Raw genomic sequence first — 72,089 nt, 5'->3', positions numbered from 1 at the left:
TCTCTCTGTTTATCAGCCTCACAATCTGTCTTACCTGCGTCTGTCAGCCTGTCTGCCTTTCTGTCTATCATGGACACCCCTTCTAATAAATGCATTCTGCTGCTTTGTGTGAAAAAATGGGTGCAGCTTAAACCACTTGTCTAGTCCCTGTGCAGCACTACAGCCAATAGAATAGGACTCCCTGGAGCAGACTAACATGAACCTTACTGGCACTATGCTGGCTAATGCCAGGCGTGGTAGGGGGGTATAAACAACCCCAGCATTGAGCTGTGGAGCAGTGGAGGAACTGTGTTCTCTGGAGTGATGGATGGTTGGTGCTCCATCCAACTACTACTTTTGGGATGAGTTGGGGATGAAGAGATGGGGAGGGGATCTCCTCCACGCCTTTTTGCCAGTCATTAACATCTGCTCTGGGACCCGTTTTCCACACATCCAACGAGACACTCGCTGGACTGAATCCCGTTGTGCAGCCCGCAGATATTTATAGCCCGATCATCCTCGTGCAGCACGATCTGCAGGAGCATATATGTTTATATATACACATTCTGGTCAGGTTGCGTATAGCAATATTTTGTGAGTGTGTGTGTGAGTTCACATTCCCTACAGTGACACTTCTGCACATTATTACCAAAGCATCATTACTGCTTATGTGCCCAATTTAACATATTGAAAAAGAAAAAGCATGTTAAATGTGGCGTGTGTGAAAGTAATGGCACATTAAATGCACTGTTTTCTAGATTTCCTTTAGGTTAAATGAAAAAAATCTATTAGAATTGAGCTCTTCACTGTGAAAATCAACCAAGTGTCCAGTGGGTTTATGTGCTTGCGTGTCTGCTTGTGTGTCTCTTGTGGTCTGTTGCCCACCTTGGCTATTTCACCGGTCCAAGTGGACTTTCACAGCATTACCACACTAAGCCCTTCTAGATGACATTAACCTGCTGCACAGAACTCCAATTTCCTGCTGCCTGGCAGCCGCGCAGAGGAAAGCTGTGGCTTTTTGATTCGGTGCAGAGATTCAGTGCGTTTCCTTTTCTTTCAGTTTCCTACAGCATGGCAGTAGAAAGGCAGTAGACCTTTGTGCAGGGGGACGAAGATTTCAGCTTCTTGTGTGAAATACTGTCATCAAACAGATTCATATTAAGGCCCACGTGTGTGTGTGTGTGTAGTTATTGAAATATATTTATTTAACACTTGTTGGTTTTAGTGCGGCCAAGAGTAAGCCAGTCATCGCAGAGCCTGAGATTCATGGCGGCCAGTCGTTGGACGGAGTGACGGGTTTTCTGCTGCTGATGTCAGAAGGCCTCATTAAGGCTCTTGAGGCCGCCCACGGCCCTGAGCAGGCCAATCAGGTGCGTTCTTTCTTGTGGCAGGCATTGCCCCCTCATTAGGGCACATTTCCCTGTGCGTAATTCCCCGTCCCTTTTTTGGTGAAAACAGGCGCTTTAATTAAACTGTCCAGGTTTTTTTGTGACAATTTGGTCGCATTAATTAACCATTCCCTGCTAATTGTTAGCTATTAGGAGTCCAAAACTTACAACCAGCCAGGCAAACAATTATATATAGTCATTGATCAGCGTAGTTATATAAAAAAGAAATAGGTGCTGATGAGTGTCCTTTCAGTAGGCCTCCATCAAAGTGGACGGATGACCCGGCCCAGTGCGTTGTTCTGAACATTTCCATTTATTGATTTGTTTAATCAATGATGATTCGATTCCCTATAGTTGTATTATCATGGCATTAATGCAGAGTTTAGACCCACTTTAAATTTGAATTATTATGACGATAATCACGGCAGAAAAGTCACTTCAGGGAACCATCAGGCGAAGCTGTTTTTGGTACCTGTGTTTCAACAAATCAGGGACAATCCAGCTGGCTGCAGCCAGTGCTAATATGACACTGGGATTTCCTTGGCTTTTCACTTTCACTATGTCCCACTATGTCCAACATTCAGTACTCTGACTTTAGAACATTACAAGTGTTGATATTTGTTGACTTTAGCATCATTAACTGACCTGAGATGATGGGTTTGCAACAGATGCACACATATTAACTGGCCAAGTCCCACAGTTGACCATTTTTATCTTGTCTATGGATGGCTTGAGGCCATAGATCTCTCCTTTTCCTGACTGTTGCTCTTTAGGGAAGTAAAGAGTTTCGTAAGCTAGGCAGCAGCAATATGGTCGAGTTTGTTTTCACCCAAAACGGGCTGTGGTAGATCTGACGACAGGGAGGTGACGTGTGGTTGCTCTCCTCTATAGAGTGACACAGGAAATCACACTGCAGACAGTAGTAGTAGACTGTAGCAGTTTGATAGGAAACAAAGGGAATATTAACCCAATGTCCACCTACCATATGACCACCTACTGAAGAGCGGGAATAACCACCCTTGGCTCAGATGACGCTAGCAAGAAGACTCCATGGCATGGACTATATTAGGTGGCGGAAGGTGTTCATTATAGAGGTTAATCGGTCTGATTTCTGGTCCACTGCTTTATATTACTCATCAGAGTCAACATTCCCCTCTGGCATCCATGACTTGTGGGGCACCACTGGTTTTCCGTTGGGAGGCTCTCAAATGAGTCCATTTTCAGTACATCTTCACTATGGTGGCTCTAAAACGTCCCACAAAGTTATGATATCGCTCTGACACAATTGACGCGCCACTGTGGACTAGCTAACCTCTATAACGAGAACCTTCCTTCACCTAATACTGTCCATGCCACGACATCTCGCTAGTGCCATGCAAGCCAAGGCTGGTTATTCCCTCTATTAGGTACGTTCTGATAATACTCTGATGTGAGGAGACTTTTTGAGATGGTTTAATAAGCACAGTAATGGAAAACCACTACTTTTTTGAAAGCCTAGCTACGTTAGCAGGCCAAACACCCAGCACAGACTGTGATCCAGCTAACAGAGGCTTGAATTACACATATTTGTACATTTAACAGGCAATATTGAATATATTTTGGTCATTGCTGAGCAATCATGGCACATATCGTAGTTTAACTGGCACGTTGCATCCATGGGAACCATGTAGGGATTTGAGGGTGCTTAATTTTTTGATGGAAATCCTTCCATCCCCCACCTGTTGTCAGCACATCAGCGAGCTCCTTCATTAACACACTGAATAGTAGTTTAAGAGTTCAGTGTTAAATAACCAACATTTACATCTCTTTTTGTGAGTCATTTTATAACACCCCTGACCTGCATAAAGATTTCCATTTCCATTTGTCACAGTTGCCATAGCAACAGTGCCACCTTAGGATGCCAGTCTCTAGAGGAGGATCCCTCTAGTGCAGGGTTGTCTGTGCTCGGTCGCAGACTTAAGTCATGCTGCTGTTGGACTACATTTCCCATGATTCTCCCTTTCACCTCTTTCAGGAGATGGTTGCCATGGTGGCGGCAGAGCTGGCCCTGCAGAACAGTCTGGAGGCTGTGGCCCAGTCGGTGGTGGAGCGCGTTAAGCGACTTCATCACGACGCCTACGCCAGCGGCAGGCAGAGAGCGCCGCACTGCTCCCGGCACGAGGACATGACCCTCCTCATCCGCACCATTAATTACCCTCTAGCAGACGGCTCGCTCACACCCACTCAGGGTAACAGTCCTGCTTACGACACTCTTTCTCTCTCTCACTGTGTGTGTGTGTTAGTGTGTTTGCGTATGTCTGTAAAACTCACTCTTTCACTCTTTTCTCTTTTTAATAAAACTTCAAAATACAGTCATGTGAAAAAATGAGGAACCCCCCCTGACCCCCCCCCCCATATTTAAAAATACATTGAAAAATGTGGAAATGCAAATTTTAGAGCACCCAAATTCCCTAATAGCTGGTTTCCCCCCCTTGACTGAAATAACCTTAATTACTCATTTTCTTTAACCATCTACCAGTCTGTGATATGACCAGTCCGGGGAAACTGGGGGGTTTTCCTACTCCTCCGTGCAGAATTCTTTCAGCTGTTAGATGTTTCAGCTTCAGTTTTCGGACAGGTGATTTCATGGACAGCCTTATTAATGAATGCATTCAGCTAGCTTGTCTAGACCCTGTAGAGAGATACTGCCAGCAGACTAGAGCCCTTTGGTGCACATAAACATGAACCTATTGGCACCATGCTGGTTAATGCCAGGTGTGGTCTAGAGGGGTACAAAGCCCCCCAGCACTGAGAATGTTTATAAAAGCTTAAACAATAAAAACTGATTCAGACTCCAATCTCTCTCTCTCTCTCTCTCTCTCTCTCTCTCTCTTTCACGTCTTTCAGGTGGCCGAATCTACCCAGTCTCCGTGCCCTACTCCAACAGCCAAAGCACCAGTAAGACCAGTGTAACCCTCTCTCTCGTCATGCCCTGCCAGGGCACGCTCACTAACGGGACCAACACCGCCTCCACGCTGGAAGGAGGCACTCCAACTTCAGGGTAATGGTTCATTCCACCTCAGCACAGCTCTTCACGGTGGTTCAGTCCAGTTTTCCATTAAAAGTCGCGTTAATATTTTATGCAGAGAGCCTTGTAGCCTCAGCCGCCCGAATGAAAGCTGCGATAGTTGACGGGTATTGCTCCTTCTGTGATTCTTAGGGTGCACCAGTGCTATCCTCTTGAGCCCAATTCTGACTACAGCATAGTGCAATAGCAATGTCAGCATTCACACAGTGCCAGAAAGAGCTCTTCCAGGTTGTCGTTGTATTGTTAAAGTCAAGTTTTTAGTGCTCCTCTGAGAATTTACTTCTTCTACAGGTTAAATCGATACTATCATCACTGATGTGGAAGCCCTTTCTCAAGCTGTAAAGAAACACATTTCAGGCCTCCAGACTTTATATTGTGGTTATTTTAACTTAGCTCAGGAACTCTGGTTCACAAAAGTAATAGATAACATTGTCCTAAAGGCTGCAGTTGTTTTTTAATGAATAAACAGCAAGCATGTGACTTTGGCTGGGGTGGAAAATGCTCAGATGTTGTTCAACAAGCCTGTTTACCACCCTGTTATTGTGCCTCAGAATAAAACCTGCAGATTTTCCTTAGATAAGCTGTTCTGACTGTTCCCCTGGCTTCCTCTTCATTGCGTCCCAAGTTTGAGCACCCCTTCTGCAGATACTAGCTCAGGAAATACTGTGATAATGAGGCCTGGTTGCTGCAGCATCCCATATTCCCATAACTAGCAAAGGGCGGTGAGTCTGGAGGTGATGAGCTTCTCTCCGGTATCAACAACACCATATTATCCCAAAATCACTAATGTCATATTGTCCAGTTTATGTAAATGGTGTAAGTGTAAATATAGAGAGTCAGGACTGTGATGCAACAGTTTTGGGGTTTTGGAGTCGGCCCGTTTTCCAGCTCTGTTTTGGTTCTGCTGGAGGTTCTTCTGAAGAATGATCAAGAGTGTACTGAACTCTCATTATTTAACTGTGGCAAGATGAACACGATTTGACATTGTAATTGATAGCCCACTTAAAGCGATAGTTCAGCAGACAGTGTAGTCAAATCCCATTCAGTTAATTCAGTTAACCAAGATGTTTGCCTCCAGATGTGTGGCCATTTTGCACTGTTTGAAGTTAATTAACAGCTCAGTGCGGTTTAAGGCCTGCAGTTTACACCGTGCTGTGTGTGTGCAGTACTTGTTAACTTGTTAACAGACCTCAGTTTTAGCTGATGAACACATTCCTCACAAGTTAATAGCAATTTAATAACCTATGCCAACTCCCCTCCGCTTTCTCCCCTGCCTCCCTTCACCCCCCCCCACCCTCCCCCAACCACATACGCACACTGTAGCCTGATAGCCCCCCTACGCCCTCTTACAATAGACGTAGACATTTTGCAGCCGATCAGTGAACTCCCTGTCCCTATCCCCATCTGTGTGTCCTATCCACCCTATAGGCAGAGTCCTACGGCCACGCTGCAGTCCACCAACACGCAGACGCAGAGCTCCAGCTCCAGCTCGGGCGACGGCAGCCTCTTCCGCCAGCGGGGCAGCCAGGCAGCGCAGCCGGACGAGACAGGACGCGTGCCACCATACGTGGACTTCACACAGTTCTACCGGATGTGGGGGACAGAGCACAGCGAGGGTTCAGGGCAGGGTGTGCTGGGACCCCAGTGAGAAGAGGGGTGGGTTGTGGTCACCAGCCCTTCTCCTCTGTATCGGCCTTCTTGTAGAGTTCAGCCCTGTAAAAGCTCTTCCACTTGGAACTTGGACCACAACTAACTTTTATATATTGCAGCTTATGTGAATGACCACACGATATGACCAAGAGTGCCCAGTCCTGATCCTGGAGGCTTGCCAGATCCAACACACCTGGCTCTAAAATTGAGATGCTCCTGAGTATGCTCCTTAATTACCTGAATAAACTCAAAGTCTTCTGTTGGCAGATTAGGCTTCTTACTGAACTCTGCAGGAAGGTTCGATGTCTAGGAGAATGCTTGGTGACCACTGGATTCAGGGTGGTGTGGAGAAGCAGGTATGTTTTTTTCGGAAAGTGGAATCTAGCATCCTGCAGCAGTGCATCCTGCAGCGGCCGGCATGCGGTTCCATTGCATGCTGTCCTGCAAACTTCTATAAAGACATTTTTCAAGACTAGAGAGTTTGAAAGTATTGATTTCCAAGCGATTGTATGGCTTGGATTCACAGTATCTGCTTTCTCCCGAAGAAAGATACCTCTGAAATATTCATTCTTTACTCCAGTAATACATTTTGGTTACGATTGCTTGACCCTGCTGGTCAGAGCCAGCTGACCTAGCCATGCTCCGCTCACAAATATGAAGATGTTATGTCTGGCTCCTGTTGACAGATTGAACAAGCTTTACAGAAGGTTGACCCCAAAAAAATCCCATTTCCCATTAATTTATTAATCAGTAATTTATTATATTTATTGCATGCATATATAAGGTGATAGTAGGACACTGTAGATCAGATGTAGTTTTATGTTGACTTCATACCAGCATTAGCTTTAAATCAATCATTCTTTTAAAACAACAGCATTGGCCAGCTCTACAGTGTTGCAACTGGAAAAATCAACGCTGTAATGGACTAAACTGATACATCAACTCTAAACAAATCTTGTAACGGTCCGATTTGGTGTAACAACTTAAACCTTGTAACAGTCTGATCTCATGTGACATGTCTGGTGTATCGTGTATCCATATCTGGTTTAACTCGGAATGCACCTTGTAGTGGTCTGATCTGGTGACAGAAATGTCTGAATAAATCTTTTAACAATACGATGATGACTGGTGTAACAAATCTAAACAAGCATCATATCAGTCTGATTTAAAGCCCTGTAACCGTCTGATCTAGTACAAAAACTCTGAACAAACCTTGTAATAATGATCTCATGTACCAATTTAAACCCTTTAACAGTCTGATCTGGTGTAACAACTCAAACTTTGTAATAGCCTAATATGGTGTAACAAGTCTAAACAAACCATGGAGCAGGCTGTAACAATGTAAACCTTGTAACAGTCTGATCTCATGTAACAGCTCAAAACAAAACTTGTAATAGTCTGATCTGGTGTAACACGTCTAAACAACCTTGTAATAGTCTGATCTGGTGTAACACGTCTAAACAACCTTGTAATAGTCTGATCTGGTGTAACACGTCTAAACAACCTTGTAATAGTCTGATCTGATAACTGATAACACATCTTGTAAGAGTCTTATGTGGTGTAACACGTCTAAAATAAAAACATGTAATAGTCTGATCTGGTGTGAAAACTCAAAATCAACCTAAAAATGACCCGAACACTCGAAACAAAGCTTGTAACAGTTGGATATGCATTAGGAACTCTGAAACACCTTGTAACAGTCTGATCTCATGTAACAATTTAAACCTTGTACCAGTTTTATCTCATATAACAATTGTAACCTTGTAACAGCCTGAGCTCATGTAACAATTTAAACATTGTAACAGTCTGATCTCATATAACAATTTAAACCTTGTAACAGTCTGATCTCATGTAACATTTTAAACATTGTAACAGTCTGATCTCCTGTAACATTTTAAACCTTGTAACAGTCTGAGCTCATGTAACATTTTAAACCTTGTAACAGTCTGATATCATGTAACAGCTCAAAACAAAACTTGTAATAGTCTGATCTGGTGTGACACGTCTGAAATAAACTTGTAACTCTATATATTTCTAATACTAATAAATACAGATTTGCTCCCCACCGTTTCCCCTTGGGTTGAATGGGATTCATTCAGCCCCATGAAGCTTGTTCAACCTTAGCAACAGTAGCTATGAAAGAACGCAGGTCAATTAAGGCCCATCCCACCCAGTAAGGTAATGAATCTGTAGCAGATCCAGACTTTAGTTTTTTTGTCTGCTAGAACCGCAGCGCGTGATTGGCAGGCAGTGGATCTAAAAACCAGAGTTTCTGAAGAGTTTCTAGTTGGCTTTGTAGTGAAGGTGTGTGTGCGGTGCTCCGTGAGCTGTAAACACCGCTGCTGGGGGTCTGCATGGTAACATCGCTTTGTGGGCTACGGTTGCAGCCTCGGTCTGACTCACAGCAGCTGAAACTGAATACTGAAAAGGGAATTTTTATTTTCCCCCACATGTTTATAGGCAGCGGCGCTCCACCCATGCAGATGTCGGGATTCGGAGGCAGGCTTCTACCAGTGATCTTCTACTAGTGCTGATGGAGTCTGAGGTGACTCTAATCATTTAGGCCCCATTTGGAATCATCTGCTGATGATCAGTGGTGGTGCTCTGCAGTAGGAGGAGTCTCACTGGGGGACCAGGGCGCATTTCTGAAAGCATCTTTACTGAATTGATTAATTGCAGTACTTTAGGTTTTATAACAGATGTCATATAATGTTTATAACCTCCCTCCTATACGCTATAGACTAGTTACAGCACCTGCTACCTCTCTCGCTCTCGTTCACTCTCTTTCTCTCGCGCGCGCGTACGCTCTCTCGTTCATGCCGTCTCTGTCAGTCTTTCTCCCCTCTGTCTCTCTGTCTCGCTCCCTCTCTTTTTTGTCTCGCTCCCCTCTGTCTCTCTAAGTCTCTCGTTCTGTTTCTCTGCCCTCTCTCGTCCTCTCGTCCTCTGCCTCGATCTCTCCCTCTCTTTCTGTCTCTTTCGTCTTTGTCTGTCTCTCTCACCCCTCTGTCTTTCTTTCTCTCTCTCTAGTCTTTTTCTTTGGCTTTCTTTTACTGTCTCTCCTGTCTTTCTCTTTGTCTCTCACCTATGTCCCTCTTTTGGTCTCTCTCCTGTCTTTCTCTTTATCTCTCACCTCTGTCCCTCTTTTGGTCTCTCTCCCATCGTTATCTTTGTCTCTCACCCCTCTGTCTCTCTGAGTCTCTCTGTATCTCTCCCCTCTGTCTCTCTTTCTCCTGTGTTTGTCTGTCTTTCTCTCTCTAGTCTTTTTCTTTGTCTCTCTCCCTTCTGTCTCTTCTATTGTCTCTCTCTCTCCTCTTGTGTTGCATTGATCATCACCCTATCTCATCATCCCCATCTCCTCAACTAGTCCTAAAAGTACTGGATGGAGCTCCACCATCATTCCAGAGAGCATGGTCCTTCCACTGCTCCACAACTCAATGCTGGGGGGCTTTATTTATATCCCTCTAGCCCACGGCTGGCATTAGGCAGCATGGTGCCAATAGGTTCATGCCACTCTGCCTTTTGTTCCTTGTTTCTCTTACACTCTCTCTCTCTCTCTCACGCTCTCGCTCTCTCTCGCTCTCTCTTCTTTCACTTCCCACTTTTCCTTCATTGCGGAACGTGTGAGCTCTGACCGATGGCAGGTTGAATGTGATGGGCAAGCGAGTGGCTGAGTGAGTGAGTGTCAAACAGAGCGAGACGATCGTAGCAGTGCTGATGACTCTACTGTACATTTTAGCAGAAGGGGGTGGAGCTTGTTCTACAGTCTTGGATCCATGCTCTGCATCTCGGAGCAGATGTTGTTTGTGTGTTGTGTGTGTGTGTGTGTGTGTATGTCCCTTCTGTATCCCCTTGTTTTTAGTGCCTTGCTGAAATAAAGTCTAGAAGCTGTGAACCTGTCTAATATCGTGTGGTTTTCCCCTGTTGGGCTGCCTCCAGTGAGGCATGGGCTCACTGGAGGTCTCCTGTGGTATCTGGACATCTTCAGACATCATAAGTCCTGTCAGTTGAGAGACAGGGCCTCCATGAGCATCAGCGAGCCTTGGACCCCCATGACCTTGTAGCTGGTTCACCATCAGGGTTGTCCTTCCCTAGCTCACTTTTGGTAGGTATTAACCTCTGCATACCACGAACACCCCACAAGACCTGCCTGATGTTTTGGAGATGTTCAGACCCTCCACTCGTCTCGAACATCACAGTTTGGTTCAGTGGCTCAAATTCCAACAAATCACCCTCTGACACGAACTGGCTGTTCACTTGCTGCCTAATATGTAGATCTCAACCCTTGACCAGCGCCACTGGGACCAAATAATAAGTGTGATTCACTTTAACGGTCTTAATGTTATGGCTGATATGGCATAAGTTCGAGACAAAGAGCTTTGTCAAGGGCGTCTCCTGTAGTTTTACTTCTGTTTTAAGCTGCAGAACTTCCACCCTGCTGTATTTGGAAAGATAAAAAAAGTCATCTGTAAAAACCCACATTCACCAAGCACAAGTTTTAGCTGAGGGATTTACATACTGTGCTTTTACATACTGTACCGGGGCAGATCTACAGCTCAGGATCCTTTCCAGCACGTTAGCCCCCCGCCCTCTTACCTTGCCTGTAAATAGCATCTTGCAGGAAATCCCAATGGATTTTACTCAAATGATTTAGACACTGTCGCGACTCCACATCTCCACATCTACTAAAACCAGCAACCAGCAGCTTTAAGGCATCTTCAGGGTAAACTTGCTGTCATAGAAATGAGGTAAAATGTTCTACACCTTTTGTTTTTTGGTCACTTTGGTCAGATTTTATTTCCACATTTTGACCTATTTGTCTTTTTATGGCTCAGATTTTTGATCCTACTTCATTATTTGGAAAGCTACTATAGATAATTATCCACTGACGTTCAAATTGTGAACACAGCAGTGCTAAGGTTACTGAGGTTAGCGTTAAGGGCCAGAGTCAACCCCTCGAACCCTAGGTTTATAATTCAGCTAATCATTTTAAGGCAGAAACGATTGTGAATTATTTGGTGACCGTTTGGTTTAGCAGATCTTGTGTCTTGAGTCCCACAGGGTTCTATTTTAGGGCTTGTGAAACTGATTAATTCTAGTTCACTATGAAAGTGGTGAGTCCTGGGCTTACATACCGAGTCAAAATGGTTTGTAAAGGTTGTGACTCTGTTCTGAATCACTGTTGACGATGTTGAAATGGTTCCCCTTTGTGAAGAACGTATTGAGTATCTCCACTGCCCGGAGATGATGGATGATCTTTAAAATTATAGCTTTACGAGAGACCAGACCAGAGCTGTAGCTTTTAACAGAAGTTAGTGTAAAGAGGTTTCATTCCAAACCCATTTTGGAGTGTTTCTGCCTCAAGACAAAAGGCTAAACCGTATGTAAGTGGTTGTATAGAGCATCAAAAAAGAGTGCTGAGAGGATGAGTGGATTTAATAGATACTCAGTTGAATGAAACTTCATGAACTAAAGGGTAAGGATCTACAACTTCAGCACGTCTTCTCAGAACTGTTATATATATATATTTATATATATGTGTATATACATATAAACACATATACAGACATATATATATATATATATATATATATATATATATATATATGTGTGTGTGTGTGTGTGTGTGTGTGTGTGTGTGTGTGTTCGGTTTGGCCAGTTGCCTGCTGGGTTGCCCAGATAAGTGCTACCTTATATTAATGGTATTAGACTATAATAAATATAAGTATATGTGAAAGCACTAGTTCTTAAAGGTACCTGAAGTGCCATCTCTTGCTGCTGTATATGTGTGGTCTAATAAAGTAGGGCTGACTGAAGTTCCAGAGAGCCTTAAAGCCAAACCTCGCAGCTTTGTGGGTTGTGTGTTCTGTAAACCCTTCATGAGTTGCTGTGAATCTTGACAGTTTGTTAACTGGCAGATGTGGAGGATCACTGGTTGTACTCAGGAGTTCAGTTCGTATTTTAAAATGAGAAGTAGGTTAATGTTAATTGTGCTTTAATGACGTTAAATAAGAATTGATGTTAATTGTGTTGATGTTGGTTCAGCTCTTACTGCTTTTAATTAGCTTAGTCCTTTAACCTTTGAGCTTTAGCATTTTTGATACTAGCCAGGAACGTTCCGAAAAGAGGGGAAAGGACATCAACACATGCTAGTATTGTAAGGGTGAAGGGCCTTGCTCAAGGGCCCAGCACTTTGCAGAGTCCGGGTATCTAACCCACAAACCTGTAATCCATAGCCCGGAGCGGTGGGCAGCAGAGAGGATGAAGAGCCCTGCTCAAGGGGGCCCGGCAAGGCTCAGGTATCGAACCCACAACCTTTTCATCAACAGCCTGGAGCGGTGGGAAGCCATTGCTGCGGCGCCTGGGGAGCAGAGAGGGTGAAGGGCCAGTGGCTCTAACCACCGTGCCACTTGTCGTTCACTTTGTAGTGATGGTGGGTAGTATTTGGAGTAATTAATTAATTAATTAATTTCTCACATTTTCTTGGTTTTATAGTATTGATGAAATAAATATTTAATAATATTAATGATTCAATGATAAAATAAAATGGTTAATAATTAACAAATGATTAAATTATAACAATAATTATTAAATAATTAGTTTAAACTTCGTTTTTAACTTCATCACTCAGAACTGCGGTTCATCATCCCCCCAAAAAAATAATCACTCCCCCTCACTCTCACTCTCGATGTGATCATGACGTCTGTTGTTGTTATTCACCCCAGCTCGCGCTCCCCCTGCCTGGGTGTGATGAGCGTAGAATTGTGTTTTTCTTCCGCACCCATAATCCGACAAGCCCCGCCTACCCTGCGCTTAGATTGGCTAGCCGTTCACACTGGCAAGCCAACCGGCCTTCTAGTGCGCGGACGCCCCGCCCCCTTCTTTCTAGGATGGCAGTTCAGGCTCGGAGCGTTTGTGAATATGAAACACGAGCCAATCGTAGCGAGGGGGGCGTGGTGGGGGCGGGGCTTGCAGTTCGCTTCCTAGTGATGGCGAGTCGTGTTTGTAAAGCACTGAGAGTTTCTGGAGTCATTTATTATTTTATTTATTTATTTATTTATTATATTTTTTTGGTTTTGTGGCGTTGATGGCAGAAATATTTAATAATATAAATGATTAAATACTAACAATAATTATTAAGTAGTTATATTCTGAGAAAACGATCATTATTTACATGCTCTGGTTGGTTTGATAAACACGAAGGGACAAGGGACACGGTCATTATTATTATTATTATTATTATTATTATTATTATTATTATTATTATATAATTCAATATTATTATTAGTATTATTCTATATTATATATATCAAGTATTAAAGTTAAGTTATTACTATTTAAGTTTACAATGACGCCGTTAGATGTGTAATTTGTATATGATAATTTAATAACTTTAATAACTTTCTCCTGTTAAAAAAACAGCAATGCAATGAACGTATTTGTTCAAAATAAAATAATAATGCATTATTTTAAATTATTTTATCATGTAAATCAGCAAAGCGTGGTTAGAAAGTTGCAATTGTCATAAATGCAATTAAAAAAATGTTATATTCAATTATTATAAAATATTTTTTTACATGCACTGGCAGGTTTGGTAAACAGGAAAACAATATATATATATAATCCTAATCAATAATTAATTTTCTTGTTATTATGTATAATAAATATATTAATAATAACTATTTTATCATAATTATTTTCTCCCTTTTCGTGAAATATTTTCTCGTGTGAAAAGCAAAACAAAGCCAAAAAAAGAGGCGCTGGCCAATAGTAGCACAGGGGGGGCGGAGCTCGGCCAATCGCAGCGTAAGGGGCGTGGTTTGTCGTGATACGGGTGGAAAATAAAAGAACCCGCGCGATAAGCAGCAGAACGGGGCGGAGCTGCAGCTGCTGTCTCCCCTCCTCCTCCTCCTCCTCCTCCTCCTCCTCCTCCTCCTCCTCCTCCTCTTCGCGTGATCTTTGAAGGGAGAAATGCAAAAATAACGGAAAGTGAGCGCTGCATGCTCGGGGAAGGGCGTCGTGTGTTTGTGCAGCCACGCAGAGCTGGCGAGGGGGTAACGGTGCAGAAGGAGCGCGAGAGGAGGTGAGGAGGAGGAGGAGGAGGAGGTGAAGAGGAGATCCAGCCATAAAAGCGTCAAAAAGCGCTGCAACGAGGAGAAGCGCGAGAGAGACCCAGGGGGGCAGCCTTTTTCCTCTCCGCATCGGCAGCGCGGCTCCGGGATGGGCCGCGGCCGGGCTTGGGGACAGCGGGACCGGCTGTGTCGAGGCGGGGCTCCGCCGTGAAGACTCCCCGGTGCTGATTGAACCGCACACCGAACAAAGGCTCCGCGCTGCGGGAAAAAATCAGACCTGGGATGCTGTTTGACCACCGGATCACCGCCTCATCCGCAACGACGAGCATCTAGAGCCCCGCTGCAGGCAGGCGATGGGTGAGTGAGGGCGGCTTTAAGGGGGCATTAGGGGGGCAGAGAGGCAGGCAGAGCGTGCGGTGGGGTACCGGGGAGGGGGAGCTGCTCGGATTCACCATGATGGGAGATGATGTGAGAGGCTTCAGCAGAGCCACGATGAGATGCAGGATCAGCCCACAGCAGTCAGGTCATGATTTGCCTTTGGGGGGGTTTGGGGGGGGGTGTATAGTGTTATAACGCTGTATAGTGTTATTATGACGGTTATAAGCTCTTATTAGTAGTAGTAGTGGTGATAGTAGTAGCATTGTCATTATTATTATTACTATTATTATTATTATTATAAACCCCAGGCTCAGGCAACTGTATTCTAAGGGGTTATAACCCTCTGTTGATATTATGACTGTTATAAGCTCTTATTAGTAGTAGTAGTGGTGATAGTAGTAGCATTGTCATTATTATTATTACTATTATTATTATTATTATTATTATTATAAACCCCAGGCTCAGGCAACTGTATTCTAAGGGGTTATAACCCTCCGTTGATATTATGACTGTTATAAGCTCTTATTAGTAGTAGTAGTGGTGATAGTAGTAGCATTGTCATTATTATTATTACTATTATTATTATTATTATTATTATTATAAACCCCAGGCTCAGGCAACTGTATTCTAAGGGGTTATAACCCTCTGTTGATATTATGACTGTTATAAGCTCTTATTAGTAGTAGTAGTGGTGATAGTAGTAGCATTGTCATTATTATTATTACTATTATTATTATTATTATTATTATTATAAACCCCAGGCTCAGGCAACTGCATTCTAAGGGGTTATAACCCTCTGTTGATATTATGACTGTTATAAGCTCTTATTAGTAGTAGTAGTGGTGATAGTAGTAGCATTGTCAGTATTATTATTACTATTATTATTATTATTATTATAAACCCCAGGCTCAGGCTACTGTATTCTAAGGGGTTATAACCCTCCGTTGATATTATGACTGTTATAAGGCCTGTTAGTAGTAGTGGTAGTGTTACTGTGCGTTAACTTAGGCCTGTTCCTAATGTGGCTTCATTATTATTATTGCATGGCTGTGCACTGAGCCTTATCACATTATCACCCAGAGGTTTTGGAACCCGTCCAGGTGCTTCCAGGTTCTCTGAGGTCGAGCAATGCAGTTTTCATGTCAGGGCAGGGATTTACCTCCAAACCCCACCTGAAGCCCCACGCTGAAGGACGCAGAGCACATTTGGCAGGAACAGGATCAGTCCTACAGAAAGGCACATGACATCTTCTTCTATTTTGCCGTACGATACCCTGCATGTACTGTCTGCTAATGTTTTTAGGAAGTGCAATTTTCAGCGAAAGGCTTCTCTTTGCATATCCCAGCTTAGAAAGCCAGGGTCAGGGGGAAGGCCAGCCACACTACAGCACCCCTGGCCTTGCTCTCGGGCCTGAGAGTGGCAGCTGTCAACAGTGGTCAATAACTCAGAACTCATACATTAAATATATATGTTTTTATTTTTTTAGATATTTTTAATGTCATTTTTACTTAAAATTAGGTAAAGCTAAATGGAGTGCCATGAGTTTTGAGTCAGAACTGTAACTAGGGACACTTAAAGGCTTATATATATATATATATAAAATAAAAAATCCTATATATAAATTATATATAAATCAACACGTCATTCTGAGTGTTATTGATAATATTCAAATCAAATTTTATTTGTCACATACATAGTCATACACAGTATAACTTGCAGTGAAATGCTTTTATGACAGTCTGCCCACATCAAAGCTATACAATAAAGATCTACATTTAAACTTAACTAAACCTTAACTTAATGAAGTAAAGTGCAAAAGAAAAATAAAATAAAAATATTAATATTAATTAATAAAATATAAAAATATGAAAATATAGAAATATAAGCAAAACAAAAAAAATAAAAATACAAATATATATACACAGATGAAATGAATGGTAACATCACCAGATCCACAATTGGGGACTATTTTGCCATACAACGGCCAGCATGTACCCCTCCACCTCCGTCTCCGAATGTTTTCAAAAAGTACATTTTAGGCCAAATCAGCGTCTCCGGCATCAAGCAGTGCATTCATAACCTTTGTGGGGGAGCTTTTAGAGGCATTAAACTCCTCAGACGTCTCGTTCCGACACCACTGTGAACAAATCAGGCTCTGTAATTTTCTCCAGAATGGGGCATTACAAACATCAAACCGCTCTGAGCTGAATACTGAATCACGCCGAATTTCTCACTGACATGTCACTCAACAAATAGTTGAGGCAGGTCGGTGTAGGGCAGTTCTCCTGGCCTGCAGAGTAACTTGGGAAAGCACATTACGAGGTCTGGGTAGACATGGTCACTGCACTGTAATATGCAAATGACTCCTGCACTCCTCCAGCAAGGCAGTATATGTGTTTCGATTGTGATGAGAGCATGAGAGCATCTGGACTGACCTCATCCACTCCAGATATCCAGCATTTCTTTCTGTGGGTGTCTGCATAAATCAAGGCAAACATTAATAACCTAATTCCGGTCAGAAATGATGGTTTTAGGGGCCCAAAACAGTCATCATTCATTTTGACCTCACCATTTATCCTCACCTCTGTTTATCCCTCAATCTGACCAGGCTGAATCTTTAAGACTGATGTACGTGTGATAACCTCTCCTGATTGGCTGGCCTGTGTCGTGCCTTGTTCAAAAAGCAGGGCTGAAACACTGCTTGTAGCTTGGGCTTGAATGGGCGGGGCTAAACTACTGGAGGATGAATAGGCCAACTTATAGCCTATATATAGATGGACCGTAGGCAGCAGAGTGGTATGGTACAATAATAATAATCCATGGAAGAAAAGCTTGGGTGTAAGAGCACAGTACACCCTGACCGCTTTACAAACCCCCAGAAAGATCAAATACCTGTCCAGGGAGGATTGAGTGACCATACTGAAAGCACCTAGCCGGTATATGCAAATCAACACAGGCCCAAAAAAGCAAATCTGGGTCTGATATGCCCGATCATGTGGTTAGTTATAGACCTATATTGGGCGGTTCTGTCATGTATACTAAAAAAAAGTTGCTATAATGGGCAATTGTTTGCAGCCCTGACCTGCAGACAGGCCAGAACCGAAAATCCAGTGGGTAGATATGAGGTGTTTGGTAGACACTGGACAATACGCATGGCTGTGTTCAGCTGTAAAAGAGGAATTAGGCTGTTTTTCTTCTTGCACAGCACTGTTGCTGACCTTTGGCTGCGATCTTGACTTTCGAGTTACAAGAACGACGTGTCACTTCTTCTTTCAGTGGTCAAGCAAAGCCCTGCAGAATGAGACTTTGTCAACACTTATCTGTCAATAGGTCTTCCCTGTCTTCAGTACCTGAACCTTAATTCTGGCTTGTGTTAGAAATATCAGAACAGAATGCAGGTTTAAGCCATTCTTTATTAGGGCTTCTTGAATGTATCTTGCCACAGGTCCCCTAGTGGCCATTCTGCTGGTCATTCTGTGGCCATTCACAGGCCACCAGAGGAGTGTGCACATAGTAAAACAGATCAATGAGTTTAGAATTGGTGCTTTCTGTAAGCTACCATGTTTTAATTGCTGTATAATAGATTGCTTTTGTGCTTGTTGGATGCGCTATGTTTTTTCCTGAGTTTTTTCCTTGTGGTGCTTTAACGAATAACAGCATTACATTATAGCGAATAAGACTGGAGTTCAGCTTCCGGTCTGGGTGACTATGCTGCGTTGCACTTCTAAAAAAAAAAATCCTTGGGGAAGACTCCTAACACTACATTAGTCCACCTCTGTAATATGAGTAACTTCGGGGTCACTAAGTCGCTCTGGGTTAGACCGTCAGCTAAATGCCATGAATGTAAATGGCATTCAGAAAAGTTGATCAATTGGTTGAAGGGGGAAGGGGTTAGCATCCATCCTGAGAGATCTGATCACCACGGGACAGCGAGACGTACTGCCGTCTACACCTGGCATTCACATGTGTCTGGAATGAGTCTCCAGTGGCCACTTGTGATCTGATTTGGTGACTGGAGGAAGGGAAATTTCCTACTCTGTCTCTGCTGTGGTGGCCTAGCTGATTAGACGGCAGGGTTCACATTAGAAAAACTGTAGGTGGTTTGGGTGATCGGACTTGGACTTGGAGTGCTGGACCCATGGTGCTGTTTTGCTTGTGACTGGATTGTGCAAGGCTCACGTTAACTCTCTGAGAGTAAGGTACTCGAATACTGTAGGCCAGCATTGGTGTCTGTATTAGTATTTGTGGGAACTCTCCACCCGTACACACTGTATCACTACTGTAACGGTAAATCTAACGAGAAACGTCCCGGCTTGGTAGCCCGTAGCCCGTAGCCGTAAGCGCAGAACTTCGGTAAATATCATTTGTCCCCAGATGTGGCTTTATTTGTGTCTGATTGCTGAACAGAGATTGTCATAGAAGCTCATCTGTGTGGCCCCCAGCACCAGGCCCGCGGTTTGCAGCTCCTTTGTCGGAGGCTGTTGGGCAACAGTGTGTAACTTTGAAACATTAGCGACTAGCAACTCTCCTCTCCCTCTCTGAAGTGACATCTGTCACAAGAGATGCCTTCTGGCAAAATCTGTCCCTCGCTTTCGCGCTCCTTTTAGTCTTCCTCTGCTCTTCGCCTCGAGGTGTGTTCCCTCAGAATCGTGGTGCATAATGCAAGCACATCTTTTCCCAGTTAAAGAAGCTGGAAAAGGCCAGCGCTAGCACTCTCCAGCCTCCAGCCTGTGCAGCCCCCTCATTAATGCTATCAGTGGCCTCGGGCCTCGGAGCCGCTCATGGCGCTCAAAGCTAAACCGTCTACCTGACCGACGGTTAGAGCCATGGAAGCACGTATGAATAATGAGCTCTGGGCTCCATCGATATCAAACATCTCCGAATAATAATAGCATTTATCTAGGATCAGCTCCAATCTGGCTCTGATAGGATATAAAAGACAAAGCTAATCCTGGATTGGCGGCACGTAATAGTTTGCGACGTACCCCGCTACGTTAAAGAAGGTGTGCAGGTACGGGAGGTTGCCTAGAAGTACATTTTGATTACCTCCTTGTCTCCTTGTGAATTTCCTTGTGTTTCGGAGGGTAGCCTGCGTTACACATGGTGGAGATTTCGAGGAGTCTCGTCAAGCCGAGAGATTTCTTCAGCCAAAGCCGCCAGGCTAAGAATCCTGAAGCAACAAAGGAGTCTTAGTAGTCTTTTAATAATTCGGGGACCCCCGAAGTTCCTAAAGGACCGATTGAAAAGAAAAACACTGTGGTGCTGACGAAGCCTCTTTGTTCTGCTCTATTTAACACTATCTAAATCCCACTTTTGTAGTTAGGTCTGTGTATTTGCTACTTGGTGGCAGCAAACGTTAGCAAGATACCATCAACACGACACATTAGCAAGGTTACATTGCTGATTACTAGACTTTTCTTGATTGCATTTCTAGACGTTGTTGATTACATTGTTTATTACTTTTATTTTACGTTTTATTTTCTCAAAATGTCATGTTTAATAAGATGATACTTCTAAGCTAATCCCTTATTAGCACAATGAGAACCGTGCCATGCTAGTTTAGCGCTACTAGCCTTCACTGCTTGCTGTTTGTGTTAGCAGTTCAGGCATTGCTTTAACACCATAAGATTGGAAAGACTGTGGTGCCATCCAGCGAGGATATATATATCGGCCCACCGGCTTGATAACGTCAACACCCCACTGACTGTTTAACACTGCTTGGACCACCCAGATTAGTGTCATGCGTGCAAGATCTAACTAGCTTTTAGTCTTCCCAAACAAATTTGAAATGCACAGAGACTTTTATTTTGGAAAATCAGGTCTGAAATACAATGATTTAGTTGAAAATGTTGTTGCTGGAACTGAAAATTATTTAGTAAATTCATTTATAAAGGATGACTAAAGTTGAGCGTGACAAGTAGCATTTTTTTAGTACTCTGATGAACCACCGGCGGGCCTTCCCGAGAAACCACTGAGCAAAATGCTTTGACGTTAGTGGGCCAACAGTGGTCCACCATTCTTTTGCTATCAGGGATAATCAGGGCTCCTTCTTTGTAGATTTGGCGTCAGCAAGATACATTAGCGGGACATATTAGCAAAGTTAAAGATATTTAAATGTTAATTCAACTTTTTTTATTTCTCAAAATGTCAGTCTTAGCGGCCTAAAATAAATGTGCATGCCATCACACTTAAAAAAGTAAGTGAAAGCTCCAGTAATTATCGTAATGAAAATAGCTTAATTAAAAAATAGCATGCTAGTTAAGGGCTATAAGCTTTCACTTCTTGTTCTTATATTAACTATCATCTTAGGACATAATTATAGTGATAAAACCTCTTAGTCCTAGTCCTTAATAAGCATAATTAAAATTGCTATGCTAGTGCTTTGCTATTTGAAGCATATTAGCTTTATTAATTGTTCTTATATTGGTTGATTATCAATAAAATGTCAAAAATAAATAAATATATATATATATATATATATCTCAGAAGACCATTTAGTTCTGGTCTGTTCTAACACCATTCGGATCCCAGTTCTGTATCTAAATTACTTCTGTACCTCATATTTACTCGGCAAGCTGCAATAGCTACACAAATTATCAAGCTTCTTCCACCTTGATTGCTTGTTAATTAAATGATGAGTTTGTTCATCTTTTTCCCGCAAAATGTCAGCTAAGCGACCTACATGCCAAATTAACCAATTTTAAATGCCATCATGTTTAATATGAAGTAAAAGCTTGGAGTATATAATTAGCATAATACAAATGGCGTCGTGCTAGTTTAAGGCTACTAGCGTTCGCTTCCTGATCTTAATTAGTCTCGGAGATAATGATGCTTAGTTAATCTCTGTGTTTTAGTCAGTTTAAATCTGTCCTAATCCCACTTTTATACTTGCTGTGTCTGAATTTGGTTATTTATATTCAGATCAGCAAATGTTTTCGAGATACATTAGCATGGTATATTAGCAAGGTTGCAGTTTATTACGAAATAATTACATATTTTTCTTCAATCTCTTATTTTTGTCGTTAAAATTAATATATATATATATATATATATATTTTATGCTGTGAAGGATAAAAAAAAAGGTTTCTAGTTCTTAATTAGCATAATCCAAATTGCACTATTCTATTCAAAGGCTACTAGCCTTTCTTCTTGTTCTTATATCAGTTGAATTGGCAGTAAAAAGGTTAAATAAGGAAAAAATGATTCTATAGCTGAATTTCTTGTAAATTTAATTATTAGTTTGGTATTTTTTACCTTAGAACGTCACAAACAAACGTATGTCTAAAAGGTGAAGCGTATGACTGCAGTTAGCATAATACAAATGGCGTCAGGCTAGTTGAGGGCTACTAGCGTTATATTAGTCGTGGAGATAATAGTTATTAGTTCATCTCAATGTTTTAGTCAGTTTAATTCTGTCCAAATCCCACTTTTGTACTCGCTGGGTTTAAATTTGGTTGTTTGGAGTCAGATTAGCACATGTTTGAGATACATTAGCATGGTATATTAGCAAGGTTACAGTTTATTACGAAATAATTACATGTTTTGCTTCAATCTCTTATTTTTGTTGTTGAAATAAAAAAATATATATATATTATGTTGTGAAGGATACAAATAATGTTGTTCTTAATTAGCATAATCCAAATTGCACCATGCTAGTTGAAGGCTACTAGCCTTACTTCTTGTTCCTATATCAGTTGAATTGGCAGTAAAAAGGTTAAATAAGGAAAAAATGATTCTATAGCTGGATATCTTGTAAATTCAATTATTAGTTGAATTTGGTTGTTTGGAGTCAGATTAGCACATGTTTGAGATACATTAGCATGGTATATTAGCAAGGTTACATTTTGCTAACATGTCAGCAACCTAAACCAAGTTTGCATGCTGTCACGATTCATCAGAAATGAAGGCAACTGGTCTTAATTCCTGGTCTTATATTAACAGGTCTGTTGTAGCCCCTTCAGATCCCAGTTTTGCATGTAAATTAGCTCTGTACCCCGTGTTCAGTTAGCAAGCTACCACAGCCCGACATATTAGCAGACGTAGCCCTGCTTGATTGCTTGTTAATTAAATTATCAGTTTAGTATCTTGTTTTTTTCCCCACAAAATGTCAGCTAAGCCGTCCGAAAACAAATTTACACGCCATCAAACTTAACAAGAAGTGAAAGCTCAGAGTCTGTAATTAGCATAATGCAAATTACGCCATGCTAGTTGACGGCTACTAGCGTGCACCTCTTGTTGTTATTATTAGTCTTCCCAGCTGCTGTTTAATGGTTTGGCCTGGAATCTGAGCTTAAAATCGTATATTTTGGTGTTATTTTGGTTGAAATGCGTGAAAATTGACAAGGGGCTCTGCAGCGTACGTCCTCAGCTTGCCTGTTTGGGGTCTTGTTTTGGCGGCTGTCTCATGGAGTGTGTTGTTATTCCCCCTGGGATTCCTGGGATGATGGACCATCTCCATCAGCTCGGGCTTGTCTCTATATAAGGCACCAGTGCTTACACACACACACACACACACACATAGCCACCCTGTCAAGAGTCCAAATGCAGGAGCCAGAATGGAAGCCATGGCCTGCAAGTGCGCTGCCAGAGCTGTGGCAGCCGCACTGCTGGCTGTCGTCCTGTCAGTGTCACCTTACTGGGCACACCTACTTCAGGGAAAACGCCGCTGACCTGTCTTTGACCTCGTTGGCAGTGTAGAAGGAGAGGCGATGGCGGAGCGTTCCACAGTACATCTCATCAGAGGGGTGATGTGTAAATACGGCCCGGGAAAAGAGGACTGTACCAAAACGCGGAGATTACGAGAAGGGCGGAATGACATTGCGGGCATCGCAGCAGAGTTTAATTGCCATTCGCTCACCGGAAATAAACCCAGAGCCGAAAAGAGCTGGAAATGCTTTCTGGGATGGTTTGGTCTCAAATTGGATCAAAGCTTTGGTCGCACAAGCACAGTTTTCCAGTAAGTGTCGGAATTAAGCTCCAGCAGTGTGCTCTTCCTTCCTTCCTCTCCTACTGAGTCCCTATTGTCTAATGCGAGCTAACCATTGGTCTAGAGAACTCCATACAGGCACACAGAGGTTCTAGCTATTAGGATTTTAGTGGATTCATTTAGTTAATGACCGGCTCTGCTTTGCAAGAGTGTCTCAAATCCAGTCGTGTGTTGACGCTGGGAAATGCAGGGGGGTGCTGTATGCTAACAAAGGGAATCTGACTGTCTAGGAAGGTCGAATGATTTCTAGAAATATTGCAGCAACACTCTCCTGTCTCGAATCTCCCATATTTTCTGTGGGACCTTCAAAAGGCCAGTGGAAAACAATCCAGTCAGGATAATTTCCTCAGTGGTATCACGGCAGAGACAGTCAAATGAGCTCTCCTATCGGTTAGGACATCAAGAGCTGGGCTGAAGGACTTGTACGTCAGATTGACTGTGGAAATAAATTGAAAATAATGAAGGAATCCACCAGTAAAGTTCAGATTTCCAAAGCTTGCAACAACCACTTTCTAGATACATCACTGATCGTAAGTACAAATTAGGATGTTCCCCAGTGGTATTTGGGCAGATACAATCAAATTAGCTCTCTTATTGGTTAGGACTTCAAGAGCTGGGCTGAAGGACTTGCACTGTCAGTATAAATGGGAAATAATGAATGATATCCTTTAGAAATTCATATTTATAATGCATGCTACCAGTTTCATGAGTTCAGAAAGAAAGTCTAGGCCTTCTGGACGTTCTAGATACTTCACGGACCATGAGTGCAAGTTTTGTTTGGAAACGAAAAGCTGAAGATTGTAAAATAGGCAACAGAAGTCCAATTAGGATGTTCCCCAGTGGTATTTGGGCAGATACAGTCAAATTAGCTCTCTTATTGGTTAGGACTTCAAGAGCTGGGCTGAAGAACTCACACATCAGACTGACTCTCAAAATAAAGGGGAAGTGGCCAAAGAAGCAACCAATGAAGGTAGAATCAGTTTCATGAGTTCAATGTTTAAATGTCAGCCTAGGCCATCTGGACGTTCTGGATACGTCACTGACAGTAAATGAGAGTTTTGATTGAAAATCATCCAATCAGGATTTCCTCCAGTGGTATCTAGGAGGATACTGTCAAATGAGCTCTCCCATTGGTTAGGACTTCAGGAGCTGGGCTGAAGGACTTGCACTGTCAATAAAAGTGGAAAATATCAAAGGATATCTTTTAGAAATTCATATTTCTAATGCATGCAACCAGTTCCATGAGATCAGGAAGAAATGTCTAGGCCTTCTGGACGTTCTAGATACTTCACGGACTGTGAGTGCAAGTTGCAAGGACTTGCACATCAGACTGACTATCAATATGAATGGGAAGTGACCAAAGAATCAGCCAGTGAAGTTCTCATTTCTAATGGGTGGAACCAGTTTTATGGGGGATTTCAGTTTAGGCCTTCTGGACGTTCTAGATACATCACTGACAGTGAACGAGAGTTTTGGTTGGAAACAAAAAAGGTTAACATTGTAAAACGGCCAATGGAAAATGACCCAATCAGGGAAGTGGCTGAGAAATCCACCAGTGATTTCCAATGGGTGGAACCAGTTTCATGAGTTCATTGTAAGTCTAGGCCTCCTGGAAGTTCTAGATACATCACTGACTGTGTGTACGAGTGGTGGTCTAACCAGATTTCTAGTCCTAGATCTGCAGTTTCAAGATGGGAATGTCCATGTTCTAGATAGGGAAGTACGTAGTGCGCAGGGCTGGAATTAACACACAGAGGGTTGCCTTAGCTTGTAAGCCCTCAGCTTGTAAGTAGTGTTCATAGATTCTTGAAGCAATTCCGAATCCGGCGAGCACGTTCTGCCAGAGCTTTGATTTTAGCTTCCTTTTCCAAACCAGAGCACACTTCAGTGGACACTTCGGCCCCCAGAGAGAGAGAGAGAGCAAGGAATAGGAAAAGAGTGGGCAGCTGTTGAAGCCTCTGTGCCAGGCAGCTGTCCGCTGCGATCAAGCGTGCCTGAATGAGGGACGAAGAAAAAGAGGAGGGAGAGAGGGACAGATGTTTCATTGGGATTATCCCTGAGTTGTAGTTTATCTGGGAGGAGGGAAAAGGCCCAGTCTCACTCCTTCACTCACACCGGCTCGGCGAGCAGCCTAACCGCCCAGGGAAAAGCTCCTGGCGCTATTCTGACCATGTTCTCCTCCTCAAACCGAATCCCGGCCTTCTACTTCGTACCCTCTAGACGTTTTACAACTCTTGACGCCTAAAATATCAACTAACAACCTTGACATTTTATCACGCTGTGTAAAATATGGCTGTTCTTTCTCCTCAAGGGTTGTTTTGAAGGCTGAACGTTCTCCAAGGACTTTGCTTCAGTCAGAGCTGACATTAATAACTCATTTGGGATCCATTCGCAGAGTGTGTTAAACACTGAGAAGGAAGTAAGTACTGGTCATGACTTGTGCAGTGACATCCGGATCCAGTGGGAGGTCATATGGAAGTGGAAGTGAGTGGGCCGTGTCTTGGTGATCGGTGGAACGTGCCAGACAGTGGAAGGCAAATATCACCTCACTTTACTCTTGACCTTCTGAATGCTCTACTTGAAACGCTCTAAGGACAAAAGTATTGGGACACCTGCTTATTCATTATTCCTTCCTTATTTCTACTAGATTTTAGAGGAGCATTGATGTGGATTTGATTGCATTCAGCAACAAGAGCCTTTTGTGAGGTCAGGATATTAGATGATCACCGTCCCACCTCATCATCCCCAACTCCCCAACTCATCCCGAAAGTACTGGATGGAGCTTCATGGACCATCATTCCAGAAAACACAGTTCTTGCATTGCTCCACAGCTCAATGCTGGGGGGCTTTTATAGCTTTATAGGGGCTATATATGCTCCAGACAGTCCTATTCTATTGGCAATGCTTCAATCTGCGTATGTGTGTGCATTCAACATGCTTAAAGAAATTGGCCCCCAGGGTCCCCAGCTACACCACACCAGCCTGTGCCTGTGTCAGCCAACATTGCTTAAAGTGTGCAGAGGGGAAACAGCGCCACCTGCCCACTCGGAGGGCACCCAATTGTGCTCTTTCTGGCTTCGGCTGGTGATGGCAAAGCTAGCGCGACCCCCTGGGCCATAGTGGTAATGCATAGACTACTGAGCCACTCAAACCCCCCTCCAAAACACTTAATTTCTTATGACTGTGTTTGTTCTGATTAATATATAAAGTCAATACACGTATTTAGGTCTATTAAGTCTATTGACAGCACTGTGTTTTTCCACGACTGTGAAGGGAAAGAAAGCTCACACGTTTCAGGACGGCTGAAGGAACTTTTCCTGTCCGTCTAAGCTGTTGCCCCCTCAGGCCAAAAGGAGCCGCAGACCTGTCCCTTTCAGCCAAACAAGCGAGCCCTGTAAGAGGGGTACGGGCCCGAACGGAAAACCCGCACTTGGCTTTGTTCTGATCAGTACAGTGGCCACACTGTAGCTTCACAGAGTCCAGAGACGTTACAGCCAAGCCACCAACAGGGCTGCGTTTGTCTGTAAATAAGAGACGTATCGAGTTCACCACCGCCTCACACATATTTGTGTGTGTGTGTGTGTGTGTGTGTGTGCTGGTGTGGGGGTCTCTATTTCTGAGAGTAATTGAGTGGAGATATGTTATTCTAGCCTGTTGCCAGAACTGCCTTTTGTTTGGGGCTCCCAGTCTTGACGCTTGTGTGAAAATGTAAAACGCCATTCAGTGTTGACTCGCTTAGAATGATGAATAAATTAGCTGTGTTTATGCCAGCCTGTTTAGGCGGCGTGGGCTGTGTGTGTGTGTGTGTGTGTGTGTTGTTTGTGTGTTGTGTATAAGAAAGGAGAGAATTTGCGTCATTTGTGCGACTTCACCACACCGCCCCATAGCTGGGTGATTGTTGGAGGACTGTGGTCTGTTTGCGCTTCATGTTTCATACCTCCAGCAGATGAACCGAGACCAGAACATACTTCTCATCAGCCCGTCTCGCCTGCTCGTCTCGAAATAGCCGCCGAGGCGCTATGGCACTCAACATCCAAAAAAGTGTAGGAGCTCAGTAACACAACGTCACACCGATGACCTGCAGTTGTTTCCAGTTTTTACAATAGGCCTCACCATAGGCCTCTCAATCCAAGCCATATTTAATCAATGGTTGATGCTAGGCTAATGTTGCTAACAAGCACTGAACTTAGACTGTAATCAATCTCATCTCTGTAAACACGCACCCCAAAAAATGGCAACGTCATTAGCGCAACGTCACACCGATGACCTGCAGTTGTTTCCAGTCTTCACTTTAGGCCTCTCAATCCAAGCCATGTTTAGAACGGGTGATGCTAGGCTAATGTTGCTAACAAGCACTGAACATGGACTGTAAGTAATCTCATCTCTGTAAACACGCACCCCAAAAAATGGCAACGTCATTAGCGCAACGTCACACCGATGACCTGCGGTTGTTTCCAGTCTTCACTTTAGGCCTCTCAATCCAAGCCATGTTTAGAACGGGTGATGCTAGGCTAATGTTGCTAACAAGCACTGAACATGGACTGTAAGTAATCTCATCTCTGTAAATACGCACCCCAAAAAATGGCAACGTCATTAGCGCAACGTCACACCGATGACCTGCGGTTGTTTCCAGTCTTCACTTTAGGCCTCTCAATCCAAGTCATGTTTAGAACGGATGATGCTAGGCTAACATTGCTAACATGCCTTGGACTTGGACGTCATTAGCGCAACGCCACACCGATGACCTGCGGCTGTGTTCTAGAATGATCTGCCAGTTCTAACAGTTCTACATTGATCTGGAGTTCTAGAATATTTTTCTTTCATACAGTTCTAGAATGTTCTGCCAGTTCTAACAGTTCTACAATGATCTAGAGTTCTAGAACGTGTGCTCCTTCATGCAGGTCTCAAAATGCCCTCATTCACACTGTTCTAGAATGTTCTGCCTCACCTATGCTGTTCTAGTATATTCTCACAATTCAATAATGTTCTGCCAGTTCTCAGATCTAGAGTTCTAGAATGTTCTGCCAGTTCTAACAGTTCTACAATGATCTAGAGTTCTAGAACGCGTTCCCCTTCGTACAGACCTAAAAATGCCCCCATTCACACTGTTCTAGAACGTCTGCATGAAGATACTGTAACTCTTCAGGAGTGGGGTTGGAGACCACTGTTCCAGAATGTTCCCCCTCATCTTCCCTGTTCTAGAATGTTCTGCCTCACTCTTCTGTCATGTATTCTCAGATCTCAGATCTTCCAGTTCCAGGCTATACTCCCCTTTATCCTGGTTTGGAGCGCCCCTATTCACATTGTTTGCTCCCTAACACAGTTCTAGATTGGTCACCCAGTTCTTCCAGTTCTAGAACGTTCTTGCAGTTTTAAAATGCGTTCCCCTCATCTAGAATGTTCTATAATGTTCTCCTCTTCACACTGTTCTAGACAAGTGATCTTCAACCCTCCTACTGGAGAGATACAGCCCCTTCCTGCAGGTTTCGGCCGATCACAGTCTGTCAAGAACTTCTGAAGGCCGTAATTGGTTGGATCAGGGGGGGTGGATGAGGGTTGGAACCCTCAGAATCAGCAGGTAGGTGCTGTAACTCTCCAGGAGTCTGGGTGAAGACCACTGAACTCAGGTGGTGGACAACCTTCTATTAAATATGTGACCGCTTCACTACGGAAAGCCAGGCTTAGAGGGTTGGTCTTGGTTGGAGACCGTTGGGTTGGTTTTAACTGGGCTTTATCAGTAAGAGACCCACATGGTTTTGGAAATCAGACCTCCGGCAGCATTGAATAGACATCCTCACGTCTATTGTGCATTATCCCAGCCCTAACAGCACTTGCCCTCTGTTCCCCCACCCCTGAACTACACTGTTATACCTCAGCTTGTGAAACACAGGGCCATTGAGACGCCTCAGCTGGCTATGAGCCTTGTTTTCCACTCCCTGACGGAGGTTATCTTGCCCAGTATGACGCGCTTCTTGCTCTGCTGCAGTTATGGCATGTTCTTGTTCTTCTGCTTTTATAAAATCCTTGCCACTTGGCTCCCTTCCAGAGTCGGTCATGTGAATTAAGTGAGATATGGGCAGCTCTTGTCCGGGTCAGTGTTCGGTTTGTTATTTGCATATCCCTATATTATTTAAAAAACATTTGTAAATGAGCTAGAGGACATTATGCAAATATATATATAGACCTATAAACTTAAATATACACTATAAACTTTATACATTACAAACATTTCTGTTGATTCTGTGCATTAAAAACCAACTATTGTGAATTTATATTTTACAGAGTAGCTTTATAATAGTTCCTAAATTATTCTAAGTAGCTGCTGAACAATGAATAATAATGAATCATAATGAATAATGCATAGTAGATCCATACCTTTGAAGTAGTTACTAAATACTTTGTAGCAGTCACTGAAAAAGTAGTTTTTTCAAAGTAGTTACAAAATAATTCAGTAGATACTGAATAAGTTACTTCTAAATATTCTGTAGAAATTTCTTCAAAATTCATAGTTGTTTCTAAATGACTTGTAACTACTAAATAATGGGTAGTATTTAAAAAACAATTAATAGTAGTTACCAAATAATATGTAGTAATTACTGTTTAATGCATAGTAGTTTCAAGAAATCATAGTAGTTACTGAATAATTCATAGCAGTTACTGAAAATGCAAAGTAGTTACAAAATAATTCATAGTAGATACTGAATAAGTTGTATTAATTACTAAATCATTTGTAGTAATTACTAAATATTCTGTAGTAGTTTCTTCAAAATTCCTAGTTGTGTCCAAATACTTTGTCGTAACTACTAAATAATGTGTAGTATTAAAAAAAACAATTAATGGTAGTTATGTAATATGTAGTAATTACTGATTAATGTGTAGTAGTTACAAAAAAAATCATAGTAGTTACTGAATAATTAGTATAAGTATAGTACAGTATAGTAATAATTAGTAGGTACTGGATACCTCAAGAGTTGTTTAGTAAAAGTGGTGGTTCTGCATAGACGTTTTCTACATTTGAAGCTTTAAAGTGCTTTTGCTGATTAAATGTTTCTTCTCCATGATGGAACATTTCTTGAATATTGTTGCCGTCATGCAAAAATCTTGAAACATTTTTTTTATTTTATTTAGTTATAAGTAATTTCTATTTATGTGAATTTATATTTATTAAATATGTCAGAAAATGAAAATATTGAAGGTTTTTGCGTGGCAGGATGATGTAGTTCTGTAGATGTAGTTTATAAGTTTTATAAAACACCTAAAAGGGTCAAAGAAAAATAGCTTATTTGGTTGAAGAATTTAAAGTGTTAAAAGTTGGAGAATTTGAAATGTTGGCCAAACTGTAGCAGTGAGATCTTCTATACTTTGTTCAGCTCTAGAGTTGGACATTCTGGTCCAGCTAAATAGGCTGCTGCGAATTAAGAGTCCATTGATATACACACTACTATGTGTACATATTTGCACATTGTGAAACATTAGCATTAATATATATATATATATATATATATGTATAATTGTCCATAATGCTTTATTTAGAGCCGTAGTAAACATAAAATAATAACTAAAATAATAAAATAAATAAATTAATAAATATACCTCATAAATCAGTTTGAAATATCAGTAAGAAATGAACTTCTGTCCAATGCAGATCATTTTAAAGCATGTATCTGCTGATATTATTCGAAAGCCATTGTTTATCCCTACTGTGAATGACGCTGTAGTGAGAACACCTCCTCACACACTGAAGACTAAAGGTTTGATTCCCTGTCGACGGCCACGGCTGATGTTACAGAAATGTTCTGCTAGTTGCTCGATATTACATTTCCGCCACAAATCCCCAAACCTACATAGCGCTGCTTTAATAAAGGGACTCATTTAAAATCCAGGAATGAGACGTCTAGTCGGCCGGGAGCTACAATAATATTTGAGGTTGGGGTTATTTTTGTTCTCTGAGTATTTGATTGCTTTCCAGTCCTGGTGGAGATGCCAGCCACTGGTAAAACCTGGTGATTCATAATAGTGTTTTTTCCCTTTTCCTCATCTGCGAAACCCGGCCTTGTCGTATGCGCCTTACTGTGGAGAACCATTAAGACGTCATGAATCCGTCCTTGCTGGGTCTGCTGCTTCTGCCTTCTGACAGTTTGTCGTTTGCTTTCATCTGTTTTCCTGCTCTCAGCTGCAGGAGCCACCAGTTCAGCCAGAGCCACCTGAGATCAGCCGCTCGCCTTACGACAGCCACAGGGCATGAGGGAAGTACTCGCAGGGAACTGCTCCTTAGGGATGTGGTAATAAACCCCTTTTAATGCTTTCAGAGTATAGATGATAAAAACGTTAGGCAGGGGTTTTATAAAAAATAATACACAGCAGTAACTGAATCTTACACTGATTTTACATGATGAAACTAACATTTTACACAGTAGTTTTGCAGGAGTCTGATTCTGAAAAGTATCTAAACAATTAGTAGTAATTACTGTAAGTTGTAATTACTGAATAATTTTTGGTAGATACTGAAGAATTTGCAGTCATTTCTGAATAATTTGTAGTAATTACCAAGTAACTAGAAATAATTACGGAATCATTTGTAGTAATTACAGAATAATATGTAGTATATGCTGAATAAGTTGTAGTAATTACTGAATAATTAGAAGTAATTACCAAATTCAAAGTTCAGAATTCATGAGATACTAAATAATTTGTAGTAGTTACTGGAAAATGCATAGTAGTTACTGACTGAATTGTAGTTACTAAATAATTCATCGTAAGTTGCTGAACATTTTTAGTATTTTATTGTATAGTCCAGAGTAGATACTGAAGAATCTGTGGCAATTACTAAATAATTTGTAGCAGTTATTAAACCAACTATAGTAGTACTTGAATAATTAATACTAGTTGCTGTAAAATTATATGATGTATTTTTATATAGTTTGTTGTAATTACTGAATAATTTGTGGCAATTATCAAACAATTCACAGTAGATACTAATCAGTAAAAAAACTCTTGTTACTGAACAACAGAGACTAAATCATTGTACTGATGAATTTGGAGTAATACTGAATGATGAGGCTAAGGATTAATAAATGAACAATGATGCTTTAGGGCGTAAAGTGAGAGTAGCGCTTCTGTGTAAATACAATGGAAGCTGGGCGTGTCAGGATGGAGGCTGTTGTTGCAGCTAATGCAGCAAATGGAAATATCAGATGTGCTGCTGTGTTTGGGGAACATGACACTACACTCCCCAAGGCTAGTTTCATTACAAGTATACAGCCGGAAGGGCATCAGGACGAAGAAAGGAATGGGTGGATTGTCAAGAGATAGATAGACAATAATACCTTTATTTATGTATCGCCTTTCAGGCACTGAAATTCCGGTCCAGTGATCTACAGTGAAATGTGAACAGACCTTTAAAAAATAATAAAATAAAATACAAAATATTTTATCACAAAAATTCAAATAAAAATTATACTGATGAGATAAACATGTTTTTTCATTAAAACAATAAATAAATATGTATATAGTTATAAAAGTATATAAATTATTGTGATAGTATTAAATGATACCAAAATATCCAAAGACAAGTTAAAGTAAATGTATGTTTTTTAAATATTGTTTTAATTGCAAATGTAGAAATAAACCTACATGGGGACTAATAATAATATATGATTAAATAATATAATTTATTAATAATAATAATATGCACTCAATAATATATATATATATATAATGACACTTGAGTATTTATTAATAGATGTTTAATGAAGAAAACACCATCATGTTGCCAAAAGAGGTCGTCCTTCCAAACATGACGAACCGTGAAGCATGAAGAACCATCCAATGGTTCACACTTGATGTAAAGGTTCTTTACTAATCTTACATTCCCAGCCTTGGTCCTGGAGAACCCCCTGCCCTGCAAGTGTCAGTGTTTACCCTGCTCCCAACACACCTGATCCTGCTAATCCGCTAATTAACAAGCCCTTCCTGAGCTCAAGGCAGTGTGTAAACATGGGAACCACAGCTGTATGGAACCAAAAGTGGTTCTTCCATGATTGTAGAATCTTTATTTTTAGGCGTGTAAAGAAGCTGGGGACCATTTATCCATTGTCTTGTAAGTAAAAGCATGCACGTCCAGGTGTTCTTAGCGTCTTTAGTGGACGATTTTCTTCTTAAAAGGAGACAAATAAGATGTTTTCGCTGTATCTCAGCAGTTTCCTCGCCCCAGAAATCCCAGAGGAGAGTGTGTGCAAGAGTGGAGAAGCAGGGAGAGACGGAATGGGCCTGTGTGTGTTTGATGGGCTGAATTATAGGAGAGAAGGAGTCTATTGTATGGACAGAGGGGAGCTCTGATTGAACGGGATATTCGAGCGCCGAGAGGCCGACAGGCCGGGAGAATGGGCTCTATTGTACCGCCGGGTCCATAGCGGCAGTTTGGAGACGGATAGGCGGGCTCGGAACAAACACACACACACACACATGAGTAGGTATGTAAAACTCTGGCCTCATAACATTTCGATTCGTTTGCAGTTCTTCAGTCCATCTCTCGATTTGATCAATTTAAATGTGATTCAGAATCATTTAAGTGAAAATCCTCTGAATCGAATCAATTGAATCACATTGATTGGATTAGCGCTTTTCACAGCTTTACAGGAATCCAGAGAGTCCTATTCTTTTGGCCGCACTTCTCCACAGGGACTAGACACACTCTGTATGTGTGCGATTGTGTGCATTTGCACATCTGTGTCAGGGATGTCCACAAACATTTGGACATGTAGGACGTAGAGATGGGTTTGTTTTTGAACGACTGGGATCTTATAGGTGCCATCTCACCCACCCCGAGTGTTTCTCGGCCTCCCAGCCACAGGTGACAGGGGCAACGCCGGGGATTGACCTCACAACCTCCTGACGACAGCTGCTCCACTCGGGGGTCCTGGCGTAATTTGCTGGTTTACTCACCAGTGCTCAAACATGTCTCATGACCAGGTTTCAGAACTAGTCCAGGGCCGACTATGGACGAGACTGATGCAGGTTGCCATGGAGACGTGCACGGACACTACAGGTGCCGGTTTTGGTTAGCCTCCTCTGCGTCTCGCAGCTGGGACTGGTTGGAAATGAATGACAAGCATGTGCACCGTCTGTCCTGCGGTGTCGCGCCCGCGTGTATGAGGGGCTGTGCAGTGCGCTGGCATACTTGGCACTCCTTGGCAAAGCTCCGCCTGCAAAGCATGATTCAAACATCCATACGACACCACCACCCCCCCCCCCCCCCCCGCCCGCACTCTCCACCCATGAACTGACGCACTCTCGCGGCTCTCTTTCACGCAAATGTCCACGTAAATGACTGCACACACACACACACACACATTTGTTCTCGCAGCTCTGAGATCTGTGAGTCATTAAGTACTTTTTTAGCGTAGGCAGCCGTACTGAGCTCACACTTTCGGCGCGACTCTTTGTCATCAGATACTGGGTGGCATATGATAGAGCATATTATTAGCCGTCATGTGAGAGAAGCAGAAAGCCATTAATTAGCAGAATCTGGAACATGGATGAGCAGTGATGGATTTAGGTATGGGTGACATGGGCAGGCGCCCTGGATGGCATCTGGCTGGGGGTTGGTGTGTGTGTGTGTGTGTGTGTGTGTGTGTGTGTGTGTGTCTGTGTGTGGGGTGCAGCACGAGGTGTCCTCACGAAAAAAAAAATCATAATAATATTTGCAGGTCAAATCAGTGCTATTAATTAGTGCCTTTATTGTCGCACGATAAATGGACAAAAGTATTGGGACACCTGCTCAAGGGTATTAAAAATATTTTAGAAGAAGTTTATCCTGGCTTATTCTGCTTTTGTTGGAGTAACTGTCTCTACTGTCCAGGGAAGAAGGCTTTCTACTACATTTTGGAGGAGCACTGCTGTGAGGATTTGATTGCATTTGGCGTCAAGAGCGTTAGTGAGGTCAGGATTTTGAATAATCACCACCACACCTCATAGCTTATCCCAATCAAAAGTGTTGGATGGAGCTCCACCACCATCATTCCAGAGAACACAGTTCCTCCACTGCTCCACAGCTCAATGCTGGGGGCTTTATTTATACCCCACTACTAGCCCACGCCTGGCATTAGGCAGCATGGTGCCAATAGGTTCCTATGCTGATAGCAGTCCTATTCTCTTGCGTATGCATCTCAGCAGGAACTAGACAAGCTGTGTGTGTGTGTGTGTGTGTGTGTGTGCATTTGCACATCTGTGGAAGCTCAAAGTAGGGGCTGTGTTGCACATTTAATCATTGCTGAGGAGACTTCGTTTGCAGTGTTGGCACATATGAATTTCGGTTAGAGCCTCAAGAGCAATTTTCGGTTCTGGTTTCACGTCACTCTCTGTCTTTGTCTCTCTCTCTCTCTCTCTCTCTCTCTCATGTTCTAGGGCCCCACACAACCGTCTCGATTTATTTGCAGACTCTTAGCGGTGAAACGAGTCGTGCAGGTAGGCTATGCCACTTCTACCAGATATTGATTGACAGGTTCTTTTGGTGCCACACTGCAATATACCTTCAATTCCAGTCTCAAAATCATGCAGATGCGCCACTGAGCTGTTCGGGGGGTGGGGGATGAGGATGGGGGGGCAGCGTCTCTGGTGGTTTTGTGTTGTGTACCGTGAATAGCGAGTTAGCTTGTGGCTGACATATTAGGTAGTATGCAGCTTGAGCGTTAGACGCTATAAGCACAACCTTATAAGCATGCCGAATGGTTTAATAAGCTGAAAGGGGCTGAAAGTAAAAGACATTTACTCATCAAAGTGACAGATTTAAAAAAAAATTATATGGACTCATATTGCAATTGGACTTTTCACCCCGAACCACTCTGAATTACATGTGATGGGGGGAGTACTATCCAGTGGGTTGTGTAATTGGGGAGGAAAATTGGGTAAAATGTTCAAAAAATGTGTGTGTGTATATATATATATATATATATATATATATTTTTTTTTTTTTTTTTTTTTCATTGCATTGCATTGCAGTATTATTTTCAATTTAAGGTCACTTTATGTCACTTTGTCATTGATAATTAGCCACATTGATAATATAATACTTATAATATAAGTGCGGGCCACGCTTGCTGGCTGAGGTAAGGAGGAGTACTCTGGAAATTTGGGCTGGAGTTCTGGGGATTGAGGTTGAGAGTAATTGGACCATCAGGAGGAGCAGGCGCATTAGAGGGGTGCATATTTTCATCATAAGAAGGAGAAGGGAGAGGAGCGGTTTTATGCTGCATACTAATGAAGGGAGGAGGAGTTTGGGTGTGGTCCTTCTCCCAAACTTTTATTACAGTTATTACATAACTCCATTATAATGCAATTATGTCCCTTTTTTTTGCTTTGTTTAAATAAAATTTTACTCAAAAGTTAGTTGCTCTTGTTAAAATGGTGTAATTGCATTATAAGGCTATTATTAATGTGGATTAAAAAAAAAAAAGAAAAGAGCAATGCCATTAATCGTGATTATTGTAATTATGATGAATCACGATTAACTGTGTGGGAAAATGTAATTAATCATGATTAACTGTGCAAAATAATGTGATTGTGATTAGCACACAGTATTGTGATGAATTATATATAATAATGCAAACGACTCTTTAAAAGTATGTAATTACATTATAAGGCTATTATTAATGTGGCTAATTATCAGTGGCATTAAATGGCCTTAAATAAGGAAATATTTTATACAAGATATAAGATATAAATATATATATATATATAGTTTTTTCATTTTCCCCAATTTTCCTTCCCGATTTTATATAAGCCAATTACCCAACTCACTCGTTAGCACTCCCCCCATCACATGTAATACTCCCGACACTGGGAAGGTAAGGACTGACACATGCTCAACCAGTCAACTCCTGTATTCAAACTGAGAAAAGACACACATCAGCTACCATATGCCCGTGACGACCAGCATCACACTGGAGAGAGAGAGAGAGCGCCACCTACCCACCTGGAGAGAGTGAGGTCAGTTGTGCTCTCTCTGGCTCCGGCTGCTGATGGCAGTCGTCACGACTTGGGATTTGAACCGGCGATTCTGGCTGGACCTCTCTGAGCCTGTTTAAAGAGCACTGACTTTTTAATGATTGAGAATATTCGGACGTAACGAGCTCTTCTCGTTAAGTAAACACACCAGGCAGTATCAAAGTCTGCAAAACTGATTGATGTTATTCGGCGATGTCAGTGGAATCCCTTATTGTCTCAAGTGTCTGCTCTGTTCTTCCTCCTTTAATGCAACTGATCAACCGATTATGGAGCCTGTTGGGACTTGACTGACCAGTCTTTGCAGTGCAGGTGCGCTGGGAGTGAAGGACGGGGTGGTAAAGCCATTAGCTTTGCAGAATGCCGTCCAGGACGCCAGAAGCCGGGTCTGAATGACAGAATGGAAAGATGTTGGGAGAGAGGTGGAGGTCGGAAGAGAGGTGGAGATAAAAAAAGGGGAATGGGAATGGAAAACTGGGGACAGCGGAGGTAAGAGAGATGAGGAGGGAGAGGACAGAGATAAGGAGAGACATAGAGAGAGAGAGAGAGAGAGAGTCTGTGTCAGCCTGTTCTGCCGAGGGGATGAATTGGTGCTTCTGCGGTTTGTTTGTTTGTGTGTGTGTGTGTGTGTGTGTGTGTGTGTGTGTGTGTGTACTTATCCCTAAAAGTGTTTTGCAGTACTATCCCAATGTCATTAACAGGGCTGTCAAACAGCTGGAACACTTCATCACAGTCAGTTGCATTATCACATGTAATTAATCACAATTCATCACAATACTGTGTGCAAGCAGTTGTGATAAAGTGCATCACTCTGTGTAGCTAATCACAATTAGTCACATTATTTTGCACCGTTAATTACAATAATTCATAATCACAATTAATGGCATTACTTTGTGTAGCAGATCTTGATTAATGGCATTGATTTTTAGAGCTAATTATCATTATTATTTATCACACTATTTTATAGTTAATCACGATTAATCGCACTGTTTCACACACTTCATTTTAATTTTTCATATTTGTTGTGTTTAATCATGATCAATGGCATTACTTTTTGTAGCTAATTATCATTAATCATTAATGTTTTGCTCAGTTAATTAGGATTAATTGCATTGTTTCGTGCAGGGAAATGTGATCAAATTATTCAAATTAGTCAAATTATTTTACACAGTTGCGATTAATTGCATTGTTCACACAGTATGAATTTTACACAGTTAATCTTGAATAATGGCATTACTTATTGTAGTTTGTTATCATTACACACATTATTTGTTGTTATTTATGATTAATCGCATTGTTTCATGTGCTTAATTATGATTAATCATCATTTTAGTAGTTAATCATGATTAATTGTGACATTGGCATTGGCATTATTGTGTGTGTAGTCAGTCTTGATTGAGGCATTACTGTTTGTAGTTCATTATTATGAATCACTTTGTTTTGCGCAGTCAATTGTGATTTTTCACACGATTTTACACAGTTAGTTGCGATTAATCGCATTGTTTCACGCACTACATTTTGATTAATCATGACTTTTGTAGTTAATTAGGATAAGTGACATTATTCTGTATTGTCAATCTTGGTTAATGACATTGCTTTTTGTAGTTTTTTGTCCGTAATCACATTTGGACAAGTTAATTGCGATTAATCACATTGTTTTTACACGGTTAATTCCGATGAATCACATTCGACTTGATTAATGGCATCACTTTTCGTAGCTACTTACCATTAATCACATAATTTGGCATAGTGACTTTAATTCATTTTAATTGTTTTTTTTAATTGCTGTTTTGTGCAGATCATTGCGATTAATCACTTGTTATGTTGTGCAGTTAATTAAAGAGCTGGGGGAAGTACGGGTGTGTGGTTGTTGAACATTTTGGACTTTCCAGCCGTTATGGTTTCATATTGCTGTTGGATGTCTGAATAGTTATAGAGCATAATTGTTCATATTAAATTATGATTCATTACAAAGTATTAATTACAAGGTAATCACATCATTGTGTGTGTGTGGTTCTAAATGGGTTAATAGGCTTCTCCTTAAACGTCAGTGTGTTTGCTCTCACTCAGAAGAGCTGGGGGCAGTACAGGTGTGTTTTTGTTTAACATCTGTGGTTTTGAACCCGTCATAGTTTCATACTCCTCTTGGGCGTCCAAATGGTCTTAAGTTTCGCTTTGGTATTTGGGACAGTGTGTGTGTGTGTGTGTGTGTGTGTGTGTGTGTGTGTGTGTGTGTCCGTGTCCGTCCTTCAATCCTCTCCTCTGCGTATTGGTGTATTGTGACATTGGGTGTCTTAGAGCCATTGTTGATGAGGTAAGCCATCCTCTCGCCCCCTTGGGAAGCCATCCTGCCCAGAATGGCCTGTCACTCTTATGCAATATGCATGGGGAAATTAATCAGCCAATTACATTTGGGAATGGTGACAGAGCCATTTTGGGAATGTGGCCAGGGCAAGTGGATCATCCACCCCAGAGGTCCTCCGGGAATACAGTAACCAGAGAGCATATGCGTGAGGTGAAGCTAGGCTAAGGCCAAAATTGCCTGTATTAGAGGACTAAGTATGAGATCAGTTTGTCGTCATAAAGCACAAAGCAGAAGTGTATCATTTCATAATCGTTATAGTTCATATTGATAGATTTTGCTCACAAATAACACTCAGAGCTAAAGGGATTCATCAGCTAAACAGTCTTACATGGCTAATAATGCCTACTAATGGCTACTTGTGTGGGTACACTATGAGGACAAAAGTATTGGGACACCTCCTCATCCATTGCATCTTCTGAAATTGAAGTATTAAAAAGTATTGATCCTGCTTTTGTTGAAGTAACTGTCTCTACTGTCCAGGGAATAAAACTTTCTACTAGATTTTTTGGAGCAGCACTGCTGTGAGGATTTGATGGCATTCAGTGACAGGAGCATTAGTGAGGTCAGGATGTTGGATGGTCACCACCTCATCTTATCATTCCCAACTCCATAAATCATCCCAAAGGCATTGGATGGAGCACTAACCATCATTCCACTGCTCCACAGCTCAATGCTGGGTGGCTTTATACCCCTCTAGCCCACACCTGGCATTAGGCAGCATGTTTATCTGATCCAGAGAGTCGTAGTACTTCTCTACAGGGACTAGACAAGCTGTGTGTGTGTGTGCGCACCCATTTGCATCGAGTAATGCTTTATAAAATTCAGTGCTCATGCATGTGTTATTACGTCCCTATGTAGGCAGCTGTCAGTTATGGCATGTTAATAATACTACTGCCATGAGAAGAGCATCTGCAGTGTTTCTGCACAGTGCTGCTTGTTTTAGGAGCTGGCAGGCCAGGTGGCGAAATATAATTGAGTGAATTATAGCTCCCATTTGGAGAGATAAGGAGGGCGAGAAAGGGAGAGAGAGAGAGAAAGGCAGAAAGAGAGAGAGAGAGAGAGAGAGAGAGAGAGAGAGCATAGCTTAGTGCTTTCCCTGCTGCAGCAAACGTGACTCCAGCCGTCCGTGAATTTTGCACTTCCTCATAAACAGTGTAGACAAAATGCTAACCTGGCATTCTCAGAATTGTGGGAGAAAACACTGATCTGGCCGAGAGATTAGCACGCTAGCTGTAAACAGGACGCAGTGTGAGCCGGGATATTTACCCAGCTCCCTCTTTGATCACACAAAATAGAATTTCCCAGAATCCATGCTGTACCAGGGGTGCAGCCTTTCTTCTAGCGTCTGGCCTGTATTACAGTAAGCTATTAGGTGCCCTGACCATCTGGAGAACCTGCTCTAGCTTTGAGTGTAGCATTACCCCTCTTAGCCAGAGGAAATTGTTATTATTAATTTTTTTTAAGCAATGTAATTTCTAAATGCTGGCGTGCATGGATGTACTTTGTGAAATAATTTGTTAAATATTCTATAAATATATATATATTTTTAATTGCCTTTTTTGTTTGATATTGTTTCAACTTTAATGACTGCACCTTGCACTTAGCATTTATGCATATGCACTAGGGGGGCATAACAATCAATATGAGATTGCATAAAAATATATTTTTAATTTTAATTTTAAATGCAAATATATATATTTGCGTTTATTATTAATGTTAAAGAGTCCCTAGAATGCACAATTGTCTGTATTTTGAAATTGCTAAATAATTCAAGTTCAATACATAGAAACAGACGACTGTAGCTGTAAAATGGGTCAAATCCAAACCCCCAAAACTGTTACATCACAGTCTTGACTTGTTATATTAACACCCCCAAACCTGAGAAAAACCCTGCCCACTAGTGAAAGCTTTTCGAGGCTAAATGCAAGAACTTTATCAGTAAAGTCGTCCAAGCGAGTGCTAAGCTAATGGGTGTTAGCTAACCCAGCCAGCTGCCTACAGTCCTTTCAGCTACCTAACTGCACACCACATCAAGAGGACAGCAATACTATCTGTTAAAACTCGTGAATAATTACTAAAAAACCATGTGCTTTCTTACAGTGCTAAGCTAAGCTATGCTGTGTGGCTCCTGTGAGCCATTGCAGTGCCGTAAACCAGCCAATAAAAGCAGAGCTTAAACATTTTTCCTCAAGTACACTGCTAGTTTCAGTCTGAGGTAAAATAACAGGCTTGTAAAAGGCTTGTGGAGTATTTCTCACCCCGGCCACAGTGTTAAAGAGTATAATAAAGGTGAATAAAGGCGTTTTAGGGCACTTTTAAAGAGTTCACCGTGCTTTTTGCAACGTCTGCTGCTTCGGATTTAAAATTAAAGCCCCAAAATCAGCCTAGATTTCAAAACTCGTCTAAAAACTCATAGAGTTTGCTCACACATAATAACCAGCGACTTCCAGAAATCGGCCTTTTATCGCTATTCAAGTACAGAACTTAAGAATGCTAGTGTTGACGTCTAAACATCCTCTTTGAGCTCTGCGCCTAATGTGAGGTCTAGTTCAGGTCTAGCTGAGGCCTCAGCGTAGCATTGTGCTGTGATGCTCTGTGGCAGGCTGTTGACAGATTAGCACTGATGCTAAGAGGTGGATTTTTTATTTAGGCTGTGATAAAGGCCATGTGGAGTATGACGAGTATGTTGTCGAGATGGAACGATGGGGTGTATTGTGTAGTTTGTGGCAAAAGTCCTTGGATTCGATACACATAGACATCAGACAACACATTCAGCAGACAGGAGCAGTGTTAGCGGCTTAGCGTTAGCTTAGCGACTGAGGTCCTTGTAGGCCCTCAAGTCCGTTCAATCGCCATTGGCGGCCATGTTTGAATGGCTGGAGACCAAAATACTGGAACCTGAAGGTCATAAATGCCCGTTTCTGAAACGTATTTTTAATCACTGCTAAAATCTGATGACAAAAACCTCACGAATCGCTTGAACTTTTGTGGAATGACGAGACATTATCTGTAAACAGACGCCATGTTGAGCGCTACAAGAAATCCCATTCATATTCCTCATGTATAACATCTTCAGTTCACAGTATGCTATACATTAGCTTGTGGTTAGCATGTACAGCTCGCAGTTTAGCATGTCTTCTTGTAGTTAGCACATCAGTTGCAGCAGCGGTGACTGTGGAGAGCGCAACGTCTAGCAACTACAGGTCTAGCGCCTCTGCTGGCTGGTTGCGGTGTGATGTGTAGCTCCGCCCACCCCCTTATGTTTCAATGACAAAACAGCCCCGCCCATTTCCCCCCATCTCCCCGATTTGTCTTTCCATCTCCAGTGTCTTCAAACTCCCAGCAATTGGTTTTCCGTGTGCTAATATTGGCCCATTTTCATTTCCCCAGAGAAATACGTTTATAACCCCGTACTACTCTGCTATTTCGTAAGAAGGCGGAGCTACACTTAGGAATGAAGTGATTGACAGCCTTGGCTGGAAGAGGCCGGTCGTCTGCAGGATCTGCAAGGTGCCCTCCTGCATGGTGGAGAAGCTAAGTTGTAGTGGAACTTCCATGAACTTCCATGAGCTGCTGTTGAAGCATCCAGCTACTGGAAAACTGGGAATCCAGAGGGGGAATCCGGTCTTAATGTACCGTGCAGCTTAATTTAGGGCGTGTCAGTGTGTCTGTGTCTAAGTCTGTTAATTAATCATGGGTGTGTTGTTTTGGGGGTAACGTGCAGTAATAAACCAATCAGCGTGTCGCTCGCCGCTCCCTTTAAGAGCCAGGTGCGGTCAGACTGACCTTGGTGGATTGCTAGTTCAGTGGTGTAAAGCGTGGGGGGGTGTACGAGCGCTGGGCTGCACGCGCCTGTGTTGACCATTCACTGCCAAGATAGCAACGAACGAACGTCTGACTGTTGACGAACGTCTGCCTAAGCCGTTTTCAGTCAGTGGAGCTCCTGTGTTTTCCGTCAGCGTAGATATATTCACAAGCAGCACTGCTATTTAATCAATGCAGGCGAAAGACGTGAAAATAGACTGTTGGCAGGGTGTAAGATAGCATTGAGCATCATGACAGGTCTCAAGATAGGGTGCAAGATAAGACCCTAAGGCTTGCTCTGGGAGAAGGGGGCGGGTCTACCAAATAACTATGCAAGTCTTTCTTGATTTTGCGCTTGATTTTGGCTGCAAATTCGACAACATTGGTTTCATTTCTGTGCAACGGAAGGAATTTCACAAGGTTTGCAGTTAGCTTCTCTGCTGCTGAGCGCAGCTTAAAGACGACGGTTGGCGGATTCGGTGCCGTGGTTGCTAAACTGAGGTGGTATTTCATGTTACTTCACCTTCACAACTTTTATCTGATCTACTGGGCTGGTCTGATATCTCTTAGTTGTGTGTAATATTGGTCTCGTGATGATGACTGATATGCAGTATGCTATGTATAAGCTCCCAGATAGCATATCACCTTGCAGTTAGCGCAGCAGCTCACGGTTTGCTTCTCCACCACACAGCATCTGAGGTGATGTATTGATCTTTTTTTCTCAATCGCTTTATTTCGTTTAGTGTCTCTGTGCTAATTAGACACTGGTTTGACTGCTCTGAGGTCTCAAATATTGCAATTTTACGGTGCCAAGTACATGGGTGCTAGGCTAAAAGCTAACCCAGGCACCTGGCTACTGTTTCTCCAGCTACCTAAACATGCACTGCATTGAGAGGACACAGAGAGGACAGCTATACTCGCCGTTAAGACTCAGGAATAATTACTAAAAATAATGTTTGCCTACATTGCTAACCTAAGCTGTGCCACTTGGCTCCTGTGAGCAGTTGCTGTGCCGTAAAAAGCAGAGCTTATTATAATTTCCTTACGTACACCGGATAATCTGCATATTTCAGTATTAAGGTAGAATAACAGAGTGGTAAATAGGCTTGTAATAGGCTTGTGTTAAAGAGTTAAAATGCGGAATAAATGTTTTCTACTCCACCTTTCTGTACTTCTGTACTACACAGACTAGTTTAGTTTATCGGCTTTTTGCAAAACAGCTTTATTATCATATAATTATAATAATTATCATAATTCTTCTTATGATCTTATTGTTTAAACAGAGTGGTCCAGCAGACTAGGGCGCTGTCTCTATGGTCATAGGATCGCTGATAGAGCCTCAAGCAGGCTGGTGCGTCACTGGCGTCTGCTGGCTGGTGCGATGGAGCCGGGTATACGGCACTTCCCTCCAGGCGCGTTGGTTGCCCGGTGATGTTGCATTGGCAGCGGTTCAGAAAATGAGAGGCTTGGGTTGTGTGTTGATCCGCCCTCACTAGTATCGGGGGGCATCTCGTGCGATGGGGGGGTGATTGGTGGTCCAAATTGTGGAGCAAATCCAAAAATCTGATAAAGTTAAATATAGAAATCAATAGAAATGTTCCAAAACGACAAGGACTTCCATTGAAGTTTTTTTCTTCTCCTGTAAATTTGACATTTTGGAGATACAAGGTTTTTGCATGAGAGTGACACTATCCTCTTTACTGTATTGGACATCTAAGTTGACCTACAGAGATGTGGAATACGACCCTGTGATGCTTTCAAAGCCCTACAGGGAGCTCTTCTTTAGCGCTGTATTATAACGACGCCGTCTCTGAGCTGGTAGGAGAATTAGTGACGGCGGGACGTTCACTCGCTCTTCTTCCTGTAGATTTTCTAAACGAGAGCAGAGGTGTGTGACAGATCGCGAGAGCAGATAGAAGAGGTTGTGCATAGATGCAGAAACTGTAGTGTGTGGGGGAGGGTGGGTGACGGAAGAGCAGTGCGTCTGTAAGCATGAGAAAGAGAAAGAAGAGAGTGTGTGTGTGTGTGTGTGTGTGTGTGTGTGTGTGTGTGTTTGATAGAGTCGGGGTATTGAAAAAAAAAGAAAGGAAGAGCCCTGTGTGTCTGAAAGTGAGAAGGTCTTTTAGAGCACTGACAGTTTGTGAGTGTGTGTGTGTGTGTGTGTGTGTGTGTGTATATGTGTGTAAAAGAGGAAAACTGTGGTAGGACAAGACCTTATCAGGCTGCTAACACTCGCTGCATGTGTTTATATGCTGCTGCAGCAGTTGCAACATTCTTCACTGTCCTAAAGCTATAGCATGAGCTCCTGCAGCTGGATATATGCGTGTGTGTGTGTGTGTGTGTGTTTGATAGAGTCGGGGTATTGAAAAATATAGTAAAGAAGAGCCCTGTGTGTCTGAAAGTGAGAAAGTTAGGTCTCTTAGAGCACTGACAGTTTGTGAGTGTGTGTGTGTGTGTGTGTGTGTGTGTGTGTGTGTGTGTGTGTGTGTGTTAAGGGTGTACATCTCTGACTTCTCTGACAACAGCTCAATTACAGTTATTTGGAAAATTGACTACAGCTCAGTTTGTTTACTTGGGTGTCATTCAGGTGTAGCTCTAAAAATACACCAAATACTCGGTCAGCCCATATCCGGCCTTCACGTCAGGCCCACATCCTCCATGAATGACAGGTCAGAGGTTTACAATGACCCATGTTCTGTATTCATTATCTGTGTAGTCTTAATCAAGAGTGATTCTTTATTCGTGCCCTTTTTTATCATATGAACTTTTTTAGCACTAATTTTCTTTTAATTGTGTCACAACGATGTTTGCATGCGTTAGAGGGACGACTCAATGATGGCCAAGGCAGTAGTTCAGTAGTGCATAATCCCAAAATCTAGATCATTCAGAAGGGTTTTGCTTTCTTTTTCACTCTGTTTTCTGTATTGTCTGCAGCTCTCTGACGCCTTTCAGCCTTACTGATTTAAAAAAAACATAAATTGCCATCGCCAGCTGTCATTACCGTCACAAATCAGGAGGAATAGGTGATTATTGGCATTGACATGTGCTCCCCTGTAAGTCTTTGTTCCCATAGTTACCATAGCTTTCATAAACAAATGTTACCTTTAATAATTCCTTACAGAAATCACAGGCTGAAACGACGGTAATGACGGTAATGTTGGAGACGGTGATATATAATGTTTAAAAAATGCAACATTTGAACAAATATGAATGTAAAATAGTACATTAGGTTTCTTTTGAGCTTATTATCAAAACAGGCATCTTGATAAAAATAAATCACAAAAAAATGTTATCATTTTATTGAAGCAGATAATATTTGTAATTTTAAGATAAGATAAGATAAGATAAGATAATCCTTTATTAGTCCCGCAGTGGGGAAATTCACACAGCGTCTGTTTTAATGTTTAGGGACAAGGCCAAAGTAGCAAAATATTGATGTTTAAACACTAAAAAAATGGAAATTATAACATTCATTGCTGCATTTTCTATTTTGGTGGCACTGTAAATATATTTTAAGCTATTTATTTGGAAATTTGAAAGTTTTCCAACATGAATTTAAAACCCGGGGACATAAACGTTTCCCTATTTGCCTATTCGCCCATATTTGCATATTTTTAAACATGAAATGAACTGACTTTTGTCCTTCATCTATAACAGTGAGTGCATCCCCAGTCGGTACATTGCGTTATCGCTTTTGCTTTTTGGGTCAGGAAACAAACCAAGGCAGGACAAGAGCAGCTGTAAGCAGCTGTTTCAAGAATTTCATTTTGGCCAGAAAAATAGATACTTTATTAAATACAGTCAAATGTATTTTGTATAGCGATTTTTACAACTGATAAGAAATCCAGTAATGAAACAAAAGATTAACAAAACATAAAACTGCCGCTGAGCAAATCAGAAACACATAAGAATAATGAAGAAGATCATAAGAATAATGAAAGTAATGATCATAGTTGATAATAATAATAATAATAATAATAATATTAAAAGCAGCAGTTAGGATCCATATAAACTTGGACAGTGTAGCAGGTAGCATGAATGAATATTATAAATAATATCATCAATAATAGTTAATTGTTACTTTCCAAAGTCAATGTAGTTGAACCTTCACCTTCAGATCGATGAATCTTGCTGCCTCCGTGCATTTGTACACTTTCCCATTAGTCTCTAAGCGTGTTTTTAGAGAATGTGCTGCTTGTAAGAAAAGGCCACAGGTCTTGGTTAAATACCAGGCTGTTTAAAGCAGGAGCGGCAGCACTGGGCCTGCTCCAGCCAGGCCTCTGTGGAGGAGAAAGGTCACAGTCCCACAAGCTGGAACTGTCTCTTCCATTAGGCCTGTTTTTGAGCTAGGACTGATGCTATCACATGAGTTACCAATGTGGTCTCTCTCTCTCTCTCTCTCTCTCTCTCTCTCTCTCTCTCTCTCTCTCTCTCTCTCTCTCTCTCTCTCTCTCTCTCTCTCTCTCTCTCTCTCCGGGCTGTCGATAACAGGGTTGTGGGTTCGATTCCCGGGCTCAGCAAGCTGCCGCTGTTGGGCCCTTGAGCAAGGCCCTTTACCCTCTCTGCTCCCCGGGCGCTGGAGTTGGCTGCCCACCGCTCTGTGTGTGTGTGTGTACTCACTGCCCCTAACACGTGTGTGTGTGTGAGTGTGTGTTTACTACCAGATGGGTTAAATGCGGAGGACACATTTCGCTGTACAGTGTACAGTGACAAATACGTGCACCTTTACTTTACCTTTACTCTCTCTCTACACCTATCCACCCTCACTGTCTCTTTCTTTCTTTCTGTCCCCAAGGCCACTTCGTTTGCTCTCATTAGGAGGTTTATGTATCCAGATTAATAGATTAATGCCTGCTCCCTGACCACACCTTCTCTGTTTCCCACCCTTTCATCCCCTCTGGCGTTCATCCGTCCCTTCACACTTGCTGTTACCCCATCCTAGGGCCTAAGAGCTCTCTCTCTTTCTCTTTCTCTTTCTCTTTCTCTTTCTCTTCACGACTGTTTTTCATGCTGGCTGCCCATTCCTACCTCATTTAGACCCAAATTGACACATTCACATCAAGAGCCTCAATCATATCACTGGGTCGCTTCACATGATTCTTGTGAGTTTGACTCTGGAACCATTTGTAAACCCATTCGAGCTCCTCTAAGCAACTGCCTGAAGTCCACTGGATCAGATTGGGACACCACTGCTACAAACATTCAAATAGACAAATGATATTATAGGATATTACATTTGAAAATTAGGTTAAGATGAATATATTTTAGAAAATTAACGATCATCATCCTACATAAATCATGATGCCCTTTGTCTTCTCAGACGTGTACGAGGCGCTTGTGTCCTTGTAAGAGCACTAGTCAAAAGACTGTATCCAACGAGCCCGGATAGTATTTTTATATCCTTCGGTCTGAGACATGGCTTTGCAAGGCTGCCTGGTGCTCATTCATCTCTGAGGAAGTGTGTTGTCAGCTGTTATGAAGAAAAGTGCCAGTCATGGAGGTTTCTGTCTCTGCTTCCCTAAATCTCACTGATCACTGCATTCAGCGGGTGGGCCGACCTCCTAATAACTGGATTACTGCTTCTACAGGAGTGGTTGATGGAGGTATGTTCACATTAGTGTCACAAAGGGTTGTTTTTTCTTAATAATCAATGATTACTGACAGAATTTACAGAATATTTAATGGGTTTGTGGGCTGGTTTCTTTAGTGTAGTGTGCTGTAGTTTCTATAGGAAGGAAAGACCGTCTTTACACTCTTCTCTTAGTCTGAGCACTGTATAATTTCTTAGGGGTGGCTTACCGGACAGACATTAAGCCTAGCCAACTGTATTTTCTTATCAATGGAAAATCTCCATTCAGACTTTTGTGTAGTCCAGGACTAGGTTTAATCCCTGTCTGAGGAATTGTCTGTTTATAAATACACATAATTCAATTCATTCAGGCCCTCAGGCGTGTCTAAATAGGGGGAACCAGGTGAATCTGATTAGCGCTTATAAAACTCTGCAGGAGAATCAGCAGGAGCTACACAAATTTTAGGCTTTGTTTGCTTTCATACATGTGGTTTCAAACTCACTTCATGTGGGCTTTCTGAATAAGCAGGTTTCACCAGTTAGATCAGATTACGTGGGTTTTTTCATTACTCTTATTCCTTATACTTTCATCATGTGCACACCAGGGTTATTACTATGACAACCAATATATATATGCAAGCAAATTCCACTCTCTAGTAGCTTGCGTTGTGGATGCTTTGTAGGGATGGATCAACATGATGCTTTTAGTTGGAATGCTAATATTCCTTATAATGGGACTTGAACCCACATCCTTCCTGGCTGCTTCCTCACAACTCATAGCCTTTGGTCTTAATCACCACCTTGTTTGTTCCACAACCCCCCACCCGCCACCACCACAGCCGCCGTCGCTGCTGCTGCCGACTGCAGATAGATGTAAATGACCATGTTGTTGGCTCAGAGACCTCCCCCGACTGTGATCTGTCCTATTCACCACATTGTTTGTTCTGAGATACCCCCCAACCTCAACACCCCCAACTGGGATTGGTCTTAATGACCACACTGTGGGTTCAAGTCCTCCCCTGACAACGACTGGTCCAAATCACCCAAATCACCATGTCATTTATTATGCGGATGCCAATGATGTTTGTTTTGATCACCCCAACTGCAGTTGGTCCACGTTACGTTGTTTATTCTGAGACATCAATGGACTGCAATGGATCCTAATGACCACATCATTTGTTCTGAGACCTCCCTCCTGATTGGGATTGGTCCAATCACCATGTTGTTTATTATGAGGCCGCCATCTTACTGCAATTGGTCCTAATCACGTTTTTTTTTTCTTCCTGAGGCGTCCACCTTACTGCAGTGGTTCCTAATCACCACATCATTTGTTCTGAGACCCCCTCCCCCCCTCCCCGACTGAGATTGGTCCTAATCATCACATAATTTGTTCTGAGACCTCAATCTGACAGCTATTGGTCCAATCAGCTTAAGAATCTGTTAGTTGCACACGGTTGCTGAAGACATTTAGCCTAACCCCTGTATTTCCCCTGATTTGATGTGGTGTATAGGCTTGTATGAGCCTGATGCTGGCAATGGCTCACTGCTGTGTAAAGGTTATTCTAAGGAAAGAGAGATAGAGAGAGAGATATAGACCTGAAAAAAGAGACAGAATCAGCTTCTTCAGCGTTGCCCTGACTTGACTGTAATCAGCACATAACCCCCCCCAAGGCAACCCAACCCAGGTCAGAAAAACAAAAACAGTAACGGAGAGATGAGTCATTTTATGAGACACTGCACTGGCATAGGAGGATTAGCCACAAACATGTGCATGCACATTAGAGAGAGAGAGAGGGATGGCTGAGGGGTCATGATGTGCCTGAGCAGGCTGGCAGCGTTCGGCTGGTTTCAACACGCCTCGTGAACTGAAAGCTCTGCTTAACACCTCGCCACCCCCCTCCCTCCCTCTGCAGATGTTTGCGGAAAAGACTGAGGTGGAGTTGGGGGGGCGAGGGGGAGAGAGAGAGAGAGAGAGAGAGAGAGAGAGAATATTAACTTTACAGTAAAACATTACTGAATTGACCTGATGTAGAACGTTTCCCAGAAATGAAGTGTCTTATGCCGCCATTATGCTTCCTCCTAATAATTGTACATTAACCCATGCAGTTATCGCCATCTATACAAATCTGTTGGGATTGTACATTAATCATTTCCTAATGGTAGAGCATTAACAGAAGTCACAATCGTGCAAAAAAGTACAAATAGTGTCATTTTTATTCAGAATTCACATAGAATTTACATTTATTTGCACATAATAAAAGATGGCATTTGGTAATTTGGTGTTTCTGCACTCATGGGCAATTTTGGCTGTCCAGCAATTTCGAAAATCAATGACAGTGTTATTAATGTAAGATGTCCTCGGTCAAAAGACATTTCCAGTATTTTTGACTATAAGTGGCCTGGCCTGTAACGCTAGCTAGCGACTCCTAATACAGTAAATTTACCAGGAATATGAAATTGTCTATGAAAAAAGTCTAATTTCAACATACATTGATTCTGAAGCTGCAAATGCTGGAATTCGTACTGGAAATATGAAAACGATGAATACTGTAAGCTGTTGTGTAGTGGAACTATGTTCTCTGGAATGATGGTTGGTGCTCCAAGATAGCTTTAAGATATCCTGACCTCACTAATGCTCTTGTGGTTGATTGCAATCAAATCCGCACAGCACTGCTCCTCCAAAATCTAGTAAAAAGTCTTCTTCCCTGGACAGTAGAGGCAGTTACTCCAACAAAAGCTGGATCAGCTCATTTTAATAGCTTTGATTTCAAGGGAAACAATGAATGTGTAGGTGTCCCAATACTTTCGCCCATATAGTATGGCTTTGAAATGTGATTATTGTGGCGGTAAGGGAAAAAAATGACAATTTGAAACCTTTTGTACACGGTTTTTATTTCACTTCCTCAACTCACTTGCCTGTAGCATACTGTATATTCTCCACAAGGGGGCGCTATTAAAACGTCCATTTATGAAATCATAGGTTTGGGCCTTGATGTCAGCCAATATGCCTCATAAATTACATGAGCTCATTACATTTAGTAACCACTTTGCATGTGACAGTGTAGTACGACAATAATACACAATAATTCATATTTATACACAATTAATAAGCTAAAATATCAACGTTCTGTTTCTGGTATATTAAAAATGTTACGACATATTGAATGGGGAATGGATGAGAGACCGAGCTGTGAGAGTGTGTGTGTGTGTTTGTGTGTGTAATCATTACCATCGCACACTGGATTTCCCCATACAGGCAGAATTTCCTCATATCTCACTCCCCCCATGCTGTTTCTGGGGTCACTCGGCCCACATAGATCATTAAATCAGTAAAATTGCAATAAATCTCAACATCCCTCAAACAGCTAACAGCTTTCCCCCTCTACCCGCATTACCCCTGCACCCAGCCATCTGCCGCCCAGCCGCGCTCAGCTGTAGTGATTGTGCAGTGTGTCTTTAGGCCAGTTGGGTGGTGATCAGTGACCAGTGACGGTGCGGTTGTTAATCAGCATTGGTGCAATAATGAAAGGAGCCTTGGACAGATTCTGAGATATATATATATATATATATATATATATATATACTGTGGACAGATACTGTGGTGTGCTGGACGCTTCTTAACTGACCTCAGACCTGGTTCCTGATGAGAGGTTCCTGATGGGTGTTTGGTGTCTCCATGCTCCAGGTTGGACAAGCTCTTTAACACTAATGAGGGACTGAAGCAAATCAGCTCTGGCACTGTCATGCCAAAACCTCGTATCTCCAAAACGGCAACCTTACAGGAGAAGGAAAAGACCTTCTTAACTTCCAATGGAAGTCAATGGGTGAAGACTTTGTGTTCCACGTAATTTTGGGGTAACACAGTGTGTCAGAGTGGCAATGCCAGATGCCATTCTCCCTGTTACAGTCAGTATCTCCAATTAACCCACCAGTTCCAAACTCCCCCTAGCCCTATCAATGCTCCCAACACTTGGAGGTTAACGACTTAACACATGTCTCCTCCGATACATGTGTAGCCAGCAACCACCTCCTTTCGGACTGCCACCAAGGCGGCATCGCCGGGCAGCTGACACACAAGTGCCGGGTCCCCAGCTCCACCACACTAGCATACGGCCGTCTATGCCACGGCCAATTGTGCTCTCTCAGACTCCGGCTGCTGATGGCAAATCAGCATTGGCTTGGGATTCGAACCTGCGACCTCTGTTCCACAGGTGTATATTATTATATTATACACCCACAGTTATATTATATATATATATATATATATATATATATATATATATATATATATATATATATATATAAATATGCCAGATTAAATTTGCCCAGTTGTTCCCTTTGTATAGCACCAGGAAAGCACTACAAATAGTGTGTAGCGGAGTGTCAGTGGAGCTATGGTGGTGTAGTGAGAAGCACGGCCCATGCAGCCCATCCAGTGACGACAGTTCGCCAGTTGCCCTCCAAATCTGCCCCCTCGCTTATAGTGGGTAGTGCAGATTGGGTGGTTTAATGAAGCTGTGTGATTACAGCCCAGACAGAGTCATTAAACTCTCGAGCGGCGCTACGCCTGGACTAGTTGTAGCCTTGTATGCTTGTGGGTACAAAGCTCAAGTTGTAGCTTAGTTACTCGTAGCTCTTCCACTCTGCTGCACCAGCTGAAAAGCCTGCGGGACAAAGACTCGCTGAGGTACGACAGCCTGGGCTGGACCCCACTGTGCCGGAGCCTCACTATTGTCCGCCTTTAGATAGACCACTCACACTGCAGTCTGGGAAATAATGACACACCTGGGGACACAGTGTAATAGGAACTCTGTGGGCAGTGGGAGTGCTTGTGTGTGTGTGTGTGTGTGTGGGGAAGGTTTTTTTTGCTGAGCGTGTGTGTTTGTGTGTAAATATGAGAGAAAAAAAAGACACACCTGACTACCCACCAGTACGGCCCCAGTTAATAAGAAAACCTGGTCCTTGAAATGACTCAGCAGAAAAGAAGCCGCCATTTTCAGGCTGTGTGTGTGTGTGTGTGTGTGTGTTTTAGTGATGTCAGCACTCGAGTGCTCATCCTTTAAGGAATTATTTGTGCGTGTATCAGGGGAGATGGGACGTGTATGTGTGAGTGTGTGTGAGGGGCTAAAGCTTTGTTCAGTGCGAACCAGCAATCTGTTCCTAAGGCCGAGGTGTGGATTTTGAAAGGAGAGCAATAAGCTCCCCTGGATTCTTCTGCAAGAACACACACGGAGGGTCGTTTTTATACAATGTCGGGATGTTGGGTCAGGTTCTGTGTGTAACGTAGGCTGTGCATGAGGGGCTACCCGCCTGTAGAGAGCCCACCCGGCCTCCAATGCCACCAATGCGGCATTGCCAGGAAGCCAACACGCTCTGAAGAAAAGTGCCGGGTCCCCATCTCCACCACAACAGCTAACAGCCGCCTGTGCCGGCCCACAACCATTTATTTGTGCTCTCTCAGACTTCGGCTGCTGATGGCAAAGCAGCATAGCTTGGGATCTGAACTTGCGACCTCTGGGCCAAGCCTGTTATTTTTAAGGTAAAATTGCTACTGTAAAGCCTTCTCATTTTATTATTAGACATTTATCGTTTAGTTTAGAGACGTGGGTTTGGGAGCCGGAGGGTTGCTGGTTTGATCCCCTGGACCAGCAGCTTTCCTGGTTCAAGTTGCCTACTTGCTGAAAAACCCTTTGCATATCACTAGCTTCCACTGACCCCACAAAAGAGCCCTTTTTCTACACTACATATAGAGTGTAGTGGAGTGTCATTGGGGCTATGGCTGTGTAGTGACGGTCCAGTCCATCCATGCAGTGCTTGGAGAGTTAGACGGTTAGCTACCTCGTCCCCACACTGTGAATGTAAATGTAAAGTCAGACCGCCATAAAATGATCAACAAAGAGTGTGTACTCTATGCCCCGCCACACAGAACTCCCCCTGTCACATGACATCCCCAAACTGGAAGGCCTTCTCATGACCTCCGCACACTGCTAAAAGCGCAGCAGTTAGACCGTAGGGCCGGTCTAGATACGTGAAAGTACACTACATACAAACACAGATCTGAGTAAATTCGCCTTTCCCATCTTTTTTGGACAGAAATTAACATGGATTTGCCTCTCAAAGGTGGCCCAGCTGTCTAACTGCCTGCTTGTCAAGACAGAAGATCATATGTTTAAATCCCATCGACATCATAGCCCTCCATGGTCAGGAGTCTAAGAATAGGAAGGCCTCCCTCCATGTGATCTGGCTGTCTGGGTTAGTGAGATACGACATAGTGGTTGTAGGTTTCCGTCTCTAGCTCTGCCGCACATTTCGGGACAGAGCATTTCTTAAATTGTACGTGACGAGAACTTGGTGGAGATCTTCTTCTCCTGGAGCAGCGTAGCTGCATTATTGATGAGGGCATTTAGGTGGCGGGGAGAATGGTAGAACTCCATTTCAGGGGAGTCCAGATTTGTTCAATTTGGCTCTAGGAGACAGGCCCCCACATCCCCCCACCCAACACCCCCACCCACCCACTCACACTCACACACATCTATATACGTGAGGCCCAATCTGCTGTGAGAAATCCTCTCCTCTCTGTCCAGTACCCCTCTATTATTGATGAGTACTCTTGTGAGCTAGCCCTTTCCTCACCTCACCTTTTCTTCTCTGCATCTCTCTTCGCTTCCTTCACTCCCTTACCCCCCAAAACCTCCCACTCCTGCCCTCGTTCTTCTTCACTCTGCTCTGCGTCCTTCTTCCTTCTACCCCTGTTTAGTCTTGTTGTATTATTCAGCAGGAGTCTGCGCCTTGCTCTGTTGTCCGTCTGTCTGCCGCCGCTTCAGGGTGTGAAGCAACATGGGGCTGAAACCGGAGACTAGCAAGAGCATCCTGTAATGTGTCCAGCGGACTGAAAGCACACACTTCAAAGCCAGAGCGCAACTTTCCAGCAGCACAGTGCTTGGAATCGGGGTTGTTTGGGACTCTGGGGTTGGCATTTGTTGGAGTTTGGGAGGTAATGAGTGTTTTCATGGATTCAATTTGACTCTGCGGTTTGTAAAACTGCCTCTGGATAGCTGCCCTTCTGCAGACATCAGCTGCACTTCTTCTTCTTCTTGAATCTCTATTCAAAAAGCCTTATTGAACTGTAGAAGTAGGCCGTATCACCCCCAAGGTGTTAGTGATGTAAGAAGAGCCATGTATTCAGTCATTGCTGAAAAGCATGTTCCTATTGTCCAAACTGTGGCACATCTGTGGTACCTTAATTAGAGATGACCAGATGGCCTTTTCGCAAGGCCTCCGTGGAGCATGTCACTGAAAGCAATAGCCACGAGCCTCTGATTGAGATGCCTATTTAGGAGAAAATCAATACTTGTGGGTGTCAGTCTGTTGATTAGGCCTACAACTATCATCTGCCTGGTCATGCTTAAGGAGGCAGTGGATGGCGAGAGCTTCCTGGACTGCTGTTGGGAATCAGAATCAATAAAGGAGGGATTGCCAAGCCTGGTACTGAAGAACCTTGGTGTTTTCCCTGCTGTAATACTGGGAAACATGTGCAAGTGTTTAAAAAAAGACATCGGCTAGGTCAAGATCAATGAGATTGTGGAGCAGATGTTTGTTGATGTTATTGTTGAAGAAATTCAAAAGCCCTTCATCGGCCAACATTTCTGTCATTTAATTTCCTCAGCCAGATTTACGCTGGTGCTCCAGAACCAGACTTGGGAAAGCGGTGCAATAAAAACTGTTGAGTGGCTCTAAAGACGGGGTGGGTGTGGAGGACGCAGCAAGGACACCATAGACACTCCACACTGTGGAGTGGGCAAAAACCGCATAACCCTCAGCTCTTCTGCTGCGGAGCATCACCTGATCTGTTGATGGCCTGTGGGTGTAAGTGTTGGGTATCGGATACTGGAGAGGCTGGGGTGTGCATGTCTGCAGAGAGCACTGTTCATCTCAGCATCCATAAATATACCACCCCTATTTTGGGAACATTCCGCCACCCACCAGGGGCCATTGTCTAAGGGCGAGGTCCGTGACCTAGTTTCCTGCAGAACGCCATCCCCTGCTCAAAGAATGGGCTTTGGAGTATGTGCAGGACCGAGAAGGGCACGGTACATTGGCATGTTCTGGCCGTTTAGTCGGGAATTCGGGAGTTGCAGAATCCCAGTCTTGCCTTGAATGGGTCGTTGTCCTTTTAAGAAGTGTATGCAAGTGTGCATGTGTGCATAACTCACAGTGGGACAACTGTGAGTGTGTGTGTGTGTGTGTGTGTTTGTTTGTGTTTTGCTTGTGTTTGTTGAGGAGGAGGTTTATTATGTTAACCCATTTTGGCTGCTGGCTGCACTCCCCCCCCGCCCCGCCCCGCTCTGTTTCTCTCTCTCTCATAGTCACCCCCCATGGTATTATTGTTGATTCCTGCCTGCCTCGCTCTGCCATTTCATTATGGCTTCTGGTGTGACTGCCAGGCAGAACTTCATTAGGACCAAAAACGTGCCAACACTTGGCATCATAGTCCCCTTAACTCATTAACGACTGTCTGGTCTTGGAAGTGCAAGTCCTGACCTGGGGTGTCTCGCTCCTGCACTATAACTCGCCCCCAGCGAGAGCTCTCTCTCTCTGTGTATCGCCGCCGGATCTGCCAAAGCATATGGTTTAAATATTTGGTTTTGTAAATTCAACTGGCTCCTGGTTTGGTGCGACCACGGCGTTCCTGCCAATCCTGGGAGGTTAATATTGGCCCAGGCTGCTCTGAAAGCAAATAAACTGCCGGAAGAAGATGCAGAGGCTCGTTTGATGTGTGTTACAGCGGAAGGGACGGAGCACAAAGCTGCTCGGCTATGTAAACGGATCTGTGTGTGTGTGTGTGTCCGTCAGCAGTTTGTGATGTTCTTTGCCCTGGTCCTGAACCCAGGGAGCTTGGCAGCATTGACAACCTCGGGGGCTTTCCACAGGTCCTATCAGGGACAGTGTTGGAAAAATACACCACACGCTGATGGGTCTCTCAGACAAGTCCTTAGAGTAGAAGTAAGTGCTGATCTGCCAGGATGTTTCGGTGTCCCTAATGAATAGCACTTTACGCACCTGGACTGTAAGTGCAGCGCAATGTTCTCTGCAGTGTTCCAGTGTTTCTCCGGCACCCTGCTGCTCCTGCCGTGCAGGGCTGGGTCTTCTCACCGACAACAGAGCGAGGAAAGAGTCTCAAGGCAAGTGCTTTGCACTTCTGGACATGCAAACTAAATGGTTTTAAAAGGCCTCCTCAACCTCCTCAGCTTTCCAAGACGTCCCAGCACGAGGATCAGCAGAAGCTAGCAGGCCAAGGATCACTGAATGCTCTCCCCGTTCTCACAGGGGCGTCTCTGGGAATCCTTTGGACCGGCGAGTGTGTTATAATGACCCTATTAACCTAGCTATTATTTAAGCGGCCTTGTTTTCGTCGTCAGCTAAAAAGCTGCTAGTGGCTTTTTCGTGGGGCGTGCACGTGCCCCGTTACATTCGGAAGAGAAGCGGTAGAGACACCAAAAGCAGCATTTCTTATTCATACTGTGGTGAATTTTCCTTCTTTCCTCTCGCGCTCTCTCCAAGCTCTTAAACACCATCCCTTCTGTTGCCGTGCGCGAAGAGTGAGTGCGGCGGCAGGAAGGAAGAGGGAATGCAGGCCCGGAAAAAGAAGAATGGGTCAAAGAGGGAATAAAGACGGATTGAAAATACTGAAAGCCACAGGAAATCGAGACTCCAGAGAGAGAGAGAGAGAACCCAGAGCAGAATAAAGCCAATAAACCCTCTCTCACACTTTCTCTCCCTCCGCCGACACACACACACACACACACACACACAGAGCGAGTACAGTTGAAGCCAAGCCAGGGGAGCTCTTTGACAAGTGCAGGAAGGGCCACCTCACCTCGCAGTCACAATGCTCTTTCCCTCATTATCAGTCTTTGAGGACTTTTCGTCTTTGAGAGTCATTCCTTGCCTTCTCTCTCTCTCTCTCTCTCTCTCTCTCTCTCTCTCTTTATCCCTTGTTCTCTTTTCATCTCTTTCGCTTATCCTGCTGCGGCACTCCCCGCTATGAAATATATGACCTCTCTGGCTTTAGCTGCAGAATGGAGTGCCGTGGGCTCCAGGCCAGAGCAAGTTGACATTCAGCTTGTGTATCAGATGCTATTACGGCCAGATTGGGTGTCTCTGGCGCTGTCTGGTTTGCATGCTTAAGGTGGACTGCAATCGATATAGAAGATAAAGATGAATGAAGGATTGGGAGCAGGAGAGTTGACCTTAAATGAAAGGCCTGAATCTTAAAGTTGGCAAGAACCCATTAAAACCATGTATTTCATCTGCATATTTGAATAGGAGACTGTTGGAGTACGTAACCCCTGGGCGAAGGCATTATCTCCATCAGTTTGGATTAGTTTAGGTTAGGGATTCGCTAGGGAGCGCTTGTTTTTTTACTCACTAATCCTAATCTAATTCTTGTGTTTCAGGATGAAAATGCGACGTCACAGAGTATTCTTGCTTTGCACCGTGGGGCTATGTGTCATCTCCTTCCTCCACTACTACAAGGCCCTGCATTACGTCTCTCTTCTACGAGAGCTCTCAGCTCCGTACCCCAATATCAAGTCCTTCATCATGGTGACTGGCTTCTTCTGGAGAGAGAGGACCACCCCGCTGTCTAGCGCCTCCCCAGAGGAAGGGCCCCCGCCAGCCCTGAGACCATCGGACACAAGACCACGTGCTGGGGAGGGCATCGGAGGAATAGACAGAGGTCTGGAACTGGAAAGGGCAGGGGAACCCAAAGCACCACATCCATGGGCAAAGCCTGAGGAACCACAGCACAAGGATGTGGATCCCGATGAGGTAATGGAACTTGCTTTCTGTCGGGTTGAGAACATTCAGAGCTTTTAATTTGAAGAGATTTAATTAAATATTATTTTCAGATTTGCTGGCCTTTGTTTTATAGACGTACACGAAGGGCGTTTCGGGGAAATGTACATTTTCCACGGCTCCCAAATTTCTCACGTTTATTGTCTTTGACAATTTCGTAATTGTATTACATTTCACATCAAAGTTCTGACCAAGTTTAATCACATCTTTTCTTTTTCATTGCCTCTATGCAAAACAGCAGCAGAATGAAAATGCGAAGTTGATGGTGTGGCACCCAAGTAGCCCAGCCCGCCAAAGACCTGACCCTCAGAGACTGAACCTTCCCAGTGTGGCAGTGAAGTTGCAACCCAAGCAAGCTTCCACTCCAGACCCCATCAGGTTTATAGGTGACGTACACAAGCAAACCTTTCACCTCCAGGAGGACCACACACCCTACTTCGTTCGCACCAAAGCTGGAGCCTGGTGCTTTCGGCAGGGAACAGAGGTGGCACCCCCTAGGGACGATGCAGGGACAGGGAAAGGCAGACCAACAATGGCAGGGGCACTCCTGAGAAAGGTCTTGCAAGTTCCTGAGGAGCTGAACGCTGGAGGAAAAGCCGCAGAGGATGCCAGTGCCCCAAGGTCAAAGCCCAAACGGGGCAAGCGGCTAGTGAAGTGTGTGTGCCGGCCTGGTTGGCACGGCCCATACTGCGGCGTGCCCACCATGGTGTACCACTCCAACCTGCCCACCAAGGAGAGGCTGATCCCTCGCGAGAAACCACGTAGAGTCATCAACGCCATCAATGTCAATCATGAGTTTGACCTGCTGCATGTGCGCTTCCACGAGCTGGCCAATGCCGTGGACCTCTTTTTGGTGTGCGAGTCTAACTTCACAGCATACGGCGAAAGGCGCCCGCTGAGCTTTCTGCGGCGGCTGCTCAACGGCACCTACAACTACGTGCGGCACAAGATCCTGTACGTGTTTCTGGACCACTTCCCGGATGGTGGACGACAGGACGGCTGGATTGCGGATGACTACTTGCGTACGTTTCTCACGCGGGACGGAATGGCCCGGGTGCAAGGCCTGCGGCCGGACGATGTCTTCCTCATCAACGATGCTGATGAGATCCCGGCCCAGGAGGGTATCCTCTTTCTCAAGCTTTTCGACGGCTGGACGGAACCTTTCGCCATCCACATGCGGAAATCTCTGTACGGGTTCTTCTGGAAGCAGCTCGGCTCGCTGGAGGTGGTGTCTGGATGCACAGTGGGGATGCTCAAGGAGGTGTACGACAATGACGGGATCCGATTGCGTCGGCGCGATTACTACACCATGCCTGGGTTCCGCAAGTACGAGAACGACACGGGCCACATTCTGGTGCAGTGGTCACTTGGAAGCCCGTTCCACTTCGCCGGCTGGCACTGCTCCTGGTGCTTCACGCCTGAGGGCATTCATCTCAAACTTGTATCCGCCCAGAACGGGGACTTCCCCCGCTGGGGGGACTATGAGGACAAGCGGGACCTAAACTACATCCGCGAGCTGATCCGGACTGGGGGGTGGTTCGATGGCTCTGTGCAGGAGTACCCGCCTTCAGACCCTAAAGAACACATGTATGCCCCCAAATACATGTTGGACAATTACAGGCATTACCACTACCTGCTGGAGAACCCTTATGCCAAGCAACCCGTGCTTAGTGGGGGGTAGCCATACTGGTTCCTAGTCGTAGTTGATTCGGTTAAAAAAAGGGAGGGGAGGGGAATGGGTCCTGGGAACAGTTTCAGGGGAGGGAGGGAATAGACCCTTGCCTACATTTTTTTTCCCCCGTTCTCTCTCATAGGACCAGACCCCAAAGGTCACCCACCACCATCCAGTCATTGGCAGAGGTGGGTGGAACCAGCCAAGGCATTGGACAATTTAGGCCTTGTGGAGGATCCTGTGGAGAAATGTTGTTTTCTTGGTTTGTTTCTTTGGTTGCTGTTGAATTTACAGAATCCTAGGGGGACTGCATCAGCCCGTCCATTTGTGCTGGGTTCACTACTCTGTGTCCCTTTGTGTGTGTGTGTGTGTGTGTAAAAGAGAGAGAGAGAAAGAGAAGGAAGGGGAGAGCGTTAATAGAGTGAGAGTGTGTGAGTATGATTGGACTTCATGGTCCATTGTGCACTCCTATTTCTTTGCTTGCACATCAAATTTTGGAAAAAGGAAGCAAATCCTACAGATTCAGCTTTTTTCCCGAAGTGGGAACGACTCTCAAAATCACGAGGACTCGTACCCAATTGTTTCTCGTCAGAAAACAAAAATAACTGTGTCTATGTGTGTCAGGGAGAAAGCTTCTACAGAGACTGTGCGAGGCAGCGAGTCAGATGGGGGGGATTACTGTACAAAACAGGGAATGAGAGAGAAAAAGAGACTGTTCTAATTTCGGTCCGATTCCGCTGATGCGTTAAGGTCCCCAGCTGCCGCAGGTCTGGAACAGGGGCACCGGAAAACACAGAAAGCACTGAGCATGCTCAGTGGATGAGGTCGCACTGCTGTTTCGGTGGTGTTCCTGGCAAACGGATGGCGTTCGTTTGAATAGCTGATGCTGGATACATGCAGTAGACCTGCAGGAGGCGTATCCAAAAAGCAGAGCCAGTACAGTTCTGGACATCTCTGCCCGTACTGCCTGAGATGAGAAGTGGCCGAAGGGAATATGACCTCGGGCGAGCTGTCTTGATGTTAAGCAGTTGAGCAGCAGGCATAGGGAGCTCCGGTTAGAACTTGCCCATGCTCTGACAAAAGGGGCCCGGTTCTTGCAGCATTTCCAGGCTCGGCTTTGATTGCCCAATGCTTGCATAGCCATGGTGCGCAGGGATAGACACTGAAATATTACACTGGTGGGGGTGTGTAGCAGTGCCCAGAGAACGAGGAGAGTATGGGAGAGCAGAGAGTAGAGGCTTTGCAGAGGGAAGGAACTGCTGGTGGGGTAGGAAGGAGTGCCAGACGAGGGAAGTAGGCCCAGGGAGGGCCTGAGTAAATCATGGCTGGGGATAACATCCTGCATGGCTGGCCAGACGTGGATGAGAGGGTTTAACCCTTGACAGGTCGCTAGTGACAACAAACAAAAATATCAAAATACAGCAAAATTAATTGTTGCGATTTAAACAAAATCTCATATCTCCAAGAACAAGCATCTCATGCCATAAGCACCCCAGCCAACATGCTCATGGGTGGGTTCCAGGTGGGCATAAGCTCTAGGTGGGTTTGTACATACTTTGTCACTGGGATCCAGTTGGGCTTCACAAATTGGCCCCATTGTTACAGCCCACCTCAATCTCCCATCCAGGCCCCATGTGCAGTGTACAACCCCGGTGGGGCCTTGCTTTACCCTTCCTGGTCCCATCACTGACCCCAGTGGGCATCCATATGTGGGCCAACGTGGAACCCAAGGACAAAACCTTATGGTTCCCAGTTTGCTACCTATACAGGTCCCACGTGGACGTATTATGCCATATGCTCACAGAAGAACCACTTTTAGAGATTAATGTAAAGGTAAACCAAAAGTAACCAAAATCCAATGTCATCTCGCTGGTTCACAAGGTTCCCACTCACATATCTCTATTACACACCTGGTTCTTTCTTTAAGGAACCGAAAGTGCTTCTTCTAAGGCATCGCTCAAGAACCCATTTGAAGCATCTAAGCTATCTAAGTGTGAGGCCTAAACTTGACCCACCCTGATGCGTCTGAGACTGGTACTGGTCAATTTGAAACCCACGTGGGAAGAGCCCAAGAGAGGGAGTACTCATCTGAGACCCAAACCAGATGTTGTACAGGAGAGCCCAATAATCAGGCTGCAAACCTAATCTTGGACTCGCGATGATCTTGGGACATCCCTGAATGAATTATTCGCCCCTTAGTCCGTCTTTCTCTGCCCCTCTCTCTCTCACGTATGTCAAAATACCTCAGAAATCTCCAGCAGCAGGGCGCCACCTGCGTCGTCCGCACCCTGGCAGCATACTGTACAGATGGTGCAGGCAGGAACAGGGAAAGCGGACCGGATGAAGCCTTCGCGTTCAAATGAGGTCACAGAGGCCTCAGTGTATGTGTGTGTGTCTCAACCAGAGCGAGAGTGAGCGAGAGAGAGAGAGAGAGAGAGAGAGCGAGAGAGAGAGAGGCAGATAGGCAGAGCTCCCCGCTGGAGCGAAAGCACGTGTAAGTGCCAGACGGATGAAGCGAGAGAAAGGAAGGGGGAAAAAACGACACATTTCATGGAAATTTTTGAGGGATTTGAGTAAATATCCCTGCAAAGGGTAATCCAAGGTCACTGCCATATTTCCTGATCCTAACGACGTGCTTCCCCTTTCTGCTATACCTGCTCGCTGCACTTTCGCTTCTTACACACACACACACACACACACACATCCTACTCCCCTCCTGCACTTCCCTTCCTTGCCATCTCCTTGAGGTCTCCCTGACTGACAGGCCAAAAATAACCTCCCTCCCGTGTCTGAGGGATCTATTTCACAAGACCCCCCCCCCCCCCCCCCCCACACACACACACACACATACACACATACTGAAGGGTGATGGCGCCTGATCAGCTCCGTGCTCGACTGCCCGTGCCGATCTCTGCTCCGTTGCAACAGGCTGTGCCACTGTTTCCATGACGATGCCCTACCCTGCCTGCAAAGGCGGCCTAGTCGATACAAGTGACAGGCAGAGCGAGAGCGAGAGATAAGAGACAGCGAGAGAGAGAGATAAGGAGAGAGAGACAGAGCATGGCTGGTTTCGTACCTGTGCTCTCAGTGCCTGTTTGGCTGGGGACCAAATACCTCTTTTTAATCCCACCTTTTTTAATCCCACCATAGATTACGCAGGATACTGCGTCACGTACGCTCCCCAAAATAAAGGTGCTTCAAATGGTTCTGTGAGCGGTGCCATAGAGAACCATGTTTGTTAAAGAGAGCTGAGTGAGTGTGAAGAACCTTATAAGGGATGAAAGAACCATCCCTTGATGTAAAGGTCTTTCTGTGGTTTCTATGATGTAAAGGGAACATCAAAGGTTCCACTGATGTAAAATGCCACTGAGGAACCACTTTTGGATTCGTAACGGTCCATGTTTGTAAAAGAGATCTGTGACAGTCAAGAACCTTGATGTCAAGATTTACCCGCCTTTACCAATTTAAAGGCTCCTTTGATGTAAAGGGAACATCAAAGGTTTCATTGATTGTCAAATGCCATAAAAGAACCATGTTTGTAAAAGAGATCTGTGAGTGTGAAGAACCTTTTAAAGGATGAAAGAACCATCCCTTGATGTAAAGGTCTTTCTTTGGGGAACTTCAAAGGTTTCATTGATGTAAAATGCCCTAGAAGAACAATGTTTGGTTCCGTAAAGGGAACCTTTGAGGTTTAAAGAACCATCCTTTGATGTCAAGATTTAACCCCCTTCACCAGTTTAATAGTTCTTTTGATGTAAAGGAAACATCAAAGGTTCCACTGATTGTCAAATACCATAAAAGAACCATGTTTGTAAAAGAGAACTGTGACTGTCAAGAACCTTTTAAGGGTTGGGAGAACCAGCCCTTGATGTGATGAGGCTCACACTAACACATGGTTCTTTCTTTATGGAACCAAAAGTGGCTCTTCTATGTCATCGCTTATGAAGAACCATTTTAAGAGGGTGCCATCCTGCGGTGGTCCCTGTCCACTGATTGACAGGGTAGAGGGAGACTGTGCAGCATAGTAGGTGTTTCTGATAAAATGGCCAATACCAGATACAAACGATGCTATAGGAGAACCACTTTTGGTTCCATCAGAACCTTTTAAAGGTTTAAAGCTCCATCCCTCAATGTAACGGTTCCTCACTCTCACACATCTCTGTTACAAGCGTGGTTCTTTTGTCGTGGTGGGTTCTCCATTAGCGAGATGCTTCCCTAGCCCCTGTGCTGACGCAGTTTCATGTCTCCTCAAGTGGGCGGGTTTCTCTGAGCCGGCGTGAGCGGCATGGCAAGAGGATTAAGAAGACCCATTTTGCAGCGCCCTCTTAAGCCTCTACGTTTCGGCTCCAGCGTCCAGTCACATCTGCCCGTGATGGGGGTGGGGGTTGGGGGTGGTGGAGTGGGTGAAAGGCTGTGTTTCACACCACTGCAGTGCAGCGGTGCTGTGTTTTTTAGAGCTGCGACCCTGGATCTGACGCCGTTAGCACACGTCAGAGAGCTACACACACCCCCGTGCACTGGATTACCGCTGCAAAGGCACAGCTGGAAATCCACTAAGCGGGTGCCGTGTCGAGCCAAGTGAGTCACCTTTGAACAGAGTGCAAATGTAAGGAGGTCTTTTATTCCTTACAAAAGAACGAAATCCTTATGGACTTTCCCTGCCCATCACGTAGGGCAGGAAAGCCCAGGAGCGATTACACATCTACGGCCTCAACTAGCAGTCGATTAATGCCTTAAAACCCTAAGCTTATTATTAAGATATTAATATTAAGGGTCCTGCTGAATGCTGTAATTTAGGAACAGCTGTGAACGTAATATGAAAGGTATGTAGATTCAGAGCTTGATCAGTATGAGAAGCCAGTTCTTACGTGCTGCAGTGAACCATTAGAAGCCATATTGCCCCCAATGCCTCCTGTACTGTAGTGTAATCTGTCCGAAAGACCACAGAAAGACCACAGCCTTGCTGGGAGCAACATGCTTCTCCCGAGTCACTCCAGCTCCACCACATCTGCAATATCATTGGAGCTCAACATGCTTGGAGGAGGACACTAACTGCCAGTTCTGTTGCATCAGTTGCAGCAGACCCCCATGCATTGTGCTGCTGAAAGTGGGGCAGAGGGAAGGCCGTCCTCCATCCATCCTACCCACCCAGAGGAAGGAAAGGAAGGTCTGTGACTCGGGCATTGCCAGGGATTGAACTCACCCTGAGTTTCCTGGATTTCACTGAACATTATGCATCAATCAGCCATAAGATTAGTACCACACGTAAGCACTCACAGTATTGAGTGAGTCCTGCTTGTGCCACCACAACAGACCCAACTGACCATTCGAGGCATGGACCTCCTGTGGTATCTGTCCCCAAATTCTGCTCAGTCCTGCTAAGTCCTGTGAGATGAGGCCTCTACGGATGGCCCTGTCACTGGTTCTTTCTTGGTATTGCACTGTTGGTAGGTTCTGACCAGTCTCCAGTCGTCTAGCCAGCAGAGTCTGATTCTTACACTTGCTAATTCGTTCCGCTTTTGAATATGTAGATCCCACCCTGTCAGTGGTGCTAATGTTATGGCTGGTTGTTGCAAAATGATGAATAGGAGTCTTTTAAGATTAGTAGCTTAATAATAAGCTTTTAATAAGCAGAGTGAGTGAGTAATTACCGGAGGCCCCCCTCGCTTACAGAAGTGTCAGACAGCCTCAGACAGCCTCACCCAGCCAGTCTTGCAGAGATTACACAGTTACACAGCCAGCCAGTCGTCCTCAGCTGGAAGATGTCACAGTTCCCAAGAAGAAGTGGGCGAGGCTTGAGGACTTGATGTCTCTAGTTTGGAATGCAGGCTTCAAGATTGTAGATTGTTGTTGTTTTCCCCTCCAGGGCTTTGGGGTGGGCTGGCAAGACGGGCTGAAGGCTGGCATCGTGGGTTTCGCTCTGATAGCGAGGCAGGAAGGGAGGGAAATGCGTAGGTAGGGAAGGAATCCTGGTCCATCTAGTGAATGCGTGCACCTCGGCCATGGCATGCCTTATAATGACCTTCATATTTTACAGCCCGGAGCGTCTGAGTGAGACTGAGGCCGATCTCTACATCCTGCACGGTTGAAAGTATAAGATCCCTGAGGAACGTTTGGAGGTTCTTCAGTGAGAGGTGCTACCTTTAAGAGCCTCCAAAGGTTCCTCAGGATCTGATACTTTCAGCAGTGTAGAAGTGCCATGCTTTACTTAGCATGAGAAGGCCTCGTACGCAGGCCTCGTGAGTCAAAACAGGTTCTCCTTTGTTTTTGTAATGTAACCGTTGGCTGGCTGGAGCTGTGAGGTGCAGGAGAAACAGCCTGAGGCGACTGGCCGCTGCCCAGATCTGCGGTTTCTCTTGCGGATGAAAAATCACTTAGAAAATGACTCCAAAAAAACAATATAAGGGAGCTTTACTGGGGGGCGTCTCTTTCTCTCCCTGTCTTTCTCCTTCCCCTCTTTGTCTTTCCGTCCTTTTGTCTGCAAAGCTTCCTCCCTTTTGAGGCTTTGTTTTATTATTTGTTTTTTTTGTTTTTTTATTATTATTATTATTTTGGAATGATTATCAAGCTGTTCGCTGTTGTACATGTCCTTGTTGCTGTTTACATGAACGATCTTATTAAGTTATTACTCCTGTTTCTCCGAACTAAAAGGGAAAACTTATGTGGAGGGAGGTGTTCATCTTTATCAGTGACTCTGGTATGTCTTTTGTTTTCTGTCTGACTGATACTCCAGCAGTATCGTATGTTGAAGCACTGTCACTGTAGCCATCATTTTCCTTCCCGTCTGTCCTTCTTCATGGTGTATTTGTACAGCTTGAACGGACATTACTGAAACATATCTGTTATGCACTTGTTTTTATGATTGGTTTCTCGATTTTGGTTGGATTTCATGTTTATGTTTTTGTTTTGTTTGTTTACCTGTGAATTTTTGGTCCCGCTTAAAATCGATCAGGGATTTGTATCCATCCATTCGCCATGTTATGATGCAGCTTTTTATCTTTTCCTTTTGTTTTCTTTTGTGCATGTGGCAGTCAAATCCTGTGTAAAAGAAATGATATATATATGTATCAGGTATTTTAAAAGGGAATTCCACTGATTTTTCATCATTTCTGCAGAATTAAAATAGACTAAGATGTGAATAAAGTCATTAAATTTAGTGTGAAATGCTCCGTTCTGGAGAAACCTACAGGCTCACAGCAGTAGCAAATGGAACCAAGCGTCTTAATAGTTTAACGCCTGTTAAAAGCTACATCACTGTATGTGGTAACATGAAATGGTGACAAATAGGTTCCATGATGCCTTGAACATTGTTTTACAAAGGTTTTAAAATAAGCTTTTAGCCTGAAATGATTTTTTTTTTTATCCATTTTTGACAGAAAGACAAAAAGTAGCCTTTTTATATTTCACCATTATCCACATTACATAGAAAACTCTGTAAGTCTCCTAAAATGAACCGTTTCACACCAAACCCACTCTGAACAATTTCACATCTCACTCTTTCAGTTCTGAGACAATTTTGAAAATTGGGTGGAATGCCCCTTTAAACCCTTTTCAAAGCTGGGTAGGAAATTTGGGATAGGTAGGAGAATGTGTGTGTGTGTGTGTGAATATATATGTGTGTGTGTCCAGGAATCCATATGCTGTGTCAGAGCAGATCAAAGGCAGTGATGACACTTATGTACTGAGCGACAGATGGACACACACACACACACTCTTACACACACCGCCAGCCAGACAGCAGCGCCTGGCTTTAAACCATGTGAGCTTCCCAGTTCATCTTTGTCCATCGCTTGATGCAAGATGTGTGTGTGTGTGTGTGTGTGTGTGTGTGTGTGTGTGTGTGTGTGTGTGTTTGGTTAATGCTCACAACCTTACATGTTCGCAACCTTACACTCTCTCTCTCACACACACTCACTTGTGTTCTCTCAGCCGAACCTGAAGTCTAACAGGGTCATTAGTCAAGGACCTGCTGACCAGGGAGAAACCACAGGGGGGCTGAAGGAGAGAAAGAGCGAGCGAGAGAGAGAAAGAATGCTAGAAAGAGAGAGAGGCCTAATCATGCACTGTGTATAATATATTCTCTCATGCCAGCTACATGTATGATGTTGTTATTATTATTATTATTAATAATAATAATAATATAAACAAAAATAATCATAATTATTCTTTTTTTTATTTGCATAAAAGCTGCTTCTGCTAATTTAAGTCAATTAAAGGACTTTTTCTTTTTTTATACAGCCGCAGTGTCTCTGTGATGTCGGTTCTACTCGTGGCAGCTTTATTATATTTTTCTGATCCTTTTGTTTCCTTGTTGCCTCGGTAACCCCCACCTCGCCAGTGCCGCAGTTAAAGGGTTAAATTTTAAGTTGTGTATCCGTTGGCCTATTTCTGATTCTGATCTGAGGTCAGTTTTGCCATCACTGCTAATCCTGAGGATGGCATTGACGTCCCGTATCGTCCCTCAAAGTAGAAGAGTAGGCCTCACTTGAGAGCTGTGATGCCCAACTGCTACCACTAGAGGGCAATATACTCTTCAGCTGAACTACAGCTGTTTTTTTTCTTCTTCACTCATCTGCTCGGCCTTCTGTCCATCTGCCTGACCCCCAAAAAAGGGACTAGTTAGATAGTCAGTACTCTACTCTGGTGTCCAGGTAGAACTCCACAGTGCCCACAAAGGCTTAGAACTGCAAGGCCTGTAAGGCTCTGGCTTTGCCATTTCTGCCTATTCATTTGTCAGAGGCCTCTTTATTGAGTGAATCGTCCCTCTCAGATTTGCTTGATTTCACCTGTCGGATTTACAGACATTTTCTTAAGAAGGAAATTAACTTCATTTTTAAGAAAAAACGCTTGTTCTTCAAAATTCTTCTAAAGAAACCTTCTTAACTAAGCATTTCTTGTGAAGGTTCTGACATTGCCCAATGTTTTCTTATTTGGGATTTGTTCCGTTTACGGGAACAATGGGAATTTTCTCAGGAACAGTTTTTTTTATATATATCTTAGAAAGATAAGGCCTGTAGTTTTTTTTTATTGTTGTTGTTTTTAAGGACGGGCTTCATTCACCAGCATCCTTTACAGAATCTCCTTAAATTTGTTAAAATTGTAACTTGAGAAAAGTCTGAAACAGAAAGTCTGCGTCAGATTCATGACCAGTTTTTAAACTGCAGAATTGGGAGTGCTCCAAGTCGAGGTCATGCTTGCCATCAGCAGCCGGAGTTGGAGAGGGCACAATTGGCCTTGCTCTCTCAGGGGTGGGTTGATGGCACTTCCTCCCCACATCACTTCTAGTGTGATGTTGGTCAGTGCTGGTGTCTGTTAGCTGTTGTATCGAAGCTGGGGAACCATGCTGATAATGGCCTTCCAAATTGCATAGAAAATAAGGTAGAATTATTATATAGAATTATATAGAATTATTATATATATATAATATGATGAATCCCATTCTTCTCGTAAATTGAACACATCCTAAATAAGTTTTTTTTATGAAATTTGATGAACAGTTGATAGGTGAGGCCCATTCTTCTGAACATCTTAATTTTCATCTTAATATTCTCTGAATTTTCTTTCTTTGGGAAGCTTTTGTGGATCCAGCCCCAGCTGGTAGTCACGTAGAACCCAATCTATATATATATATATATATAGCAGTGGTACCAGGATTCAGATGCATGTGCTACCTGTTGGTATACCTGCTGTGCTATATATATATATATATATATATATATATATATATATATATATTTACAGCACAGCAGATTACTCAACTATAGAGGTAGATACAAAGCACCCGGAGAATCTATGGCCTAAATATCGAAATTAATATGAATGTAGACCCTGAGAAGGTAAATTAGGTGAAGCCTTTTGCCAGGTATAATCTGACAGCACTGAGATCTCCTACTTCTTCTTACTCTTAGCTCTTTTTTTTCTTGTCTTGTTCCAGCCACAGAAATGTGGTTCTAGAGTACCGACGCTGTTGGGTTGTTTGGCCTAAACAGGATGTGGTTGAGTAGGCTGACCGGCCTGGCTGTAACATGTATGTTTGAATGTGTGTGTGTGTTTGAGTGTGTATGTGTTTTCAGTGGCTTGGCGTCACCCTCTTCATTTTCTGTTGTGTCCCATTCAGGGTTCTGACCACTTCTGACCACCACTAAAAACATCCTCCCCAGCCGAGGGAGGGAATGGCTAAAGCTGTCGTGTTTTAGGAAGCATAAAAGGCTGTTTTTCCCCTCCTCTGTTGGTGACCCGAAAGACTGTACATTTCTCTGAGTTCATGAAAAAGAAAGCCTTTTTCGTTCTGTATATGAATGGCT

At 43.5% G+C, this 72,089-nt stretch overlaps 2 protein-coding genes across 4 annotated transcripts in view; both read left to right on the top strand.

The window, feature by feature from the left end:
* Nucleotides 1-9,976, top strand: part of tab1 (TGF-beta activated kinase 1/MAP3K7 binding protein 1) — a 20,217-nt gene extending 10,241 nt beyond the window's left edge. Inside the window, exons 8-11 of the mRNA XM_072683491.1 lie at nucleotides 1,205-1,349; nucleotides 3,382-3,595; nucleotides 4,254-4,407; nucleotides 5,863-9,976. Of these exons, the coding sequence (XP_072539592.1) occupies nucleotides 1,205-1,349; nucleotides 3,382-3,595; nucleotides 4,254-4,407; nucleotides 5,863-6,082 (733 nt within the window). The 3' untranslated portion in view covers nucleotides 6,083-9,976. The remainder of the gene's footprint in view (nucleotides 1-1,204; nucleotides 1,350-3,381; nucleotides 3,596-4,253; nucleotides 4,408-5,862) is intronic.
* A 4,064-nt stretch (nucleotides 9,977-14,040) lies between these two features.
* On the top strand, nucleotides 14,041-61,833 carry mgat3b (beta-1,4-mannosyl-glycoprotein 4-beta-N-acetylglucosaminyltransferase b). Of its 3 annotated transcripts, XM_072682829.1 has the most exons (4): nucleotides 14,041-14,510; nucleotides 35,923-35,982; nucleotides 59,714-60,086; nucleotides 60,352-61,833. In XM_072682829.1, the coding sequence occupies exons 3-4, from the start codon at nucleotides 59,715-59,717 to the stop codon at nucleotides 61,792-61,794; spliced, it is 1,815 nt and encodes a 604-aa protein (XP_072538930.1). In that variant the 5' UTR covers nucleotides 14,041-14,510; nucleotides 35,923-35,982; nucleotide 59,714; the 3' UTR covers nucleotides 61,795-61,833. The 3 variants fall into 3 exon arrangements, with proteins under 3 accessions (XP_072538930.1, XP_072538931.1, XP_072538928.1); XM_072682830.1 differs by lacking the exon at nucleotides 35,923-35,982 and having other exon boundaries at nucleotides 60,355-61,833; XM_072682827.1 differs by lacking the exon at nucleotides 35,923-35,982.
* The last annotated feature ends 10,256 nt before the right edge of the window (nucleotides 61,834-72,089 follow it).

This window comes from Salminus brasiliensis, chromosome 7 (genome assembly GCF_030463535.1).
Source record: "Salminus brasiliensis chromosome 7, fSalBra1.hap2, whole genome shotgun sequence".
NCBI lineage: Eukaryota > Metazoa > Chordata > Actinopteri > Characiformes > Bryconidae > Salminus > Salminus brasiliensis.
Note: the sequence above shows the minus strand (reverse complement) of the source record. Positions and strands in the feature narration are given on the sequence as shown.

What these genes read in the sequence shown, in the direction of transcription:
- mgat3b (XM_072682827.1), top strand. Translation starts at nt 59,715, where the DNA reads ATGAAAATGCGACGTCACAGAGTATTCTTGCTTTGCACCGTGGGGCTA. An exon ending in AGGATGTGGATCCCGATGAG is followed by an intron (nt 60,087 to 60,351) that starts GTAATGGAACTT and finishes TATGCAAAACAG; the next exon opens with CAGCAGAATGAAAATGCGAA.